The sequence below is a fragment of the Neomonachus schauinslandi genome, chromosome 12, assembly GCF_002201575.2.
Source record: "Neomonachus schauinslandi chromosome 12, ASM220157v2, whole genome shotgun sequence".
NCBI classification, from domain to species: Eukaryota; Metazoa; Chordata; class Mammalia; order Carnivora; family Phocidae; genus Neomonachus; species Neomonachus schauinslandi.
Window position 1 is genome coordinate 15,738,516 of NC_058414.1, and position 72,089 is coordinate 15,810,604.

At 38.3% G+C, this 72,089-nt stretch overlaps 1 protein-coding gene across 3 annotated transcripts; it reads left to right on the plus strand.

The window, feature by feature from the left end:
- Positions 1-10,813: 10,813 nt before the first annotated feature.
- On the plus strand, positions 10,814-54,348 carry PNPLA8 (patatin like phospholipase domain containing 8). Of its 3 annotated transcripts, XM_021682915.1 has the most exons (11): positions 10,814-10,940; positions 17,991-19,130; positions 19,281-19,430; positions 25,295-25,446; positions 30,288-30,382; positions 33,243-33,414; positions 34,513-34,570; positions 37,156-37,350; positions 45,436-45,631; positions 52,505-52,745; positions 53,217-54,348. In XM_021682915.1, the coding sequence occupies exons 2-11, from the start codon at positions 18,081-18,083 to the stop codon at positions 53,239-53,241; spliced, it is 2,334 nt and encodes a 777-aa protein (XP_021538590.1). In that variant the 5' UTR covers positions 10,814-10,940; positions 17,991-18,080; the 3' UTR covers positions 53,242-54,348. The 3 variants fall into 3 exon arrangements, with proteins under 3 accessions (XP_021538590.1, XP_021538589.1, XP_021538591.1); XM_021682914.1 differs by having other exon boundaries at positions 52,505-54,348; XM_021682916.1 differs by having other exon boundaries at positions 18,128-19,130; positions 52,505-54,348.
- The last annotated feature ends 17,741 nt before the right edge of the window (positions 54,349-72,089 follow it).

Sequence of the window (72,089 nt, forward strand, 5' to 3'; positions counted from 1 at the left end):
TCCAAACCTTCTCCAACACCAATATCCTTATATGGTTTCTATCAGGTAATTAGTGTTTTAGAACATTGTTGGCGCAGCCCGCTCGCCACCCCATCTCTTTCCATATTACACCTCACATTTTGGGGACCATTTTACTTCAGTTTAGGACTTTTTTCCCCTACAGTTTAATTAACTTAAAATCATTCATTTGAATTATGGTGGTTGGCATATTAGCTAGCGAGGCACCTCCTTCTCCCATGCTGCCCAATTCCTGGCCTTGTACATGTTTGGCTGAAAAAAATCAGGAAGCTTTAGCATTTGGGCTTCCTTGCTGAGATAAAATGCTCTCTTGACTCACGCATTGTGATTCCCTTGAATTGTTGCACTTCCTGATCTTTGGGGATTTGGAAGGTGCATCATGGTTTCTGACTGCTTCAATTTGCATACAAGCTTGCTTCACCCACTCTGAAGATGATGACTCACATGGCTAAGCATCAGCTAATGTTCCTCAAGAGAACTCATTTCCCATTTCTTTTAGACAGGTCTTTTCCTCTTCTCAAACTGTTCAAGCTGAGAACACCTTGAGAAGATTTTCATTGTTTATTTAATCTGAATTAATTAACAATTGGTTTGTTGGTTGGTTTGTTTAATCTGAAGTCACTCCCAGCTTCCTTTCAGGTCCTATTCTTCTGCAATAATCCCTTGGGACCTCCTTCCAGAGTGGCCCCCCTACCTGGTCCTCCCTATGGTGTTTTCGGCTATCCCAGCCACATTACATCCATAACCTAAATACTCAAAAATGGAAAGAAAGGTTAAATTACTATTTCACCAGCATTATACCCCACTATAAATAATCATCATCAAAAGGAGCAAATTCCTAGGTTAGCCATTCAGGTTGTTTGTGATTTAGCTTTTTATAACATTTGGTTTCCAACCCATTCTCATAAAATACCGAATTCCTAGTTAAATTTGAGTTTCAGACAGACAACAAATAATTTTTTTGGTGTAAGTATGTCCCATGCAATATTTATTTTGCTAAACCTGGCGGCCCTATCCCTAACCCCTTTCTGGAATCAGTCACCGCCTCCTCTGAATTCTCACATCACTTTGTCAGCTCTTTTGTTATATAACATATTTAATTCTTCCTTGTTTTACAGTAAATTCAGAGATCTGCCTCTTCTATAGTTTATAAACACTTTGAAGGCAAGAATTGCACCTAGCTCCCTTTTTTGCAGATAGTCGGTACTCATAAATGTCGTTTATTTTTATTTTATTTTATTTAAGATTTTTTCTTTATTTATTTGTCAGAGAGAGAGAGAGCACAAGGAGGTGGAGCAGCAGGCAGAGGGGGAAGCAGGCTCCCCGCTGAGCGAGGAGCCCGATGTGGGGCTCAATCTCAGGGCCCCAGGATCATGACCTGAGCCGAAGGCAGATGCTTAACTGACTGAGCCACCCAGGTATCCCCATAAATGTCATTAAAAAAAAAATTTTTTTTTGAGAGAGAGCAATTGGCGGGGGGAGGGGCAGAGAAAGAGGGAAAGAGAGAATCTCAAGGAGGCTCCATGCTCAACGCAGAACCCGAGGTGGGGCTCGATCCCACAACCCTGAGATCATGACCTAAGCTGAAATCAAGAGTTGGATGCTTAACCGACTGAGCCACCCATGCAGCCCTCATAAATGTCATTTTTACTGAATGGAATTAGGCATTCTACTGCATTGGTTCAGGCAGCCTCTTACTTCAGATAATATCTCTAGAACACTATGCACTTCTTTTCAGCCCTATTAATTTGGTATTAATATGCTAATAATATTAACAAGATTTACTGAGTATATTCTCCATGTATATACTGCTGAATCGCTCAGTTCACAAGGGCTGGGACCACATCTCTTTTACTGAGCAATGTATATTCAAAACTACCACAATTATCAGGTCTTAAAAAGTGTATAATAAATATTTTTTTAAAATACGAGGCATTTCACATGTATTATGTCATTTATGTCTCTGCAAAACCCTATAAGATCAGTATTATTGGATCCACTTCTTTTTGGATGAGAAAAGTAAGATTTAAAGAGATCATGAGAGGGGGGCCTGGGTGGCTCAGTCGGTTAAACAGCTGACTTCAGCTCAGGTCATAATCTCAGGGTCCTGGGATTGAGCCCTACAACAGGCTCCACACTCAGTGGGGAGTCTGCTTGTCCCTCTGCCCCTCCCCCTGCTTGTGCTCTCTTTCACTCTCTCTCTCTCTCTCTCTCTCCCCACCTCTCAAATAAATAAAGAAAATCTTAAAAAAATAAAGAGGTCATGAGATACAAAGTAATAACTCTGGTTTATATATCTCTGAAGTCCATACTTTTAAGGATTTTATATGATACAAGCAAGTTTTGATGCCTTTTAAAAATGGACATTCCATCTCAAACAGGACTCAAGCACCCTTGAAAAGGTCCTTGTAAACAAAATAATGTATTTCTCAAGCGTTGGAACTGAGACTTAAAAGTGGGTAATTTGGGATGCCTGGGTGGCTCAGTTCGTTGAGCATCCAACTCTTGGTTTCAACTCAGGTCTTGATATTGGGGTTGTGGGATTGAGCCTGGGTCAGGCTCCATGCTCAGTGTGGAGTCTACTTACGACTCTCCCTCCCTCTGCTCCTCCCTCCCACCCCCCCAATAAATAAATAAATATTTTTTTTGAGAGAGAGAGAAAGAGAGAGCAAGAGCGGGAGGGAGGAGCAGAAGTACAGGGACAAGCAGACTCCCCACCAGACGGGGAGCCCAGGACCCAGGATCATGACCCGAGCCGAAGGCAGACGCTTCACCAACTGAGCCACCCAGGCGCCCAATAAATAAATCTTAAAAAAAAAAAGTTAGGTAATTTACTCAAGTAAATGGCAAAGCTAGAACTGGGATGAGCTAAGGCTACCTACTTCAGAGTCCTTGCTTACCACAAACACTGTACTTCCCAGACAGTGTTAGTCCCTGAGCAACCTCTAAACTCTCAGAGACTATTAAAAATATTGAAGGAAAAGAGCTACTTGCTCTCTTGCATCTGGGTACTGACTCGTTCATCCTTCCAACCAGTGTTCCTGTGCCTGCCGTGTGGCCCCGCCTCTTTGCTTTTCTTCCCTGCATTCCTCTGCTTCTGGGAAAAACTTTTCTCCCGGACAAATTCTGTGGTTCTGTGGGAGCTGCTGTTGTCTTGAAAGATCCAACACCCTAGCGCACTGTTGAGGAGTCTGAGGCGACCATGCTGTTTGATCAAAGTACCTAAGCCCCTGGCCACAGATCATAATGCCTTTAGATGCAATTCCAAGAACTTTCACCGATGAGAAAAGGGAGGCTTGCACAAGTTACTTACCCAAAGTTTCACAACCACTCAGTGGTAAGATTAGCGCTCCAATACTGTATTAATTGTGAAGTTACACAACACAAATACTGATACTTCGCTACAAAACATTGGCAGTAAAGCCCATTATCCTACAAATAACTATTAAGACAAGGAATAATCTACAGAAGTATTAGATAAAAGGTAAAATGTAACTTATGTTCAAAAGCAAGTTAAAAAATATAATTATGGGGACGTGTGGGTGACTCAGTGGATTAAGCATCCGACTCTTGATTTCAGCTCAGGTCATCAGATCAAGTCCCTTGTCCGGCTCTGCACTCAGTGGAGAGTCTGCTTGAGATTCTCTCTCCCTTTCCCTCTGTCTCTCCCACTCGTGCTCTCTTTCTCTCTAAAATAAATAAATAAATCTTAAAAAATGTAATTTTGTGTGTCCTTAAGATTTTAATTTTGTGTTATTACTCTCATGCTAAAACCTGTGACACAACTTGTCTCTGAATAATACTATTCTTTCTTCACTCAGAAAATTACCTCATATAGCTGGTTTAGCTACTCTGAGGATGTCCCAGCAGAAGGTGGGATAAACTGGTTCAAGCTTGATAAAGAGGTCTGGACTGCATATATAGATAGGCAAATTCTTTAAGGCAATTTGGGAGGGTGGGGTGAAGAACGGATGATTTTATTAATAGATTAAATAGGAAAATGACACAAGATAACAGGACTGCTCATCTTCACATCTTGCCTTCTCATGATGCCAAAAGGAATCTACCTAAAACTTAAATGGGTGGCTCAGTCAGTTGAGAATCCGACTCTTGATTTTGGCTCAGGTGGTGATCTCAGGGTTGTGACCTCCTCTATGAGATGGAGTCTGGGAGTCTGCTCGAGATTCTCTCTCTCCCTATCTCCCCCTACCCCTTCTCAACACACACACACACACACACACACACACACAAACCCAAAACTTAAATTGATCATATTATTCTTTTGCCTAGAATCTGACAGTGATTCCGATTACCTAGAAAATCAAGGCCAAGCTCGGTCTCAGCGCTCACCTAACGCTTACATCCCATTTCCAGGACTAACAACAGGGAACTGGTGGTAGGTAGTTCCTTTCATGAATTCTGGCGAGCGCTCAATGACTGTGTTGATTCTCATTTCATCACCTTTGACCACGATGTCTACTCTCTCTGTAAACTCTCTTCCTTGTCTCCACAACTTTACCACCTCCACTACTACCATCTGCCCTGCTAACGACTTCATCTTTTAAGACTCAGCTCGGAAGTCTTCTCCCCAAGTGAGCCTTTCCTAACCCCACAGGCTGGGCTGAGTATCTCTGCTCTGAGCTTTTATAATACCAAGTGCATATCTCTATTAAAGCTCTTCCCACATTAGTAGTATAATTACCTAAACTTACTCCATGAGTTCTGTGAAGGTTTTTCAATTTTTTAGCAAACAGCTTGGCACCAGGCATAGTAGAGACTCAGTAAATAACTGTTGAAGCAATGACTCTGATTCATTCGAGATGCACACATCAAATATTACTGAGTACCTACTAAATGCCAGGCCTAGATGCTAAGGATCAAAACAGATAAAGTCCTTGCTTTCCTGTCCTCAAACGATATAAAGGCAATTGTATTAATTTCCTATTGTTGCTGAAGCAAAATACCACACATTTAGTGACTTAAAACAATTCAAATTTATTATGTCACAATTTGTAGGTCAGAAGTCCAGGTAGGGTTGGCTGTTTCCTCTGCTCCAGGTCTCATATGGTGAAAACCAGGATGTCAGCTTGTATCTGGTGGCTCTGGGGGAGAACATGCTTTTAAAGGTAATTTAGCTTTTACAGGGCACCTGGGTGGTTCAGTCGATTGAGCGATTGAGTGTCCGACTCTTGGTTTCAGCTCAGGTCATGGTCTTGGGGTCCTGGGATCGCCCCCATGGGGCTCTGCGCTCAGCAGAGAGTCTGCTTGTCCCTGTCCCTCCCCCTTTGCTCCTCCCCTCCCTCTCGCTCACTCTCTCTCTCAAACAAATAAAATCTTTTTTTTTTTAAAGGTAATTTAGCTTTTGGCATAATTCAGTTCCTTGCAGCTATAGGGCTGAGGTCCCCATTTCCTCGTTGGCTGCCAGCCAAGAACATCTCTTAGCTCCTTAAGGCCATCTGTATTCCTTGTTAAATTGTCCCCACTTCTTCCTGTCACTCCAGCACCCATAAATCTCTCCGACTTTTCTTCTGCCAAATTTCTACTGCTTCCAACCTGAGAAAGTTTTCCACTTTTAGGGGAACATGTGATTAGATTGGACCCACCTGGACCATCCAGGATAATTTCCTTTTCTTAAAATCTGTATCTTAATTACTTCCGCAAAGTCCCTTTTGCCATGTAACATAATTTATTCATAGGTTAAGGGCATGAGCATTTTTTTAAGAGGCCATTATTCTTTCTGCCTACCAAAGTAACTCTTCTTCTAGAATTATTTCCTGGCATATCCCTTACTGAGGTGATCTGGAGAAATACTTCACAGCAATATGTCTAAATTTATTTTGGCTACGGCATTAAGTTTTGTTTGAACAATAAAGAGACTAAACGTTCTTTGAACAAGTATTATGAGCCAGACCTTACTAGTTAATAGAAAAAAAGGGTTGACTATGGGTTTACAGAAGAGAAAGATCTAAGATAGACAATCAGTCAATCTTGTAAATTGAACGAAAACAGTCAGTCAATGATACAGGAGCAAAGCAGATGTCTATTTTATCTAGCAGCAAAAGAAAATGGGTTTGAACAATTATTGTATTTCGTATTATTCCAAGTATGATGTTTTCCTGAAGGCTATTAAATATTATTAGTCTCCTATTAAAAACACAAGATAATCTCCTATTTTGCACATTACTGAATTTATTTTGTTTGAAAGTAATTGAAATTCAAAAATTTTTAAATAAACATTTTTAAAAAAGTAATTGAAATTCTCTTTTCTCCTAAAACTTTTTCCAACATCAAAAGAATCACCAATTTTTAAAATTTTTTAACTAGTAATCTGAATAAAATTAAAAATTAATTCATTAATACAGAATTTTACAGGGTCTACTATTTGCTAGGTATCTATGCTAGATCTGGAGGATTTACAAATATAAATATGTTTGTTATACTTCCTGCCTACAGGAAACTCATAGGCATATAAATGAATGAATTACAATCCTGTGCAGCCAGGGCACTAGAAGCAAGCACAAATGGAAGAAATGATTTACTCTATGAAGTAGTAAGATAAGCCTTTTCTGGTTTTTTCTTTTTAAATTTTTAAAGACTTAATTTTTGGGGGCGCCTGGGTGGCTCAGATGGTTGAGCGTCTGCCTTCAGCTCAGGTCGTGATCCCAGGGTCCTGGGATCGAGTCCCACATCGGGCTCCCTGCTAGGCGGGGAGCCTGCTTCTCCCTCTGCTTCTCTCTCTCTCTTTGACTCTAATGAATAAATAAATAAAACATTTAAAAAAAAAAGACTTAATTTTTTTAGAAAATTTTAGGTTCACAGAAAAATTGACAGGAGGATACACAGATTTCCCATATACCTTGGGCCCGTGTATATGCATGGCCTTCCCCATTATGGACATCCGCCAGAGTGGTACATTTGTTACAATCAATGAATCTACATTGACACATTGTAATAACCCCAAGTCCATAGTTTAGGGTTCACTGTTGGTGTTGTACATTCTATGGGTTTGGACTAATGTATAGTAACATGTAGTCATCATCATAGTATCATATAGAGTATGTTCACTGCTCTAAAAATACTCTGGGTTCTGCCTATTCATCTCCCTTTCCCCCAATTCCTAACCTTTAGCAATCATTGGTCTTTTTACTGCCTCCATAGTTTTGCCTTTTCCAGAATGTCATATGGTTGGTATGTAGCCTTTTCAGATTGGCTTCTTTCACTTAGTAATAAGCATTTAAACTTCCTCTACATCTTTCCATGGCTTGAAGCTCACTTCTTTTTATCACTGACTAATATTCCATTGTTTGGATGTATCAGTTATTTGTTCATTCACCTACTGAAGGACATCTTGGCTGTTTCTAAGTTTTGACAATAATGGATAAGGGGCACCTGGGTGGCTCAGTTGGTTAAGTGACTGTCTTCGGCCCGGGTCATGACCCTGGAGTCCCGGGATCGAGTCCTGCATCGGGCTCCCTGCTCGGCGAGGAGTCTGCTTCTCCCTCTGACCCTCCTCCCTCTCATGCTCTCTGTCTCTCATTCTCTCTCTCTCAAATAAATAAATAAAAAATCTTTAAAAAAAAAAAACTGCTATAAACCTCTGTGTGTAGGTTTTTGTGTGGACATAATTTTTTAACTCCTTTGGATAAATACCAAGGAGTGGGATTGCTGGATGTATGGTAATAGTATGTTTAGGTTTTGTAGGCTTTTCTGGTTTTGAAGGAGGCATAAACAAAGTCACTGAAGTACAAAAAGGCACAAGGTATTTGGAGAACTATATTATGGTTGGGGAACATAATATATTAACCGGTTGAAGGTTGTGAGCATTTTTTTTTTTAAGATTTTTATTTATTTATTTGAGAGAGAGAGGATGAGAGAGAGCAAGCACATGAGAGTGGGGAGGGTCAGAGGGAGAAGCAGACTCCCCGCCGAGCAGGGAGCCCCATGCGGGACTCGATCCAGGGACTCCAGGATCATGACCTGAGCCGAAGGCAGTCGCCCAACCAACTGAGCCACCCAGGCGCCCGGTTGTGAGCATTTTTTAAGAGGCCGTTATTCTGCCTACCACAGTAACTATTCTTCTAGAATTATTTCCTGGCATATCCCTCCCTGAAGTGATTTGTAGAAATACCTCACAGCAAGATGTCTACATTTATTTTGGCTACAGCATTAAGTTTGTTTGAACAATAAAGAGACTAGATGTTCTTTAACAGGTATTATGAGCCAGAACTTATTAGTTAATAGAAAAAAAGGGTAAAGAGCAGCCTGTGGTGAAATTAAGGCTAAGGTCGGCGGGGTTGGAACCTGCTATGGAGGCTATGCATTTTATTCTATGCAGATGAAGTGACAGCAAAAACTTTTTAATCAGGGACAACACATGATTGGATTTGTACTTTAGAAAGATTACTTTGGCTGCACAGAAAAGAATGGCTCTGGGTTAGAGGTCAGTTACAGCCTGGAAAACCAGTTTGGATAAGATTGTGTCTCAAGGATGAAAGCCTAAATTAATACAGTGGAAATGACGGTGGGATACAGTGGGAAGATGAGAGAGATTTGGCAGTAGGAATCATCAGACTTCACAACTGTTAAAGGTGTATGGGGGCAGACAGGGAGGGAAGGGAAGGGCAAAGAAGGAGAAGGACTTGAGAATTATTTGAAAATTTCTGACATGGGAGAAAAATCTAGATATTTGATGAAGCCTGACTAAATTAGGGAATAAAGGAAAACAAGGGGAGAATAGATGGTGACAAAGACTTTCTGTTTGACCAAACTTTAGGCATCTGTGAGTCCTCCTCTCAGGTAGTCTTCCTGCCTGGACCCTGTCTTTGGCCTGCCAAGTCCAGTTTTAGTAAGAATCCTGCTAAGTCAGTTTGGAGAGAATCTCCCACCCTTTCTATCTGACCACCCTTGATATCTGATCAAATTCCTCATCCCCCACCTTTGATATATGACCTCACGGGCCTGTCCTCAGCAAGAATCCTGTGAAATCGGTTAAGCAAGAATCACTCCCACGCTTGATGTCCCCTCTTAGTAATTTTCTATCCACTGACCCCTCTCACTCTGCTCATCTGCTGTGCATCTCCAGCTGTCATAGTTGAGCCCAATCTCTCTTCCCTACTGCAATAGTCTTGACACCTACAGCAATAAGGTCTTTCTTACAGTTTTAATAAGTGGAAGAATAATTTTTTTTTAACAATGGGGAGAAGCATCACTCCAGAACTAAAGTTATCTCCAAACACCTCTAAAGTTTAATTTGTTGCATACATCTTTTAACTATCGTATAAAAAATAACATGTCTGAATCATGTGCTTCAGGCATTGTGATGTACAAAATCCAGCCATCTGTGCCCCAAGAGCCTAGTAAGATAACAAGATGGCTTCCTTGCCATAATTTCAAAAAAAATTATATATATATATAGAGAGAGAGAGAGAGAGAGATTGGGAGAGAGAGATATCCGTCTAATATCCACTATGTTTGACAGTTCATGCAATTCCCCTAAAGATTTTACAATAATCTTACAGGGTGCTAAAGGCTGGTGAGTTTTGGGTGCCTGGGTGGCTCAGTCGTTAAGCGTCTGCCTTCGGCTCAGGTCATGATCCCAGGATGCTGGGATCGAGTCCCATATCAGGCTCCCTGCTCAGCGGGGAGCCTGCTTCTCCTTCTCCCTCTGTCTACCACTCTGCCTACTTGTGCTCTCTGTCAAATAAATAAATAAAAAATCTTAAAAAAATAAAATAAAGGCTGGTGAGTTTTAAGGGAAAAGAGTCTAAGTCTTGGTAACATTTTGAGGTTGCAGTCTAGTACAGGCTACTTTTCTGATTTACCATGATTTAATTGCAAGGTCAGTTCAAGAGAATAAAGGAAGCTGTTGTAACTACTCACATTCACTGCTGTAGGCATGAAAGTTGCTTGAATAGAGGAATGGGCATGGTTGTGTTCTAATAAAACTTTTTTTTACGGACATTGGAATTTGGATTTCATGTTATTGCATGTGTTCCGAAGCATACTTTTTAATTTTTTTTTTCAGATTTTTATTTATTTGAGAGAGAGAGAATGAGAGAGAGAGAATGAGAGAGAGAGCATGAGGGGGGAGGGTCAGAAGGAGAAGCAGACTCCTCGCTGAGCAAGGAACTTTTTAATTTTTTTAACCACTGAAGAATGTAAAGGCATTCTTAGCTCACAGATGTACAAAAACAGCCGATGGGCCATATCTGCTGTGAGGCTGTAGATTGCTCATCTGGTATGCATACAATGTCAGAATTCGAAAAATGTAAGTGTGAAGTGTGGGACCTTTTGTGGGAGGTACAGGGTAATGTCACAAGCTAACTTCCAATACGATAATACATGTGGAAGGGCTTTCCAGTGATACTTAGCCGCGGTGGCCATGCCCAGGAATGGCGACAGCAGAAGGCTAAGCAGAGGGGTAGAAGCCCCGGCCCAGGCCGCCCGCCACCCTCTCGGCCGACGGGAACGCAGCCCCCAGCTCCGCAGATTGGACAGCGCGCAGACACCGCCCTCAGGGACGTGAGGAGGGAGGCCGGTTGACAAGCACACGGAGTGAAACAACGGCCCCCACCAACCCAGCCGCGCCTCCCCGGCGCAAGCAGGCGCGTGCACGCACGCACATCTCCCGCACGTCGCTCACTCAGGCTCTATTGCGCATGTCTGGGAAAAGGAGCGGCGATTGACAGGTTGGCCCAGGCCGGAGCCGAGCGGAGGGGCTCCTCCCGGCTTGGCGGGTAGACGCGGCCCGCGCGTGCGTCACTTCCGCTGGGGCGGGACGGAGCTATGGGGGTGGCGCCCCGGCCGCTGCTGTTCTGTTTGTGTTGGAAGCTCAGCTGATGCGGGTCGGCCAGTGTGTGGACGTCAGTGCGGGACAGAGGCGCGTCGCCGCTGCCGCCCAAGTAGTTGCGGCCTGCATCCCGGTGAGTGGCGGCGGGCGGACAGAGGCGGGACGATAGGTTAGAGAAGAGGGCAGGCTCCTGGTCTCCCCGGGCACTTGTCTGGCCCTTCTTAACTGCCCTCGGGGGGCACTTGCAGGGTAAGAGAGCGGGGAGACGTCCGGCTTCGAGGAGGTCCCGGGACCAAGGTTCCAAGAGCCAGCCGGGCACCGGAAGGAGCCGCGGACCCGGGGCTGATTGGTGCGCGGTGCCCGCCCCCCCCCTCCCCCCCGCCCCCGCATCCCCCCCGCCCCCGCATCCCCCTCGGGTTTTGCTAGCCTGGACCCGCAAGCTGTTTTGGTTTCCTGGTCCCGCCCCGCGCTTTCTGTCCCACCCCCACTATTCCCAGTCCGGTTACCCCGAGTGTGTTTGGCTGCCCCTGAACTAGGGTTCTCCAGCAGTTCCGTGGTGACTGTCAAAACGGTTTCCCTATTCTATATCGTCCTCCACTCTCAGTGCACCGGGTCATTCTGCTGCGTGATGTTTTAGTTACCAGCGGTTTCTTTTTAACCCCACCCGCATTTAAGTGCCTCCCTCCCTCCATTGCTGGTGCTTCAGCAGGTTCAGGTGTGTGCTTTTTCAAAGATGAAGCTGTGTGAATCATTGTGTTGCAGTGTTCCCCGTCATTGTCATTTCTGTCATCATGCTGGGAGGAACCTGGTTTCTACGCCTAATACAATGATAACTTAAAAAAAAAGTGGTGACTTCTAGGGGAAACATAGAAGGAAGTGTCCATAAGGGACTATCTTCTTTAAAATGGTGTTTTTACTTCCAGTAACAGTTGCATCTGGTTCTTGCATATAGTCCTGGTTGCTGAGACTTTAGACTGACAAAAGTATGCTTCATTGTGCTGAGGAAATGCTGTTAAAACAGTGAAATAGAATTTTTAAATCCCAGAGTTAAAAAAAAATGTATTAAACTGTGAGCCGAGAATTGATGGCTCTTATGAGGCAGTTGTTTCCAAATCCATTGTAGTTATCTTGTTAAATTGCGCGATTTACTTGTACTTTCATTATAAGAACATGTTCTTATTTCATAATTTCTATTATCAAACTTTTTCTCAATGTTGATATTGCTTTTCTATTTCTTAGATCTATATTAAAATCTTGAGAGAGTGTCTTTATAGTGAAGTTGAGGGAAAAGATCAGTTGACTAGTTGATGTAATTATTTGCATCACTTGCAAAGTTGATAAAAATACAGCTTGTACTGAGTTGTTCTTTTGCTCAGTAATCACAAAGGAATTGTGCTGAAGGGTACATATTGCCTCACTTGTGGAACACATATTTGTGAAAAGGTCAGTTAGAACTCTTAGCCTTGGACACGTTTCTGTCATGTCATGTCTTAGTTATAATCTTTCTCTCCCATGTTATATATATATATATATATTTTTAAAAGATTTTATTTATTTGACAGAGAGAGACACAGCAAGAGAGGGAACACAAGCAGGGGAAGTGGGAGAGGGAGAAGCAGGCTTCCCGCTGAGCAGGGAGCCCGATGCGGGGCTTGATCCCAGGACCCTGGGATCATGACCCGAGCCGAAGGCAGACGCTTAACGACTGAGCCACCCAGGTGCCCCTCTCATGTTATATATTTTACTTTATTCATAATCCAGTTCTTTTAAGAACTTGCTGTTGTATTGGTTTCCATGACCCTGATTTTTTCAGGATATCTTTTCACCTGTGTTGTTTTGTTTTCTGGGAAGACTTCTTCTAACTCTGGATGTCAGTCAAGTCTCTACCCTTGTTCTTCTTTCTAAAGAAACCAGAGTTTTAAAATTTCAAATCCAAGGAATACTTTCGTAGGTCCATGAGTCCTGAAATGTTATGGAAAATATAGTATATATATGTAAATAACCATTTTTCAAGGAAGAGGAGCTGTGATCCCCAAATTCTTAGGAATTATTACTATAAACCTTTGTGTGTGTGTGTGTGTGCGCGCGCGCATGTGTGTGTAAAACCAGTCTTAGGTTTTTAGTTGTCATTGTGCTGGTAACTCCAGACATAAACCACAGCCTGTGTTCCTATAGTACATCCCCATTTAAATGTCCCATGTTACTTCATCCAAGAGATTTTTCTTTCATATTAAATTGGTCCCCTTCCCAGTCATCTCATAATCACAAATGGTATTCTCTGTGTGTCTCTAAATAAAAACTTGAGTTGTTTTGACTACTTCTCCTTACCCCATTCTTCCCTGTTACCAAGTCCCGTGTTTTGCTCTTTCCCCACTTTCAAAGTGTGGCTCAAAATAATGCTTTCTCCAGTACAGTAGCATTACCTTAATTCAAACCCTTGTCACTTTATGCCTGCATTATTGCAATAACTAAGGGAAGTCCTGTGTAGATTCATTCTTTCTATCCTCAGCTGAGCCTCCACCTAGGAATTCCCTTATTTCCTCAAGTTAAAACGCAGTTGCATTCCCTAGAGGTTGGTCTAAACCTCCCTATTGTATTTATTCCTCCACTGTATTTATACTACCCTATAAATAGGTACCCTAGTCTTCTCTGCTCTTTTCTCAGTAGATGATGGCACCTACCACTGTACATTCTTGTGTTTATCATTTTGCAGTCTAACTTTTGTTCCAGCAGAATTTACTCTCAAAACTATTCATGTGCATTTACTGGTGTGATTTGGGAGCAGTTAAATTAAGCGTGTTGATTTTGATAGTTTTCTATGTTTATTAATTTTTGCTTGATAATTTTAGTTTCTAAGAGGTGTATTAAATATTATGATCATGAAATTGTCTAGTCTTCCTGTAATTGTTCCTTTTTTTTTTTTTTGCTTTATATACTGTATTTCAGTGCCTTGTTGTTAGGTGTATTCATAATTGGTCATGAGAACTATGTCATTGGAAAGAAACAATGCAGACCCATTACCGTAGTCTAGGCTTGTATAGCTTTGTCTTCTGCTTGACTATTGGGCCCGTTTTTCCACCATTTTCCCTGTTTTTTACTTACCTTCAACTTCCTGGTTGTTCTTCTAGTCTTGAGTAGACAGAGCTCATTACTGTCTCCAGTATATATTTTACTTTGTTCATTATGCACTTCTTTTTTTTTTTTTAAAGATTTTTTATTTATTTATTTGACAGAGAGAGACATAGCGAGAGCAGGAACACAAGCAGGGGGAGTGGGAGAGGGCGAAGCAGGCTTCCTGCTGAGCAGGGAGCCCGATGTGGGACTCGATCCCAGGACCCTGGGATCATGACCTGAGCCAAAGGCAGAAGCTTAACGACTGAGCCACCCAGGCGCCCTCATTATGCACTTCTTTTAAGAACTTGCTGTTGTATTGGTTTCCATGACCCTGATTTTTTCAGGATATCTTTTCACCTGTGTTGTTTTGTTTTCTGGGAAGACTTCTTCTAACTCTGGATGTCAGTCAAGGCCCTACCCTTGTTCTTGGTTGCTTTTTCCTTTGTCTTGAATGCTTTTTCCCCAGATTTTCTTAACTTAATTCAGGTCTCCAGTAAAATGTCAACTCAGTTCTTCTCTTGGTCATGTCAAGTAAAATAGCCCGTTTGCCCTGAGTTTTGGAAGTATCTTTTCATGGTAGTTTTTTGTTGCTGTTGTTTAAAGATTTATTTATTTGTAAGAGAGAGAGCAAGCTTGAGCACACATGCTTGAGAGCGGGGGAGGGGGAGAGAGAATCTCAAGTAGACTCCCAGCTCAGTGCGGATCTCACACTCTGAAATCAAGACCTGAGCTGAAACCAAGAGTCAGAAACTCAATGGACTGAGCCACCCAGGCACCCCCTTTCATGGTACTTTTAGTTGATTCTACTGAACCCCCTTGGGGTTCACCAGCTCTGACTAGTTTTCATTTGCTTAAGGTCTGTGCACCATTCAAGGCAATGTGACTGAAGAAGATCCAGGCTTGTGATTTCTCAACTATGGATTTACCACTATTGGGGTGGTTTTTTTATTGTAATAAAAACAAGTATTATAAAATTTACCTCTACCTAAAATTGTTTAAGTATGTGGTCTGTGGCATTAAGTACATTCACATTGTTGTAAAATAGATCTCCAGTACTTTTTCATCTTGTGGAACTGAAACTCTGTGCCCATTAAACAACCCCTTTTGCCCCATTCCCCCACCCCTAGAAACCACCATTCTGTTTTCTATAGCTATGATTTTGAATACTCTAGATACTTTATGTAAGTGGAATCATACAGTATTTGTCCTTTTGTGACTGGCTTATTTTACTTAAAATAATGTCCTCAGAATTCATCCCTCTTGTAACATGTGACAGGATTTCCATCCTTTTAAAGGCTGAATAATATTCCATTGTAGATAAATACCACATTTTGTTTATCTCTTTTTCTGTCCATGGACATTTGTTTCCACCTCTGCTATTGTGTGCTTCTATGGACACAGGTGTACAAATACCTCTTGGAGACCCTGCTTTCAATTCCTTCGGATATATACCCAGAAGTAGGGTTGCTAGATCATATGGTATTTGTATTTTTAATATTTTCAGGAACCACAATACTATTTTCCGTAGCAGCTGTTCCATTTTACAATCCCACCTACAGTGCACAAGGGTTCCAACTTCTCCACGTCTCTGCCAACGCTTGTTATTTTCTGTTTGTTTTTAATCATAGTCATCCTAATGAGTCTGAAGTGATATCTCATTTGGTTTTGATTTGCATTTCTCTGAGGATCAGTGATGTTGAGCATCTTTTCATATGCTTGTTGGCCATTTGTTTATCGTCTTTGGAGAAATGTCTGTCCAAGTTCTTTGCCCATTTTTTTAATTGGGTTATTTGGTTTTTTTGTTCTTGAGTTGTGGGAGTCCATTCTTGGTTTTGAGCATAGCTTTTTATTCCACAAGTACTTTAATTGTATTTTATCAAATATTTCTGTGTTGGGGATTATGGGGCTTTTATGTTAATTCAGCTTATTCATTGACCATAAGTCTGAGGAATTCAGAAAAGCTGGGAAGGCAGATAGGTTGGTTTCTTTTCTTTCTGCCTCTCTGTAAAATTGGGTATTTTAAAATAATACGTTCACATGCGATTTAGAAAGATTTTAGTTCAGACTATAATCTAAACAGTCATGGTGGGTTCTGGGTTTCTATCTTTCTCAGTCCTGTCCTGTTTCATTCTGTCAGAGATTTGCTGGAATCCTCTTTCTAGTGTCATTCCTTTGCTTAAAATAACTCCATTGACAGTCTGATCTCCGATCTCCTTGGCAAGATTTGTAAGAGCCTTCATAATCTGGCCCAAAACCATCTTTGCAATATCATCTTCTACTTCTCCCTCATTATTCTCATTACTCTCTCGAGGTCTTGGCGTGAAACTAGACTGCTTGCAATTTTTGGTCATACTGTGTGTGCTTACTTAAATGCATTTTTGTCTTTGTGTTTATTTTTTTCCCCCACTATCTAAAATTCTCTCCTTTTCTCAACTTTCCACTTGAATTCCTTTTTAACTTTGTCCACTTTTTAGTGTCTTTTTATTTTTTGGACTTAACCTGGATATCCACTCTCACCATTCGCATGACACCGTCTGTTAAAATGTTTTAAACCATTTGCTTTTTCTTCTTTTTTGTTTGCTTTTTCTAATTATAAAAGTAATACCTGCTCATTGTAAAAAATACAATACAAAAGGAAAAAGAAAAAGCCCCTTTCCTTATTCTCTTTTGATCCCCTCCTTGGTTCACAAGAATAAACAAACTAGTGCTTACCCTTTCAGAATCTGTGTGTGTGTGTGTTTGTGTGTGCATGTGTGTGTGCACGCGCCATATGTGGACAGCCACGCATTTAAACTGCATGTATAGGTTTTGCTGTCTTCCGTTACCTAACATCTACCTGTTTACCTCTTTGTATCTCCACATGTGTATCGTGCATGTAGTATTGCAGCTGGCCTTTTTCACTGTAGTACATATAAAGGATATGCAGATCTAGTTTCCTTTAACTGCTACAGAATATTATATGGTAACCCATTCTGCTGTATGTATGTGCCATAATTTATTGAGCCATCCCTTGCTAGAAGACCTTTAGAGTTGTTTTTCATTGCTTTATTATTCCAAGCAGTGCATTAGGGAATGTGTATATATACTTTTGCACTCTTATACAAGTATTTCTGTAGGATTCTTAATAGAGTTTTAATAGTGGAATTGCTGATCAAAAAATATGTGCATTTAAAATTGTGATAGATAGTAGATAGATAGTATTTAGTATTTAGTATTACTTACTGTCAAATAGCCCTATGTGTCCCATTTCTCCAGCCCATTATTAATACTGGGTATTATCAACCATTTACATTTTTACCTATTGAAAGAACAAAATATGTTTTAGTTGGTATTTTTCTTTGATGTGGTGAAGGGTGTTTTCATAATTTTACTGTTTGTATTTCTTCATCTAATTCTCCATAAACTGGCCTGTTAATGTCCTTTGTCTATTTTTCCATTAGATTAATCTTTCTTATTATATTATGGTTATGAACCCCTTGTCTGTTAGATGTGGCACATAGCCTCTTCTAGTCAGACTTCTTTGATTTAATAAACACAACTAGATAGTGAAATGTTTTTTTGCATGGCTATCTGTAGCTCTAGACTGAAAGTTCCTTCGTATCCTGTTTGTCTTTGTGGTCTCAGCATCCAGCACCATGTCTGTGTAGATTAAATATTCTGTAAATGGTTTGCAATAGACGAGGTAGTTACAAGACTTGACTCTTTCAGAGAACTCAGAGTCTAGTGTCACATAAACTAATCCAGACTTTGACAAGGAAGAAAAACAACATAGGATCTAAATTGCATATTTAGTTATGTGTTGTAGGAAAACTTATGTATTTGGTAGCTTCTCTAAATTTGTTCTTAGAAACATCCTACTACTCACTTTCTTTTTTCACTGAATTCTATACTGAAAAATGAATTGTTTTCTGTGAGCTTAAAAGTCAAATCTACATTATCCCTAATGGAAATACGTTATTCTGTCTTCTTTTGAGACAAGTTGCTTAGTTCAAGTAGAAATGTATTTTATCTTATACCCAGTTTCAATTTTACCTTGAATCCTAATGTTTTTTTTTTCTTGCGATTTCAGGTAAGACCATGAATTATGGCATTTCTTAAATGAAGCATTCAGGAATGAAGTGAAAATCATAACATATAGAAAATAAATGATTTTTAAGTTATGTCTATTAATTTGACTATAGATATATATTATATTTACCTCCTTAGTAATGCAAGAAGTCTTTGTGGGAAGCAGAGAAGCAAGCAACTGCATTTCTTATGCTCACCTAAACATTACTGGAGGATAAGCCACGTCAGTCTACAAAGAGGTTTTCATACAAGCAAAATAAGATGTAAATTGACCAAAAGTGAAGCCCATTCTTGCAGCAAGCACTGTTACTTTCCAAGCCACCATGGTTTACATATTGGAATTTTGAAACTTAGCACTTCTACTCCGAAGGGACTTACAAAAGTGCGCATTCGTATGTCCCGTATTAAAAGTACTTTGAACTCTGTTTCAAAGGCTGTTTTTGGCACTCAGAATGAAATGATCTCACGTTTAGCTCAATTTAAGCCAAGTTCTCGAATATTAAGAAAAGTATCAGATAGTGGCTGGTTAAAACAGACAGGCATTAAACAAGCCATCAAATCTCTGAAAAAATACAGTGACAAATCAGTAGAAAAGGGTTCTTTTTCAGAAAGTCATATTCTAGATAAAGATGAAGATATAGGTAAACAAAGCCTTTTTCGTTACACAAGTAGTATAACCACAAGATTTGGAGAGTCATTCTACTTTTTATCAAAGCATATTAATTCATACTTCAAACGGGAGGAAAGAATGTCTCAAAAAAAGGAAAATAAACATTTCCAGGACAAACTTGAAGATAAAAAGATTGAAGAAGAGAAATCGAGCTCTCCAGATCCTGGTGTCCTGACTGATAAGCTAGATTCAGAATCTTCTTTATATTCTGTGGACAAGCCTGCAAGTGCCAGTGGGACACCTGAGACTCTTCCACTTTCTACTAAACAAAGTATTGCTAACTTTCTTTCTCGTCCCACCGAAGGTGTCCAAGCTTTAGTAGGTGGTTATATTGGTGGACTTGTCCCCAAATTAAAGTATGATTCAAAGAGTCAGCCAGAAGAACAGGAAGAGGCTATTAAAGCTGAGCAACCCGTCAGCAAAGACAAAAATGCAGAGGAGAAGAAGCAGTTATCTCTTCAGCGAGAAAAGGCAAGTCGTTATCAGTGTCGCTTGACATTTTAATTTTGGTCAAATGCATAAATTTCATTTCCCTATGGGACCTAAGAAACTTAATCACGTGTTGGTATTACTAGAGAAGTTTCACATTCTAATCATATACATTTTAATATGTCTTTGTAGATTATTGCAAGAGTGAGTATTGATAACAGAACTCGGGCATTAGTTCAGGCATTGAGAAGAACAGCTGACCCAAAGCTCTGCATTAACAGGGTTGAAGAATTGACTTTTCATCTTCTAGAATTTCCTGAAGGAAAAGGAGTGGCTGTCAAGGTAATTCTAATTTATTTAATCTGGTTTTGTCTTGGAATAGAAATACTAATACACTTTTTAAAATGGAGAAGGCAATACCTTTCATTTTTTTATTTAAATATTTTTATGGTTTTTATCATACACATGTGTCATAGAGTCAGTAATTGCCCCACTTATTCTGTTATATATATTATGCTAAATACTCTTTTATTCTATGATGATAAATTATGCTATTGATACTGCTATCTATACTTTGAGATTAAACGTTTTAAAATAGAAGATAAATCTCAGTGTGTTCATTGAATTGCTAAATAGTTGCCAAATTTTTCTTAAATGTGTTTATACTGTATAACTACTTTTAAGACAGGAGGTGTAATTCATAAGTAAAACCATTGCTAATTTTTATTTCATGATCTTTTTGTATTTGCAAGTCAACATTTTAATGATCTTAATGATAATTGATTGATAATTATATTAATAAAATGATTAGCTTTTCTTGGCCTCAGTTTTTTCAAATATAAAGTAGTGAAGGTAATTTAGACCCATTTAAATAGACTCTTTCCAGAGAAATACTATAAAACATGAATGATATGGTTGCGTCTCTTTCCATCTGCACTGCTAAGATTATTTGTCATATTTATCAACAAATTACAAATATATAATGAACAGATTATGTTAACATTTGATTAGAGATCTGTTAATGCTTGTTTTTAACTTGCCATTCAGAAAATTTTAAGTTAACTTAGTTCATATTTATTCCATTTTTTGACAACCATCTTGCTGAAGAGTTATGTCTTTAAGGTTGCCTTCTTTGTATAATTGTCTGTTGTATAATTGTTTGACTCATACATCATAAAGCTAAACTTTAGAATTTCATGTTCATAAAATTGGGAATTATCTTTCATAGATATTTAATCTCTTACCTAAAAGACAAATTTTCCAAAGGTAGATATGCTTTTAAGTCTATTTAACATTTCAGGGATATACTGAAAGCAGCGATCTAAAATAGAATTGCATACTTTAAAAAAATGTTTTATTGAAATATAATACAACTTGCAGTTATTGGAATCAAGTTCAATGAATTTTTCACACTCTAAACGCATCCAAGTAACCAGCACCCAGATGAAGAACACAATTTACCAGCACTTCAGAAACCTCCCTTGTGCCCCCTTCAGTCACAATCTCCCCAAATTAGTTTAGATAGATTAGTTTTGCGGGTTTTTTTGTACAAACTACTGTGATGGGGGGTTTTTTCATTCATCATGTTGGTAGTAATCATTTACATTGTTGTGAGTAGTTATAGAACATTCATTCTTGTTGCTTTCATATTGCATGGTGTGAATGTATTACAATTTATTTATTTATTGTACTACTGATGAATTGTTGGGTACTTTCCAGTCTTAGTCTATTATGAATAGTCCTGCTAGTAGAAACTTTAAGGGCACTTTTATTTTGCTTACTGATCACATCTAAGGACCCTTCAATACCAAGGAGTAATGTGTTGTAGGAATGTATATTCTGATCAAGTATGATTGAAAATCTGGATAGTCTTTAAAAAGTTCTTATCATTTCCCTAAATAAGAAGCATCTCAAAAAGAATGAACTTGATAAATTAAGACTTGTTAACATGCACACTCTCATGTGAACTTTCCCAGTGAAGTTTTCATTATTCGAAAGAATTGAGCTTCTGAAAAATGCTAGAATTGTTTGTTTTAAAACATTTGTATGAATTTCACGTTTTTGTGAATCATATTTATGGTGGCCAAATCAGAATGAATTGTCTTTGATAGACTTGTTTCCTCCTGTGTATATATATGTATTTGATGTGCTACATTTATGGCAGCCACATCTAGGAAATTGCCTTTGATGATTTTTTTCATTGTTGGTGAAGGTAGTCTCCTTTCACTATTTGTTAAATAAAGAAGTAACCTTTTATTATTAAAAAAAGGGCAGCATAAACTTTGTAAAAAATTTTTTAAAAATTAAAAAAATGAGAAAATAAGAATAACATATTTCTGCCCTCCAGAGATTACCACTGTAAATGTATTAGTGTCTATTTGTATTAATCAGATTAAGCCGAGTTAATAAACAATACCAAAACCTCAGTGGCTTAACACAACAGGAGCTTATTTGTCCCTTGTGCAAAATCGCCTGGGGGTTTGGGTGACTCTCCAGGACAGTGAACCTCTGTGTGGTGGCTACTTTGATCTTGTTCTCGTATGTTTGCGTTCGAGGCCTCCGTGATCACTCTTAGTAGGGTAAGAGTTTTCAGGAGCAAGTGCCACAGGTTTCTTCTAATTATGACTTACTTATCCTGTGCAATTGCGTTGGCCTGAGAAGTACTGTCTTCTTGTGCCTGGAAGTAGAAGCAAATTGGATATTGGTGAACATTAGTAATGTCTACCGTGGTATTTCTCTAGAAAATGTTCTATGCATATATATAATATACCAGAATAAAGTCATTCAATATGTACTGCTTTTTAGTCTGTTTTTTGTTTTTTCAGTTTGTAATGTACACCTCTCTGTGTCAGTAAATTGTCATCTCATCCTATACCCAAGTTGAAAATGTTCTTTGTGTAACTAATTGGGTCCAAATGAAGGTCCAGTCTAGACCATATTTATATATCATCTGGTTATTTCCCCTAAGTCACTTACAGCCCTGTTCCTCCTTATCCACAAAAGCTAATTGAAGAGACCAGGCTGGTTATCTTGTAGAATGGCTCACTTTGTGGATTTACGTGGCTTCCTCCTCATTGGTGTTATTTGATGTATTCCTTCTTCCTTTGTATTTGCCGAACACTGGAATATAAATATAAAGACTTGGTTGAGTTAAACATTTTTTGTTAGAGCACATTGTATATGATGCCACGTGCCTCATCTTCCATCATATCAGAACACGCATAATTGGTTGAAAAACCAAGGTTGACCACTGGATTAGGGAGATGACAGTCTGATCTTCTATTGGACATTTAGGTTAGAACCATAATCCCATCAGCCATTAACCTAATTGTTACCAGAACTAGTCATTTCATTAGGGTTGCAGAATGATAAATTTCTAATTCTGCCACTCCTTCTGCATTGTAATTGACATTCTTCTGTAAAAGTAGAGCTTTTCTTTACCAGCTAAAGCTATTTGGTTACTCAAAGACCAATTTCACAGGATAAGCAAGAAAAATGTTTAGTTTCCTTTTACTTAGTCACCAATTTTCAAAGTAAAGAGATGCTTTAAAAGCTGCCTCATTGGTGACATGAATTTTTTGGCATTTTTTTAAACTATCATTATGAATTCCTAGTTTTTCATAAATTGTGTTTCTATAATTTTTTTCCTCCCCCCTCTCTTTTTTTTGAATGCTGAATTCATCCCAACTTTGGTAGGGTCCCCAAGTTCATTTTGTGATTTTAACTTTTTATAAAAATATCATGGGCAGAAAAGTAAATGTAAGCACACAGCTCCGTGAATTTTCAAAAATTGAAAACATCTGTATAATCCTCACCCCTTTATGCCCCCTTCCAATCACTGTCTCCAAAGAGATTAGACCAGTTTTCCTGATTTTTAGCAGTCTAGATTAGTCATGCCTTTTTCTGCACATTCTACAAATGGAATGGTACAACTTGTGCTCTTTCATATCTGTTTTTTTCACTTGACATTATTTGTGAGAACCTTCAATGTGGAGTATGGTTATGAAACATTCTCATTGTGGTGTATTCTGTGGTATGAATAGGGGACGGTGTATCCATTTTACTGATGGACATTTGGATAGTTTCCGGTCTGGGAGTATTTAGGAATAGTGCTTCCAGGACGTATCTTTTGGAAAACACAGGTCTTTATTTGTTTGGGAGTGTATACCCAAGAGTAGTGGTCCTGGTCATGAAGTATACCTATTTTCATCTTAAGTAGATACTGCCAAATGGTTTTGCAAAGTGTTTATACCAATTTATACTTTTCGCCAAAATTGTGTCGACCTTCTGGTGGGTTCTACTTCCTCCCCAACACTTTATCTTTTTTATTTTAGCCATTGTGTTGGATGGTTAGTGATACTAAATTGTGGCTTTAGTTTGCATTTCTCTGATAACTGTGAAGTTTAGCACCTTTTCCAGTGTTTATTGGCCATTTGTATACTTCCTTTGTGAAGTGCCTGTTCCGGGTCTTACTCATTTTTCCTTTGGGTTGACCAGCTTTTTCTTACTGATTTGGAGAATTTCTTTATATATTATGGATAAAAGTTTTTATATATGTGGTGTATATTACATGTATATATTACGTATAATAGTAATATACAATAACTGTGTTTTTTGTAAATGTATTTTCCCACTCTTTGAGTTACCTTTTAACTCAGCTGGTTTCTCAGTCCTCCGTTTATAGCCCTCTGTCTGAACCAGTCCCAGTTATTCAGTCTTTAGTTTCTTCCCCAAATAAGTAAATACCTCAGGGAAGAAAGGCTGTAGTTTATGAGATCACTTCTTTTTTTAAAAAAAGATTTTATTTATTTATTTGAGAGAGAGAGCATGAGCAGAGGGGAGAGGGAGAAGCAGGCTCCTCCCTGAGCAGGGAGCCCGACGTGGGGCTCGATTCCAGCACCCTGGGATCATGACCTGAGCCAAAGGCAGACGCTTCACCGACTGAGCCACCCAGGTGCCCCTGAGCTCACTTCTTAGCAATTATCTCCTCTCCAGATTCTTAGCTCCTCCTGTCCTCATTGCTTCAGCAGCCCTCTTGTGCTTTTAAACAGATGGAACTTCTTTTGTCTTTTATTAAAGTTTTCTAATTGTTCTTGGAAAGAGACTGTTCTAACCAGAAATGGAAATTTACATTCCCAAGCTCCACCCAACTGAAAAGGAATATAGAACAATATTTTGTCAGATTTAAATTTATCATAAAAAAGAAACAAATGAGTGATACATTGGGTTTTTTTTTTTTTTTAATTTACTGAAGTTACATAGCACAAGTATAGCTGCTAGTCACCTATTCCCTTAAACCTGGGGTTCCCAACCAGATAAGAGGCTTATGTGTACAGAACCTAGAGAATCTCTGGTAAACTCAGTATAGAACCCTGGGATTTAAGCTCTTGCCTCTGGTCGGCAATATGAAGTTAAACACTTAGAGTCTTGGAGTCCTAGTTTTGTTTAGACTATTTAAGGGGCGCCTGGGTGGCTCAGTCGTTAAGCGTCTGCCTTCGGCTCGGGTCATGGTCCCAGGTCCTGGGATCGAGCCCCACATTGGGCTCCCTGCTCAGCAGGAAGCCTGCTTCTCCCTCTCCCACTCTCCCTGCTTGTGTTCCCTCTCTCGCTGTGTCTCTCTCTGTCAGATAAACAAAATCTTTAAAAAAATAAATAAACTAACCATTTAAATGTAATGAATTTGAATCTGAATTATTTGTTGTAATGGTCAGCTTTTGCCTTCTACCTTAATTATATTTATTGACATTTGTTTATATTTCACTATGAGCTACCCTTATATCCCATGTGCACAAGATGGTTTGTTTTTCTTTTGATAAGTTTTATTTCCAGTAATTACTATGAAGAAGTTTGATCTTTAGGATTTGGAGAAAATAGCTTATACAATTTATATACCTTTTGTTTTAACAGTTAATACTTTGTAAATTTGTGTTAAGCTAATTATATTTTTTCTAATTATTAAGCATTGAATCTTTTAAAGAAAATATTTGGACTGAGGTTAATTTTTAACCTAGATATTAGAAGAAATATAATTTAAATATTAATCGACATTACTGTGTTAAAAAGTAATGTCATTTAAGATATTGAGAAAGTAATAAACACTGGCACTGTGATTATATGTGATGATCTACATAGGTTGGTTAAAAATAATCATACATTTTCATTCTTGATTTGACAAAAGCAATAAAATATTTTTTCTCTCAATACAGGAGAAAATTATTCCGTATTTACTAAGATTGAGACAAATTAAGGATGAAACTCTTCAGGCTGCAGTTAGGGAAATTTTGGCCTTAATTGGGTATGTGGATCCAGTGAAAGGAAGAGGAATCCGAATTCTTACAATTGATGGTGGAGGAACAAGGTAAAGCTAGAAAAATGATTTTTTAAATCTAGAGATCCAGTTCAGCCTTAGAACTTTTTAAAACTGATTCTGTGTAATTATAGTAACTATATCATTGTAAAACCAAATTTTTAAAATAAAACATGAAATAGTTTTTCTTAATTTATTATTTTATCAATCTAAGAGCTTCTTTGTTGTTTTTTTTTTAAAGATTAATTTAGAGCGAGAGTGAGCATGAGCGGGGGGAGGGGTAGAGGGAGAGAGAGAGAGAATCTCAAGAGGCGCCATGCTCAGCGCGGAGCCCAACACAGGGCTGGATCCCAGGACCCTGAGATCATGACGTGAGCAGAAATAGAGTCAGCAGCTTAACCAACTGAGCCACTCAAGGCACCCCAAGAGCTTCTTTAACATATACCTGCATTTGCTTTTATTTTAATTTGACCTAGTATTTATTTCAGTTTGGTCTTTTCAGACCTTTTTGTTAGTTTAGGACAGTGTATCAACCATGATTTAAAAAATGTTGGCAAAGTTTTGTAATGTTAGCTTTCTTTTATTATATTTATCTTACCCAGGTTTATCAGTCAGCTAGTCACTTAATAAAGTGATGGCTATAGGGGTGCCTGGGTGGCTCAGTCGGTTAAGCGTCTGCCTTCGGCTCAGGTCATGATCCCAGGGTCCTGGGATCGAGCCCCGCATTGGGCTCCCTGCTCAGTGGGGAGCCTGCTTCTCCCTCTCCTCCCCTCTCAGTGTTCTCACTGGCTATCTCTGTCTCTGGCTCTCAAATAAATAAATAAAATCTTTAAAAAAAACAAAAAACAAAGTGATGGCTATAAAAGGAGTCTATATCAGTAACTTTCTGACTCCCCACATCCTCACCTGCAGATGCCAGTTCTGCTGCTACACAGGAGATACTTAATGTATTCTTAGCTCAGAAGAAGGTAATTTCACCATCAGACTCCATTCTTACTGTCAGCAGTTCATCGGTGCTTCTTATTAGTTTGCCTAGTTCCTTACTGCTTGTTGGTTAGATCCTTTGGTGTTAACCTTTCCCCCCAGATTTTCTAGCTTGGGTTCTAGTTCCTGCCATCTCTAGTCTTACCTCTGAAATTGATAGTACATGCCATGCCTACTGTTCTTTGATTACTTTGCCTCTCTGATTCGTTCTCTGATAGACCTGCCTTGCCAGTTACCATTTTGTATGTCCAAGTACTACCCTTATCTTTTTGTTAAATTCTAAAGTCCTGTATGTCAGCCAGATTCTTTTAATTTTGACACCAACGTGAATAATGGGTGTGAGTGATGAAGGAAGAAGGCTGTTTAATAATCTAGGCAGAGGACAATAAAATAACAGCTTTGGGTGGTGGCAGTGGGAAGCAGGAGGAAGGAAAAATATGCAAGAAAACTTTGAAGAAAAGGGGGATTGGATACAGAAGGAGGTCAATTGCGCTCTTAAATGTAGACCCCATGGAAGCCTGGGACAGAATTGCAGGGAAATGGGAGGAGGTGATTGGTATTGAGAAAGACAGTTCTGTTTCAAACATGTTGAATATAAGACTTTACACATCAAATAGAAGTGCTAATTTGGCAAATGAATATTGGGTTGATTGAGGAGAAAAGTCTTAGAAGATCTTTTGTGGGGTGCCTGGGTGGCTCAGTCAGTTAAGCGTCTGCCTTCGGCTCAGGTCATGATCCCAGGGTCCTGGGATTGAGCCCTGCATTGGGCTCCCTGCTCCGTGGAAAGCCTGCTTCTCCTTCTCCCACTCTCTCTGCTTGTGTTCCCTCTCTCGCTGTCTCTCTCTGTCAAATAAATAAATAAAATCTTTGGGAAAAAAAATCTTTTGTATGTTTCTTATGGAAGTGAAATAATTCAAGAAGGTGAACATCATTTATATGATAGATAAAGGGGTCTAGATTGGATTTAAACCCCTACAGTGTTAATGTACTGGAGAGGATCATTCTAGTTCATAGAATTAGTTCAAAGGGATGGGAAGTAAGGAGAGTGGCAGTTTAATGAGTAAGGAATTTTACTGAGGAGCAGGAAGAAGCCAGTCCTCTCTGCCATTAAGATCAGGGCAGATAGAAAGGAATCAGGGCAGATAGAAAGGAATCATCTATAAATGTATAGAATCATTCATTGAGTCAGCTGACAGGTTTTGAGTGCCTACCATGTTCTTTACACTGATTTGGATCCAGGAATCAGTCAGTAAGCAAAACAGACAAAATCCAAGTCTTTATGGTACTAGCATTCCAGAGGAGGAAAGAGAACAAATAGAAAGCAAAAATGTATTTTTTGAATAGTAAGGGGTGGTATGAAGAAAAATAAAGCAAAGTGATAAAGAGTAACAGTGCTATTTTAGAGAATGATCATGACTATGACTTCTTTTTTTTTTTCAATTTAAAAAAAATACTGAGTGGGGCGCCTGGGTGGCTCAGTTGGTTAAGCAACTGCCTTTGGCTCAGGTCATGATCCTGGAGTCCTGGGATCGAGCCCCGCATCGGGCTCCCCGCTGAGCGGGGAGTCTGCTTCTCCCTCTTACCCTCCCCACTCTCATGCTCTCTCTCTTCCATTCTCTCTCTCAGATAAATAAATAAAATCTTTAAAAAATAAATAAAAAAAATAAAAAAAATACTGAGATACCGACTTAACTATATTAACAACACAATGACTTGATACCTGTTTATTTTGCAAAATGATGACAATCTAGTTAACATCTATCACCACACAGTTAATTTTTTTTTCTTGTGATGAGAGCATTTAAGATTAACTCTTTCAATAACTTTTAAATATGCAGTATAGCATTAGTAACTATGTTACCATGTTGTACCTTACATCCCGGGGACGTATTTATTGTATTATTTATTGCGTAACTGGATGTTTGTACCTTTTTTTTGAAAAAGTAACATTTGAGTAGAGATCTGAAGGAACAGTCAAGAACATTCAGCTATCTATTTAGAGTGAGGGAGGTATGTTGAAAAGAGCTTTGGGACCAATAAGTATTTGATTTTAGAGAATAGGAGTTTTGTTAGTCATTCAGGGAGGAAATTGGAGTTGAAGACATTTGGGGAAATCTAACCATGGGTTAAGATGAAGGGAGGTTTAGATCAGCGGTTCTCCACTGGAGGCAGTTTTGCCACCTGGGGGACGTTTGTCAGTGTCTGGAGGCATTCTTAGTTGTTGCAGCTGGGGGACCACCACTTGCGTCTGGGGGGAAGAGGGCAGTTGATGCTGAAACCCTACAATGCACTGGCTAGCCTGACAGCAAAGACTTGTCCAGCCCAAAATGTCACGTGTGCTGCTGCTGAGAAGCCTTGCTTGAGGGGGACATGAGAAGGCAGCCAGGATGGGAAGTTTGTGTGGAGAGGAGTAAGGTATGAGGGCTTGGGGGAAAAAGAACCCATACCTTTTATTTCTTTTGTGTATGAGAGCCCCCTACAGTGTTAAGCAGAATCAACCTGGCAAGTGTATTTATTTCTAAGTTTGACCTGAATTAATTTATAAGTGCAGCATTTTAAAATAGTTTTCTTCCTGATTATACACGTAAACTTGGAGGGGGAAAAAAAAGAAAAATATATGAAGAAAAGCAAAACAAAAAATTATAGCTCACAATTTCCAGATTTTTAATATTTTGACTTATTTCTTTAAATCTTTTTTTCTTGCATGCGTATGTATGTGCATGTTTTATTTCTTTTTTATAAGATAATAGAGGTCACATTGTTAAATATATTTATCTGGCATTATCTCTAATTCTTCATGTCTCACTTTGATTTCATAATGTATCTCTTTGATAAACCATATTCTTTTACTCTTCAAATCCACATTACTTCTTAAAGTTAAAAAAAAAAATCAGCACTTTTGGTTTTCTACTTTAATGTTTAATTTTCTAGTGATTTCCTGTTAGCAGCGGTATCAAAGGACACTTTGACACTCTAGGTTGTATTTGGTGGTGCCTGACTATAGCCACTACCTCTCTGCCCCACATCTTGTATTGGATTTAGACCCTTTCATTGCTTCTGTATATCTCCCAGCATTAAGAATTGTCCACATGTTACACACATCCTGAATTAGCCTACACCTCCTGGCCCCTTTCATTTCCACATTCATCATCAAGCTCTTTGCTGCCTTTGGCAGGGATCCAGAAATGAGCAAAGTAAGCAGCATAAAGTAGTACATCCCTAATGAGGGGCATTGTCTTGAAGTTGTTGAAGGTTTTAAAAAATGAATAAATAAAAGAACTCTTAAAAGTATGACTAGCGAAATGCAGAAAACAAAAATGTATAGAAGCATAGGCAGCCAACTTACATTGCAGGGAGAGGAAACAACTATTCAATGTTCCAAAACTGAGTGCAGGTTTTAAGTATTTCCCACAGTCTGGGGTGTTTAAAAAAAATACCTTCCGTTCGCATCTTTATAGTCTTACGCAAAGAGATACTAATATAAATGTAAAACATGGAGCGCCTCGGTGGCTCAGTCGTTAAGCATCTGCCGTCGGCTCAGGTCATGGTCCCAGGGTCCTGGGATCGAGCCCCGCATCGGGTCTCTGCTCGGCGGGAAGCCTGCTTCTCCCTGCCCCACTCCTCCTGCTTGTGTTCCCTTTCTCGCTGTCTCTCTCTCTGTGTCAGATAAATAAATAAAATCTTTAAAAAAAAATAAATGTAAAACATGCTGCTGTAACAGGTTTTCTACCATTACTTAGATATTGGAATTTTGGAAGTGATCTTACTACAGGCAGTTTTTACTGACATTAATTTATATTATCAGTTTCCATGTTAGCATATAAGCTAGAAAAGCAACTTGTAGGCTTGTTTTATTCAAGATTTAATTTCCTTGAAACAGGAATTTTCATTTTTCCTTTTCTCTGTAGGGGTGTGGTTGCTCTTCAGACACTGCGAAAATTGGTCGAACTTACTCAGAAGCCAGTTCATCAGCTCTTTGATTACATCTGTGGTGTGAGCACAGGTAATTATTGTTATATGGAAGCCCTGTGTCCCCACAGTATGCATTTAAAATCATGGTCATTCTCTGAAGTGATGAATATTAGTTTTATATTTTGATGATTAATAATCCTTTGATTGGCTTAATGAACTTCATAAAATGTTTATTGGGAATAAGTTACCATTTGGAGATGGTGTTTTGTTTTTTTTGTTTTTTTGAGAGAAAGAGAGTGCGAGAGCGTGTGCCTGTGCAAGTAGGGGTGAGGGGCAGAGAGAGAATCTTAAGTGGTCTCCATGCTCAGCACGGAGCCTGAGGCAGGGCTTTACCTCTTGACCCTGAGATCACGACCTGAGCTCTATCAAGAATTGGACGCTTAGCAGTTTCTTACCTGATTGTTTAAAGCCAGAATTTAAATTGATAAATGTGAGAATCTATGTGTTTAAAAGCCTACTTCTTAATAGAGCTAGATATATTTAAAATTGTAGTGTCATGTTTGTATAGAAGAAATTGGCAATTTAGAATACGATTGTTACTGAATAATTTTTTAGTTTTCCTTGAATCACCATCTGATACATTTTTGTTCTGTTTTCTGTTTTTCTATTTCCTTACTTCAGCTCTGTCACCCATCCATCCATCCATCCATCCAGGCCCACCCCATGTATGCATTAAGCCCCTCAGGATACCCATAGCTGTTGCTTATCCCCTAGGTAACACTCAGGGACTATCAGGATTGTGAATCCTTGCTGTATATTTTACTGTGTGACCTGATAATTTCTCACTTCATGTTCATAAGCTTTCTTTTCTATTTCTTTTTCTCATTCTTTTAAATTAAAATAGTTCTAAAGACCACTAGCAATAAAATCAAATGATTTCTCTACTTTATCTCTGTCAAGTATGACAAATATGCCCAAAGGGCATGTTAATTGATGTTCAGTTGTGAAAACTTACTGAGTGCAGTTAAAGGAATGATTCAAAAGCATAAGGAGTTAGTGCTTTTTATAATGTTCCATGGAACACTAATTCCTCAAGATGGTAGGTTACAGGAAGTTGTTGCGTTAAAGGAAGTTATGCAGGTTTCTTTACAGAAGGACTTCTGAGATATTTTAGTATGTTAACAATGCATCGTGACTCTCAGGATAGGAAAATAATATTTATTTCCCAATTTGATTTAACTGTGGAAATGTTTCTTAAAAGAGACCTTTCCTATGGCTAATGTTTTTTTAGCATTTTTTTTGAAGCTTTTACCCAGACCATTTCTATTAAATTTTGTGGTGGTTCTTAGCAATTCACACATTTAAACAAGCTAACGTCCTGCTTTGGCACAAAAGAGAATTTTAAATCAGAGATTCATCCATGGAGTAGAGTATCAGTTTATGTAATACGCACATTTCTGTGTTTATCACAATATATCTTTTCCATTGTGTCTTCCGGCTTATGTTAACCTTAACTTCTAATACAGTGCTTATAATTTCCTTTCGTTTTTTCATTTTGTATATTCTAATGTAGAAATTTTGTTTGCACTTAGAGTTTTTATAAAGTTAATAAATTTAGTTTAAGGGTAATAATATCCTTGCCAGTTTAATAAAATTTAGTTTTAAAATATCTGCTCATCTTTATAATAGCTCTACTTAAAAGGCACTTAGTTTTTGGCAAGTTATTCTTGTGTTAATTAGGGATTTTCTGCAAATTGAAAAAAGTAATTTCTATTATATAGTTATGCCAGTCAATTTATTTTAAAACAAGCTGTTTTATCTTTTACTAAAAAGAATAAGACCAAGTATGACAAAATACGTACAATATTTGAAATACGTTACGATAACGAGTTCCTGTTTTTTCCTTGTTCGCAATCTCACAGTGATGTTGTGTTTGTCTTTGTCCCCATCCCCGAAGCTTTCTCCCCTACGTTCCTCCTTAGTTCAGGGTTAGGCCAGTTAGGTACACTAGGTGGCAGTGTGTCCTACCAAGTGCAGCCAGGACATGAACTCAGCTATTTAAAAGGGTATCCCAGAGACCTAATTTCTTTACTTAGTTTAGTTCCCCGGACCAACTCAAAGGAGTAATTATTTTAATGAATTGGTAAGTTGTCAAATATACTGTATTCTGTGACTAAAACGAAGGAATTTATTAAGGTTAGAAAGAACGTCATTGACCATGATATCTTAATTATGTATTATTTGATGTACAGCAATCCTATATTTTAAAATTAATCTTCATATCACTGGTTAACATTTATTTAGTCCTTATTGAGGCCGGGTAAAGCCCTTTACATGTGTTACCGCTGTTATTATAAGAACATTATAAATTTTAGTTATTATCTTTTTTTTAAGATTTTATTTATTTATTTGAGAGAGAGAGAGGGAGAGAGCACAAGCAGGGGGAGCGGCAGAGGGAGAAGCAGACTCCCGCTGAGTAGAGAGCCTGATGAGGGTCTCAGTCCCAGGACCCTGGGATCATGACCTGAGCTGAAGGCAGATGCTTAACTGACTGAGCCACCCAGGTGCCCCAGTTTTAGTTATTATCTTAATAGATGAAAAAATTGGGGCTGTGAGTGGTTAAATAGTTGGTCCCAGATGGCACAGAAAGTATCAGAGCTAGAATTTTTTTTTTTTAATTTTTATTTATTTATTTGACAGAGAGCGACACAGTGAGAGAGGGAACACAAGCAGGGGGAGTGGAAGAGGGAGAAGCAGGCTTCCTGCTGAGCAGAGAGCCCGATGTGGGGCTCGATCCCAGGATCCCGGAACCATGACCTGAGCCGAAGGCAGGCGCTTAACGACTGAGCCACCCAGGCGCCCCTCAGAGCTAGAATTTTAACCAGGTCTGTGACTCAGGAAGAAGTACTGTAATGTCAACACTGATAAAAACTAAGCATTCTTTCTTTCAGGTGCTATATTAGCATTCATGTTGGGATTGTTTCATATGCCCTTGGATGAATGTGAGGAACTTTACCGAAAATTAGGATCTGATGTGTTTTCACAAAATGTCATTGTTGGAACAGTCAAAATGAGTTGGAGCCATGCATTTTATGACAGTCAAACATGGGAAAATATTCTTAAGTAAGTTATTTTTTTTTAAATGTTTGATTCTATAAATAATATGTGCGTATTATTTGAAAAATGAAAAAAATTAAAAAGAATATTAAATTATTGATCCCAGTAATTAGAGATAACCACTGTTAATATTTTGGTGCATAATTCCAGTCACTATTTTTTTTTTTTAGTTCATTTGTGAGATTTGCATGTAGAAGTTACAATTGCCCTTTTAAAAATTGAGACCAGGTTATAAATGGACACGTGTCTTTTACAATCATTTGATATAATTTAATTTTCCTCCTTCAATAAAGGGATAGAATGGGATCCTCACTAATCCCCTACTTTTTCCCTACAAGTTATATTTTTTTTTCCCTACTTTTGCTGTACAACATACCTCCAGAACTTACTGGTTTAAAACAACCTGATTCTGTGGTGTAGTGTTTCTTCTGTTCTTGTTTAAACTCACTCACACACCACACACGTTTTTTTCTTATTGAGGCAAGTTGGCAAAAAACATAGTCTTTATACCCAATACAGGGGAAAATATACACATTTTTAAGTCAGGAAAAAATCTGCTGTGAAATAAAACTCCTTTATAAAATGGAATTGTGGAAATCGCTGCCCAAGGACAAGATCTGTAATGTTGCAGTAATTCAGAGCCCAACTCGGATGATTTAAAAAGCATTTTGTAGGAGTGACATCGGCTCTGTATTGCTAGACCAAGTTTAAAGTCTAAATGTCCTGATCTGGTTTTTAGATTACTCTGTTACTAGTCTACATACTTCTGCAGTTTTATTTCAACACAGCTCCTTTATCCCTCAGGAGGACCCTGAAAACAGCCGGGTTATTCTGCCTCAGTGCCTTTCTTTACCCCTTAGTCGGGGTTGAATGTGTTCCCTTGTCATTTTTTGGTGTCCTTCTCAAGCTCCACCTCAACTATATATTGTTATATGTGCATTAATTGTACTATCAGGTGCCTGGAAGAGATTTTTATATTTCTTTTTTGTCGCTCATAGTACTTTGAACAAAGTCCTGAGCAAACAGTGTTTGCATATTTTATGTTCCCTGATGTTAGGAGATACGATCATTTTGATATAATTTAATTTTCCTCCTCTAATAAAGGGATAGAATGGGATCCTCACTAATGATTGAAACAGCAAGAAACCCTACATGTCCTAAGGTAAGTTTGGAGTCTTAAATATAATACCAACTTGGAATTGAAGGTTAGGCAAAAACTTGTTTTCGCCTTGTTCTAAAGGCCCATTACTAAGAGAAACATTTCTTTTTATTGAGAATTTTTTTTTTATTCTTATGTTAATCCCCATACATTACATCATTAGTTTTAGATGAAGTGTTCCATGATTCATTGTTTGTGCATAACACCCAGTGCTCCATGCAGAATGTGCCCTCCTCAATACCCATCACCAGGCTAACCCATCCTCCCACCCCCCTCCCCTCTAGAACCCTCAGTTTGTTTTTCAGAGTCCGTCGTCTCTCATGGTTCGTCTACCCTCCGATTTCCCCTGCTTCATTCTTCCCCTCCTGCTACCTTCTTCTTCTTCTTTTTTTTTCTTAACATATATTGCATTATTTGTTTCAGAGGTAGAGATCTGAGATTCAACAGTCTTGCACAATTCACAGCACTTACCAGAGCACATACCCTCCCCAGTGTCCATCACCCAGTCACCCCATCCCTCCCACCCCACCCCCCACTCCAGCAACCCTCAGTTTGAAGAGAAACATTTCTTAGGAACCTCTTAATAGATTATATTGATTCCTTACATCTTGCTTGGGCCATTTTCTGAAGATCTAAGATGTGAGCATTAGACCTCTTCCTATAGCCAGTAAAAGTGTAACAAAAAGTTTAAGAACATGAAAGACTACGACTGAAAATAAGGAAGAATTATTTTATCATAAGGTTAATCAAATCCAGTGATTTAAGAAAAATTATAGCATTTCCTTGCCCAGACTTTTTAAAAGAAATTTTATGTGCCTGTAGATATGTTAGATTAACAAACAAATGGAATCCCAATTTTAAAAATGGTAAAGCCACAAGGATATGTCTCATGTGGCCTCTTTTTATTTATTTTGTCTGAAACCTAATAATCTGAATATTGCTTGAGTTCTGTGTTCTTTAATAATACTTGTTATTTGATTAAGGAATAGCATTTATGGACTTTAGAATCCCTTGTAGCTTGTATTTGTTCTTGGATAACAAGCTGTAACCGTGAAAAATCAAATTCAGCTCCCTTTATTTCTCTTTCACTCTTGCTTGTTCAAAAATCATTCATTCTTTAGATGTTAATTCTGAGCCCAATGTGTCAACACTGTGCCAGGCACTCTGGAGACCTTAGTAAATGCAGACACGGTTTATAGTCCAGTAGGGCAAAGTAGGCATTCATCAGGTAATCATACAAACAAGATGTAGTTTCCCTGAAATAAATGCTGTCGAGTACAAAAACAGACCTCTGAAAGCATATATTTACAGGGACAGGAGGGAAGGCTATTCTAAGGAAAGGAGGTTTGAGATCTCAGTGTGCAGGCTGATGAGTAGGAGCAGTGCTGGCAAAGGGAAGGACCTGTGCGGGAGGAGGCATGGAGAGGCACAGGAACTGAGAGCCCCAGGAGACCAGAGCCTAAGGATTCAAGGGTGGCATGCAAAATGGGACTGAAGTGGCAGGTGAATCAGACCACAGGGCCTTGGAGGCCATGTTAATGAGATGCACGCAGCTCTTTTGGAGGAGATCCCAGGGTGCACTCTATGCCTCTTGTTTGTTTCCCTGCATCTTCAGAACTGTTTGTTTTTCAGTCATGGGAGTTGCCAACTTTAAATAAAAGACTAGAATAGGTGTAAGGGAACTTTAGCCACCTCAAAAAGTAATTCACTCATGATAAATGGGTTTATCATGTTTCCCACACGATTCTTAATTCAGCCTGTCTCTAGTCCTTAAATTAATAGAAAGACCCCCTGGATCTTGGTGTATGACCAACTCTTACCCACGGTGGCCTGGAGACATTCGGATCGCTCACAGGATCTGGGGATATCTCCTTTGGTTTATAAAATAGCAAAGCAGACAACCCCCTGGCAGGGCTTGACATGGAACCTTAATAACTTTGGCCTCCTCCGTACCTGTCAGCTTCTTAAGTTTATATTAGAGGTCATTAACCAGTACAACACATTTTACATTAATTCAACTTACATTGATAAAATCTGAGACCCAAGGTGGTCAGTATTAGTTATTTAATAAAAAATTACTTAGCTACCAGTTATTAACTATGATAAGAAAGCCTAAATAGTGTATATTGTTAGTTTCAGTTACTAAAGTCGTAATGCTTTCAAAGAGAACAGAAGCAAAGACTAATTTGTAAATGATATTATGAAAATAGTGTATTTCTTCTTCTTTGAGTAGTTTGTATTCATTGCTACTACTGCTACGTTGATTATTATATAAAGATTTGCAAATTTATGCCTTCCTAATGTCTTTTTAAACGGCTAATCAAATCATGTAGTCCAATAATATCTTTTAGTGTTGTTGTCTTACAATACATTTCTCAAAATTGTCTCAGTCCTTGTATCTACTGTCCCATAAAGAAATACCTGGTTAAATCTGGTTCCCTTTGCTTAAGATCATATTTATATTATACATTTATCTTGATGGGTAAAGTTGTAGGTGGTTCATTCACACTACTAAATAATACTCCATTTTCTACAGATCCCAGATACTGCTGTTTACAGTGGGTATTGTTCACTTTTTACTTTACTAGGTAGCTGCAGTAAGTACCATAGTAAACAGAGGGATAACGCCAAAAGCTTTTGTGTTCAGAAACTATGGTCATTTTCCTGGAATCAACTCACACTACTTGGGAGGCTGTCAGTATAAAATGTGGCAGGCCATTAGAGCCTCGTCGGCTGCTCCCGGCTACTTTGCCGAGTACGCATTGGGGGATGATCTTCACCAGGTGAGTTGACTGTGGCCTACCTTTTAAAAGTTTATGTGATTAAAGATCAGCACTCATTAAATGTCGCAGAGGGATCAACCATGATTTCTTCTTCATGTTTACATGTGGCAAAATGTTTTTATTTATTGTTTGTTTTTCTTAAATCAACAAGCCTTATGACTTGAGAGCACATTTTAGGAAAGCTTTTCTTTGTTATTTTATATAATGTGATTCATAGCTAATTACGATTTTATTGATGGAAAAATGTGGTATGTAGGATTGGCTTTCAAAATGTAATAAAAATTAAAAATAAAACACGGTCCCTGAAAACACAGAACTCAATCTGTTTGACAGTGGGGGTGACATATTTTGAAGGAGATAATATAATAAAATGATAGCAGTAAACATTAAGTTAGCTGTGTGCCGGACACTTAATATAGTCCTTTGCATGCGTTGTCTCATTTAATCATCACTGCTTATGAAGTGGATAGAGTTAGTCCCACTTTTACAAATGAGATATTGAAGTCTTGAGAGAGGTTAAGTACCTAGAGTAGGATCACGGCTGTCAAGTGACAGGATTGGGATGCTACCTATAATTACACTGCTTCTAAGTTTATGGCTAAATGATGTATAAAGTTGAATATTATTTCTGGCAGTTTATTCCTTTTCTGTTAATGGAGACCTATTTATCATAAATGTTTCCTCTGTCAAGTTTTTCCCATTATGAAATGTTAACTCATAACTTATAGTAATGATAAAAAAAGTCACTAAAGCTTTTGAGCTCATACTTCCAAGATATGTTTTATAGATGCTTAGTTTTTGTAATAATATCCCACCCAAAATCAATCTCATTCAATAGAGCTAATAACCTTAACTATCCTCTCTAGTCAGTGAAGTATTTGTGTTCTATTTCTTTGGTATTTAAGTATATGTTGAGAAAACTATTTTGACCAGGATTTTCAGATGTCATTCAAAAGCTCATACATAGATCTTGTATATGAACTACATATCAACTATATACTTTTAATTTACATGTGTCAGTATTATAATAACTAAAACACTTTTATCAGTTTTATTTTCTCCTATATTTTTATTGTATGTTAGACATATTTTTAAATATTATGCCCCGCTATCCCATTTTTTTCTGTATTTCTAGAAGTAATGTCATAATCTTTGTAGTTACGAGATTAACCTAGGTTTCCTTTTGTCTTTGGAGTCAATTCAGACCATTTCTTACTTTGTCAAATCAGCCATTGTTGAATTATGTAAGGCACTTCCCCTTCTTGCCTTTCTCTTTCTTCCACCTACCCAAAGCAGAAAGTGCTAGCTGTAGAGTTTTTCTGACATTGATTTCAAGACTTACTGGTCAAATTAAAATTTTTATTTTAAAATGTACCCTGCTGTTTTTAACAATTTCTGCTTATTCTTATTCTTACCAGGTTGTAAATGGAGAAATAATTTAGACAGTGTGTTCAAAATAGTAGTTAAGATTTATAACATATTTTACGGTGGTTGTCATGCTACAAAATTGCAGTTATGCCAAATATTAATGAAAGTCTCAAATGATAAGTTACTGCATTTCAGATCATATGCTCCCAGACTTCAAAAGAAGTTGTCTCATTTGCTTTTTATTCTTTAAGTGGAAATAGTGCTAAAGTTTAATTCAGTACATAATAACAAACCAGAGTAATTCAGTGGGTTTTTTTCCATTTCATTTAGACTAGTGATATTTCTTTTCATGCTTAGCCATTTTTATATTGATGACCATAATCTTTGAGTTTAGGTTTAAGCTACAGAATAAAATAATTTATTATATAAAGTTTATGTAAAGTATATAACCACATGTACAGAGAATATACTTTTATGTAAATCACTGACTTAACTCCAGGAAGATTTGTACATCTAATTAATATTCACATGAAATCTGGATTCTGAGCAAACCCTGTTTTTAAGAATATTTTTCTTGGGGCGCCTGGGTGGTTCAGTCGTTAAGCGTCTACCTTCGGCTCAGGTCATGATCCCAGGGTTTTTGGATTAAGCCCCGCATTGGGCTCCCTGCTCAGCGGGAAGCCTGCTTCTCCCTCTCCTACTCCCCCTGCTTGTGTTCCCTTTCTTGCTGTCTCTCTCTCTGTCAAATAAATAAATAAAATCTTTAAAAAAAAAAAATTTTCTTACTGCATGTTCTCTTCCAAACTTGAGGAAGAAATGGGATATTCTTCTACTCACAAGGCGCTGTGAAAAATTGTTTAGGATATTCTAACATGTGAATGATCTTGATTGCTTAAACAAAAAAACATTCAAGTGAAGTTCCTTTCCAACTCTTCAGAAATTGTTAAGAAGTTTAAAACTAAAATATGGTACTTACTTACTACAATCCTCTTATCCTAAGCTCTTTGAATAATTACATTGAGTTATTTACAGACTCATTTTAAAAATCTCTTTTAACTGTCATGTCTGATACATGTTCTAATGTAAGTTACTTCATATCCTTTTGGAACCATGTAGAGTATAAATTTAGACTAATACTCTGAGCAGTTAGTGAAAGTAATGCCACAATTAAGAGGTGTGGGTAGGTAGATTTGTAGATTTCGTTTGCCTTTGCCTATAAAGAGAAGAATATTATTATGGTATTTACCAGGTTTATTACATGTCCTAGAAAATTATAAAGTGAGAAGAATTCTTTTTGAGTAGCTTTCCAAGTATTACTTCTCTCCCCCTGCCCAAGTAGCATCATATTTATCTTGAAATAGAATGTTTTACACAAAATTAACCCTTCTTTCTCTCTCTTTTTAACAGTTTTATTGACATATAATTGATATACAGAAAACTGGGCATATTTGATGTATACAGTTTGATGAGTTTGGACATATGCATATCCCTTCTCTCTGATCTTTTTCCATCTCCACCTCCAAAATTAAATCATTCATTCTCTGCCTTTGGAGAAAGAGCCTGGTAAATTAATTTGCAGTAAAGGTTTTGATGACAGATTCCCATATATTATTTCTCTTAGGCCTTATTTACATTTTGAAAGGTTATGTCCAGAACTCAGAATACATTAACCTAAGAGGAATTATGATATTTCATATAAATGTTCCAGGTAAATAGTGTTTTCAGCAGAAAGAACCTGCCTAGCACCTGGCAGATGATGCTTTTGCCAGGCCAGAACTATTAATTTTCAGCATAACTGGTCAAAAATGTAGTGCCGGGCACTGTGTTAACCATGAGGAACATAAGGGTTTTAATAAGTGCCAGCTTATTGTTTGTGTTTCCTGGGCCATAGCCTCAAACAGCTCAAACTAGAAGAATATAAGCACAGTTATATAATAAGATGATAAATTCAATAATATGGAGGCTCCTCAAGAAGTTAAAAATAAAACTACTCTGTGGCTCAGCAATTGTACTCCTGGGTATTTATCCAAAGGATACAAACACAGTGATTCGGAGCGGCACATGCACCCCAATGTTTGTAGCAGCAATGTCCACAATAGCCAAACTATGGCAAGAGCCCAGATAGCCATCGACAGATGAATGGATAAAGAAGATGTGGGCACACATACACGATGGAATATTACTCCGCCATCAAAAAGAATGACATCTTGCCATTTGCAACAATACAGATAGAACTAGAGAGTATTATGCTAAGTGAAATAAGTCAGAGAAAGACAAATACCATATGATTTCACTCATGTGGAATTTAAGAAACAAAACAGATGAACTTAGGGGAAGGGAAGGAAAAATAAGATAAAGACAGAGAGGGAGGCAAACGATAAGATTCTTAACTATAGAACAAACTGAGAGCTGATGAAGGGGAGGTGGGCGGGGAATGGGCTAACTGGGTGATGGGTATTAAGGAGGGCACTTGTTGTGATGAGCACTGGGTGTTATATGCAACTGATGAATCACTAAATTGTACCCCTGAAACCAACACTATACTATATGTGAACTAACTTGAATTTAAATAAAGTCTTGAAAAAAAACAAATTCAATAATGAAAATATGCATAGCGTTAAGAAATACAGAAGATGTGGCTTATTCTGTCACGGTTAGCTTTACAAATACATTTCCACTCCAGTTGAGATCTAAAGAATGAATAGTTGGGTAGGACAGAAATGGGATTGGGAGGGGAAAATGGGGAAGAATTGCTTAATGGTTTTAAAGTTTTTCTTTGGGGTGATAAAAACGTTTTGGAAATAGATAGTGGTGATGGTTGTAAAACATTCTGAATGTAATTAATGCCACTGAATTGTAACCTTAAAAACGCTTAAAAGGACCAATTTTATGTTTTGTACATTTTACCATAATAAACAGAATTTTTTTTAAAACTCTAAAAAAATAATAACTGAGTGAGATGACTAGGAGAAGTTCCCATTGTGCAATGGTTATTTTCTGGTAGGTACTCTGTATGATTTGACATGATTAAATGTACATGAAAAGCAATCAAAAGTATCTAAATTTTAGGCCATTAAGTACATGTATGATGTATTGCTATTAAAACACAATTTTCTGTATACCGCTGAGAGATAAATAGCAAATTTTTCAGTCAGTTCATTTTTTAAGTCTGTTTTACTGCAGTATCTAGCAGTGGGCCTGGCAAAACCAAATAACCCCATAAATAGATAACTATGAATATGAATACCTAAGTGAAGGAAATACCGTGGTCGCACCATTAGCCTGATGACTTCCTGATAGAAGAGGCATGGACAGGAGTGGACTAAGAAGGGAGTTAAGGGCCGGCGTGCCTCTGCATAGACTGGAGTGAGCACCTTAAAAATCTTAACTTCCACACTTACGTGATGGAAAGCAGTAAAGTTTAAGGAACAGGAATTTATTGACATGTCTATTAAAACCATTGGAAACCTGACAACTTTTTAATTTGGGAGTGATTTTACTATTATCAATTCTTGCTAAACCTCATTTGCCCCTTCTTATCTTTTCTTCCCTTTTTGTCTCTTCTGATCCTTCTTGGTAGGCTTTTATATAAAATAGTGCAGGAGTGTTCCATCTAAAATACCAAAACGGTTAAAAGTTATGTAGAGTATAACTATAGAATTTAAGGTAAAAGTAGTTTTGGGCCCCTGGCTGGCTCAGTTGGGGGAATATAGGACTCTTGATCTCAAGGTTGTGGGTTCGAACCCTACATTGGGTGTAGAGATTACTTAAAAGTAAAATCTTAAAATTTTTTTTTTTAATTCTTGCTGAATTAGAAATGAAATGTTACCTCTATTATATGATGGATATCGTTCCAGTGTCCTATTAATTGAAAACAAAAGATAAAGTGAAAGGACTAAATTAAAATTAAATTTAAATTAGAAGCCTTTAGGGAATAATTATTACTACCTACATTTAAGGAATCCTAGTAGGGTTCTACAAAGTTAAACAGTACAAATAGACAATGTTAAGACTTTAACAGATACATTAAGATAACTAAAGGTAAAAATAAAAAATAACTAAAAATAAAAACAAACAGTACAAATAGACAATGTAAGACTTTCAACAGATCTATAAAGATAACTAAATTTAAAAATAAAAATAACTAAAAATAAAAAAATAACTAAATTTAAAAACAGTTCCTTTCAACTGATACATCCAAGTAATTAAATATTACTCAGCCCTAAAAAGCAGTGAATTACTGGGCTATCCAGTGACATGGATGGATCTCAGAAGCATTATTCTAGGTGAAAGAAACCAAACTCAAAAGACTACATCTATCTTGGTAACAAGAGCTAATGTGTGACCTTGGGGAACAGATAGAAGAATGGTTTTTGAAGATAAGAGGATTGAGGAACTGAGAGTCTAGGGTGTTCTAAAGATGAAAAGTCACATGTGGTATGATGAATCTCTACCCTTTTCTGCGTGGGATAGTAAAGAAGCCTATGGGCCAGGTGCTGGACAGTTTGTTGAATGAGAAGTTGATAGATGACAGCAGTGATGGTAGCATGGGCCAGTAGTTGGGCCTTTAAAGCATATGAATTTCCTAAGTGGATTGGAACTAGTAATGGTCTAGAAGGAACACTAAAGAACAAATAGGACACCACTCCCTCCTAACCACTAAGGTATATGAGATAGGAAAGAATCAACAGCTACTTGGGAGACAACATTAGGGAAGAGCAACGTCTCTGTTAAAGAGAGCATTCAGAAGAAGGTGACGTTACCTTGGAAGTTGTAGCTGTGGAACAAGATCCATACAGCCCAGTGGAAGGGTTTAAGATGTCAGGGAGGAGTGGACGACTGTGTCGGTAGCAAGGAAGCTCAGAGATTTGAATGGCATTATTGAATGGAACAGAAGCATGGTGGAATTTAACCTCTATTGGTTCTCTGAAGAAAGTGGGCTTAGTACCTCTAAAAACACTAAAAACATCCCAGCCTCCATAGTGATCTTTCCAGCAGATGCAGTCTCAGTTCATCTGCTTTAAGCTCAGCACACACAAGGATAGCAGTCCCTAAACTGTAGTCACTACATGCTCTTTGGCCTGGCATAGAGTAGATGGACACTTAAGCTTTTAATGAATGAACTGAAACTGTCTGCTTGGTGTCAGAGAAGCTTTACTTCTCACAGTGTTAACTTGCACTGTGATGTGTTTTTAGTTTAGGATTCTGATCTTTTGTGTGCATTCTCTGCCATGCTGCTTTGAGTTTAGGAATGATATAACTATATTAACGATGGCATTTAGCTGTTTTACTAAGATGTACACTGAAAATTAAGTATGGCAAACCCGTAATAAAGAGAAGTTTAATGCTAGCACGTGTGCTACTATGTTGTCATTCTGCTCCAGCTACAAGTTTCCCTCTTCCTGAGTCTAGACAAGGGACAGAAGAGAGAAGCTCCACTCTCCTCAGGACACTTACTACCGGTCAGGTGGCAGATGACATGAAACCAAGGCCCCCCTTTCTTGTGTCCCGGGCCTGGGGCTAGTCACAGGCCAGCTGTCTGCAGTCTTCTAGGTCTCAGAGACCATCCCGACTTAAGCTTATCTCAGCCGCAAAGGAACTTTAAGAAAAGAGTGAAGGACTTGAAATACGGTGGACCCATGAATAAATGGGCCCCCATTGACAAGAAATGTCTTTTGAAAGAATAAATAGCCTTTTCTCATGAAAGTCATAAACATTGAAACATGAACCACATTCTTTTGAAAAGATGTAGTTAGTGATGGAGGTTGCGCATCATGGAAAGGTAGAGATTAGATTGGAAATGGCAGCAAACAACCTACTGGAAAATGGAGACTAGAGCAAGCAGTGAAAACACGTGATGAAACCGTTTCTCTGGGAATCCACATAGCCCTGTGTATCTCTGTTACCCCAGAGGCATCATAAAGCTGCACACTGCGGATGAATGCCATATGCATATGATAACGGGCTTTTGGGCTTTTTAGAAGGAGTAACTTTCTAACACTTGTCGCTTTTCAAAATTGAATGGTTACACTAATAGCAAGTGAGGTTTATCCCAGCAGTGCAAGGCTGGTTATTTACTTTTATTCTGCTACGGTTTAACAGTATTCTGTCTGCATGTTTTACCCTTCTTTCCTCCTGAAGTCTTCAAAATAGTTATTATTTATAATAATGCTTAGAAATACAAAGTTTGCCTACCTCGTTTAGATCATATCTGCATTATAATGAATGTAATACTTAAAAAATTGTATGGTTGATAAAGTTTCAGTTAAATGAGTTGAATTAATTTGGTTATATTTGACTTGTGAATGAAGAGCTAGTTTTAATTGTTTGGTAGAACCACAGTTCTGTTAGGTTTTATATCTCTAGTAACCACTAGCCAAAGATACTATCTTTTAAAAATAACTTTGTTCATTTTAGTAGTTTGAGAAAAATATGCAAAGCAATCAAAGAAGTTAAAAGTTATGAAAGTTATTTCATAATAGGAACAGAAACCTTAATGAGACCAGTGAGCTTTCACATTACCCTTTTCTCAAGCTGTAGTATATAAAATAAATTCACTTTAAAGGAATTTCTTGTCTTCAAGTAATTTGTTCAATTTTTTGTTCAATCCTTAAGCTCTCCTTGTAAGTACATTTCAGCCTGTTTAAAATACAATTTTTGTCTTCATATTTGTAAAATAGAATTTCACTTTTAAGAGTTCTGCACTGTATTTTGCAGGATGGAGGTTTGCTTCTGAATAACCCTTCGGCGCTAGCAATGCATGAGTGTAAATGTCTTTGGCCCGACGTCCCGTTAGAGTGCATAGTGTCCCTGGGCACTGGGCGTTACGAGAGTGATGTGAGGAACTCCGTGACTTACACGAGCTTGAAGACCAAACTGTCTAATGTTATCAACAGTGCCACAGATACAGAAGGTTAGTCTGTCTGTTTGCCGCCTTAAAGCACTTTAACTTCCAGAGTTCAGTGTTTGGTAGCATATGCTGATGCTGCCTACGAAAGAGTATGTTACGTCTGTATGGGGGGCTCAGGAAGCAGAGGGGAGCAAATCTTTTGTTTTCATTTCTCCCCACTCATTTCTTCTAAGTGACCCTTGAATGGAGACTCTACTTTCTCTGCGTGCTAGTACTACCGTGCCCATATACAGTTGGAGAAGTATCTACAGCTGGATTAGCACAAAGGTTCAGTTGGAGACTCTTAAAATATACATCATGTCTTTACCCTGCTCAGAGTCCTCTAGGCTTCCCGTCATACTTAGAACAAAACCCAAAAGCCTCATTCACTGAAATTCAGCAGGCCCTTTGAACCTAGCCTTTGCATACATCTCCTCCCCCATTCCTCACCAAGTTATTCTCAGTCTGGCTCAGAAGTCTCTTGCCTCTGGCCCAGAAGTCTCTTGCCTCTGGCCCTCTGCAGTTGCTGCCCTCTCCGTGTGAGGTCTTCCTTCCCTCAGATTTACGCTTGCATCACTCCTCTGTTTCCTTCAGGTCTCTGCTCAGATGTCACTTCCTCAGAGAGACCATTGCCGATTCCTTTCTGTCCCCCCTCACTACGTCATTCTACCCTTTTACCCTGCTTCTTTCTCTCTCTCTCTTGACTTAGAGCATTTGTCTCATCACATGGATGTGTGTTACATATTTGCTTGTTTCATTGCTTATTATGTCTCTATCCCACAAGAATGTATCGTGGGCGGTTGTCCAGTTGACTGTGTTGACTGTGATGCCCACGCATAGTAGGCAGTCAGTGAGTGTTTGTTGAATGCCTAGTTTGGGCCTGGAGGTCTAGATCTCCTTATTTTGTTATTTTATTTTTAAGTCTTTTGTGAAATCTGTTATTCAGTTCTTAAAAAGAATTGTTACCACTTACCAGCCCCTTGCTTCTGAATCTCATTCTTTTCATATCATTGTGTTATTGGCCGAGTCTTTCGCCCACATGAGGATCTTAAACTCCCCACTAAGGACTTTTATCTAGTAAATGATAACCCAAAAGAAGCTTATATACTGGATTTTTCACTATCTGAAATTTTGACAAATCAACAAAATACTCTCTTTTCTCTTTTATTTTCCCATAACATTTTTTTTTTTTAAAGATTTTATTTATTTTTTTAGAGAGCGAGCGAGAGAGAAACAGCATGAGAGGGGAGAGGGTCAGAGGGAGAAGCAGGCTCCCCGCTGAGCCAGGAGCCCGATGTGGGACTCGATCCCAGGACCCTGGGATCATGACCTGAGCCGAAGGCAGACGCTTAACCATCCTAGCCACCCAGGCGCCCTTCCCATAACATTTTTATTAGATCACAGCACAAATGCATTTGACTTATACCTAGAATACTAAACTTCTGAATGTCTGCAGTGAAATAAATGGCCTATGGCATCATAAAACAATTTTCTTAAGGATGACATGACATTGCTTCATATACATATATTCAGATATGTATATGTGAATATATTAACATATACATGTGGCATATTTTTATGTACATGTAAGTGAACAGTTAAAATTGAATAGTGCTTGATCTGTGACTTAAAAATAGTAAAAGAGGAGCGCCTGGGTGGCTCAGTCAGTTAAGCATTCAACTCTTGATTTCAGCTCAGGTCATGATCTCAGGGTTGCAAGACCGAGCCCTGCCAATGGGGCTCCGTGCTGAACATGGAGCCTGCTTAAGATTCTCTCTCCCTCTGCCTTTCCCCCACTTGTGCATGCTCTCTCTCTCTCAAAAAATAATAATAAAAATAGTAAAAAAAATTTCTTAACTTAATATTTTTCATTAAACTATGGAATTAACACCATCATTATCAAGAAGCATATTTCTAAAACAAACTAAGAGTTCTAGAGGGGAGGGGGGTAGGAGGATGGGTTAGCCTGGTGATGGGTATTGAAGAGGGCGTGTTCTGCATGGAGCACTGGGTGTTATATGCAAACAATGAATCATGGAACACTACGTCAAAGACTAATGATGTAATGTATGGTGATTAACATAACATAATAAAAAACATATTTATAGGTCTGTACAATATTCTTATTTTAAGCAATCTGCTGAGAAAAAAAAAGCTTTAATCAGCTAGTTTCAGAATACTTGTATGTGTATCTGGTGCACATCATATGATGGAATAATTTGAAATTTTCAAGAAACGAGTAATGCTATTTCTGCATACTTACACCCTTGTTAATGACAAACTTGAGTAAAACACATGTAATTGCTGATACTAGATGGTTATTGACCTATAAAAACTGCAATTTCATTTAGCTCAATCTAATGCATTATCAGTTACTAAATAAATGGTGAATAGTTGTAGACGATTAAGACTGTGAATTAAGAGGAGGAATAAGAAAATGAAACTAGATTATTGTAAACAGTTCACAAGAAGCAAATTAGACTAGGGGCCCCTGGGTGGCTCAGTCGGTTAAGTGTCTGCATTCAGCTTAGGTCATGATCGAGCCCCGCATCGGGCTCCCTGCTCAACGGGGAGCCTGCTTCTCCCTCTGCCTGCAGCTCCCCCTGCTTGTGCTCTCTGTCTCTCGCTGTCTCTGTCATATAAATAAATACAATCTTCTTTAAAAAAAGCAAATTAGACTTGATACAGGTCTTAAAGGATGATAGGGTTTTGAGATTTTAGAAGAGGGTTAAGAGTGCCACTTCTGGCCATGATAAAATGATAGAGGCCATATATTTCCTCCCGCCTTACACCATTAGCAAACTGAATGGAACAGTGGTTTTCAGCCATTAGATGACAGGTGGCATGGGTTCGTGATCCCTGAGAGAAGGAAAATAAATGAAGTAATCTCTGCGATTGCCCAGCTTGCTACCTGAAAAGAGTTTGTAGGTCGTAGCAAAGGACGGGTGAACCCAGATACAGAGTTGGAGTTCATGGAGGCCCAGGAAACTAGAATTTGTGGGCAAAATACAACAGAGGAGGCAGCCTTTCAGAGTGCTCCAGAGACATGCAGGGGTGTCCCCCTTGAGTATTGATCTGTGCATGCATGTGAGGAAGCTACCCAAGGCAGGGTAACCTGGTGAAAACCACCAGACAAAACAGTTCTTGGAGCTCACATAGGACCCAGAGTAGCTCACATAGGAGCTCACATAGGACCTCAGATTTTTATCAAGTTGATTAGAAGGACCTTGTAATGCACGAGATAAGCAGTGGAGTTCTCAGAAGAGTATTGTCTCAATAGTGGCATCAGATTAGTTCTAGACTGAGGGCTGCTGTGGATCTACCCTAACACTGCTTAAAAGCAGCCCTCAAAAAGATCAAATTGAATCCAGTTAATAGTGTCCATTGTTAGAATAAAATCAAACAATATTAAAAGGAATACAACAAATTCCAGCACACAAAAATATAAAAAATCACAGTTTGGTGTCCAATAAAAAATGACCAGGCATACAAAGAAGCAAGAAAAGACATCCTTCACTAAGAGAAAACCCAGTCAGTGGGAAGAGACCTAGCTATGAAACAGATGATAGGTAACTAGCTGACAAAGACATTACAGTAACTACTAAAAACATACTTTGCATGGTTTACTGGGCTGAAGGAGGACTTTTTTTTTTTTTTTTAAGATTTTATTTATTTATTTGACAGAGATAGCGAGAGCAGGAACACAAGCAGGGGGAGTGAGAGAGGGAGAAGCAGGCTTCCTGCGCAGCAGGGAGCCCGATGCGGGGCTCGATCCCAGGACCTTGGGATCATGACCTGAGCCGAAGGCAGACGCCTAACAACTGGGCCACCCAGGCGCCCCTGGAGGAGGACTTGAATATGATGAGAGAAATGAATGATATAAAAGAGGCCCAAATCAAACTTCTAGAGGTGAAAGATATACTATCTGAAATGAAAAATACAGCTGATAAGATTAATAGCAATTCTACATAAAAACTTGCAAAAACTATAAATACTTGCCAGCTCATTCTATAAGGCCAGCATTACCCTGACACCAGAACCGGCGGGGGGTGGGGAGGATTATAAAATACATAAAAATGCCAATTCCCTATTAGTTTTCCCATGCTGAAATCCTTAAAATATACTAATAAATTGAATTCAGCAATATATAAAAAGGAGAATACAGTATAACCAAGTAGGATCATCCCAAGAATACAGGAGTGGTTTAACATATTAAAAAACTAATGAAATGTTAATTTAAGACTAAAAATTGAAAAATTGAAAATTTTGTGGTGGTTTCAATAGATGCAGAAAAGACATCTCACAGGGGCGCCTGGGTGGCTCAGTTGTTAAGCATCTGCCTTCCGCTCAGGTCATGATCCCAGGGTCCTGGGATCGAGCCCCGCATCAGGCTCCCCGCTCAGCAGGAAGCCTGCTTCTCCTTCTCCTATTCACCCTGTTTGTGTTCCCTCTCTCGCTGTGTCTGTCTCTGTCAAATAAAAAAAAAAAAAAAAAAAAAAGACATCTGACAGAATTTGAGATCCATTCATAATAAAAACTCACAGTAAGTTAGGAACAGAAGGGAACTTCCTCAGCCCAACAAAGGGCATCTATTAAAACAAACAAAACCCCTTAGAGCTGGCATCATATTTAATGATGAAAGACTGAATAATTTCTATTTTAAGATCAGAAGCAGAGTAATATGTCATCACTTCCAGTCAGCATTGTACTGGAGGTCCTTTTCCAGTACAGCAAGGCACTAAAAGGAAATAAAAGGTAGGTAGATTAGAAATGAAGTAAGTATTTATAGATAACACCATTGTCTATGTTGACAATCTTAAGGAATCTATTAAAAAGCTCCTAGAACTAACCAAAGAGTTCAGCAAAGTTGGAGAATACAGGGTCAGTAAAACTCAATTGTATTTCTGCATACTAGCAGTTGGAAATTGAAATTAAATATATACAAGGACAAACATCATTTATAATAGCATGAGAATATTAAACACTGATGGAATTACTTGTTTTAAATTATGTGCAAGACCTGAACTGTAAAAACTACAAAACATTACTGGACAGAAATTAAAGAAGTTCTGAAAAAGTCTGTAGATACACCATGCTCATGAATTAGAAATCTCAGTGTTGTTTTAGTGACCCACCACAAATTGGTCTCTAGACACCACGCAATTGCTGTAAGAATCCAGACAGCCTTTTTCTGGGGTAGAGATTTAACAAGATGACTGTAAAATTTATATGGATATGCAAAGGACGTAGAAGAACCAAAACAGTTTTGAAAAAGAACAAAGTTTGGAGGACTTAACACCTTCTGATCTCAAAACTAAAACTCCAGTAAGCAAGGGACTGTGGTATTTGCATAAAGATAGACATATAGATCAATGATACATTGATCCATACGTGTCCCCTCAAACGATTTTTGACAAGGTAACTCAATGGGGAACAGATAGTCTTTTCAACCAATAGTACAAGGACAATGAGGTTAACTATATTCAAAAAAAAAGTGAGCCTTGACCCTTCACACCATATGCAAAAATTAATCTGAAATGGATCATAGACTTAAATAAAAGAGTAAAAACTGTAAAACTTCTAGAAGACTACCCTGGAGAAAATCTTAATGGCTTGGGTTAGGTGAAGATTCTTTAGATAGGACACAAAAAGCATGAACCAAAAAAGAAAAAAATAAATAAATTAGACTTTACTGAAGTACAGATTTTGCTCTTCAGAAGATACTTTTAGTAAAATGAAAAGCTGTAGACCTAATAAAATACAGCAAAACATGTATCTGGTCCATTATCAGAACCAAATATATAAACAGATCCAAATTATATAGAGAATTCCCATATTATATGTATAAAAAGCACATAAACAAATTCACTAAAAAAAACAATGGGCAAAATATTTGAACAGACAAAGATGTGGAACAGTGGGAACTCTGATATATTAATGGTTGGGATGCAAAATGATATGGCCATCTGGAAAATAGTGCTGCAGTTCTTAAAAAGATGAACATGTAACATTGTAACATTGTCTATCAACTATACGTCAGTTGAAAAAAAAAAGATAAATATGCTTTTGCCATATGACCCAGCAGTTTCATCGCAGAGTATTCCCTCAAGAGAAATGGAATTATGTATCCACAGAAAGATGTACATGTAAATGCTTACAGCAGGATTATTCCTACTAGCTAAAAACTGAAGAGAACCAGAACTGGAAAGAAAAAATTGTGGTCTCTCTGTGCAGTGGAATTCTACCCACCAATAAAAAGGAAGGACCGATTGATACATACTATGACAGGGATGAATTTCAGAAGCATGTTGCTAAGTAAAAGAAGCTAGACACAGAAGAGCTAGCTATATACTCCTGATTCTCTTTATATGAAATTCTAGAAAAGGCAAAGAATAAGAAGAGGAACTATAAAAAGACATGAAGGAACTTTCTGGAGTGATAGAAATGTTCGGTCATGCCTGGTGTGATTACACAAAGATACTCCTTTGTCGAAACTTCTCAAATTATACACTTAAGATTGGTGAATTTTGTATGTAAATTAACCCTCAGTAAAGACGATACCAAAAATTATAAAACACGAAAAGGAAAGTTGGGAAGGCATTTCAGCAGTGGCTAACAGTATGACCAGAAACAGAGAATAGAGTACAGGAGCAAGGACTCTAATTAGCAGAATTATATGAATGATCTTGGGAGATGAATTTCATTTTGTAGTTATAGTCATTAGTATGGATTCCTTGGACCGACTGTTAATTGGCTGGAGTGATGAAATAAGGCTTTGTAATTTGCCCTCAAAGAAGATAATTTTAAATAAGGATAAAATTAGGTTATTGCAGAATAAATCAATTTTCAGAATAAATCAATTTTCTTATCTACCCTGTTCTCTATTTGTTTTAACAGAAGTCCACGTAATGCTTGATGGTCTGTTACCTCCTGACACCTATTTTAGATTTAATCCTGTAATGTGTGAAAACATACCTCTGGATGAAAGCCGAAATGAAAAGCTCAATCAGCTGCAGCTGGAAGGGTTGAAGTACATAGAAAGAAATGAAGAAAAAATGAAAAAACTTGCAAAAATATTAACTCAAGAAAAAACAACTCTGCAGAAAATTAATGATTGGATAAAACTAAAAACTGACATGTATGAAGGCCTTCCATTCTTTTCAAAGTTGTGATAAGGGTGTGTGTATATTTTCATAAGTGAGGGCCTGATCAGAAGATCAGTGAGTTCAGTTAGGAGTTGGGTTCAGCATGAGTTTACTTTGAAGTACTGGCAAATCCTGGAAAAGTACGTGCTTGGACCAGCTTGCACAGCACGGAGGGTATGCTTGCCTACAGAATTCATATGGAAATTAGTTTTTTATGATGTGAATAATTAACTGTGCTTTAGGAGTCTTATTATTGTGCTAATTGGTTTTAGTAGATATTGCTGTTCTATTGTTTGATATTTGAAAATTTATTAATATATGTGCCAAACAAGAACTATTATCATCTTATACTTGGTATTTTTGCTTTAGTCACCATAATCATGTTGAATGTATTTGATACTGATTTTCTGTCATGGGGAAAAGCTAATTTCTTCTTAAATTTCCATCACTTTTGTTTTCACTAGCTATATCCTAGGATCCAAGTGTTGACTTTTACTGGAATATCATCTAAACAGGTACAGAAAAATAGAATTTTCTCTATCAGAAGACTTTTACATTTGAAATATGAAAGAACCAGATATACAGTTCTATTCAAAATGTGTTTATTTCAGTCAGTATCGTTTGGTTCAGAAAGAAAGGTGAAGCTCCAATCAACCACTTTCCCCCCTGAAATTTCAAGATAATGCTAGGTGTTAACTTTTCTAGCTCTAGCTTATCATTCACTGTTACAAAATTATTTGAATTTACTGAGAAGATATCCCTATCATTAACAAAAATAAACTATTGAAATAATGTATTGTTAAAGGGCTAATGTCGTTTTTAAATTTTTTTATTGTTCATATGAAATGTAGCGTCCCATCTCTTGTAAGCATTTGAATATACCTGCCAACAGTGTGCTTAAAAATATAAGTTTTATCTGATTAACTCCTTTAACCTGGATTTCGTGGAGGTTGTATATATGCCAACCCGAATCATTGTTTATGCCAACCAAATTCATCTTTGCTTTGTTATCTATCTGCCATGTAAATCCTTACATCATGTATAGATTGGTCAAGGAAAATGAAAAAAGGTAAATGCCTTTTGCTTTGTACATATCAACTAAAGCTAAACCTCACTGCCTAGATGATTCTATTGCTTCTTTGTAACGTGAATTCATAGAGGCAGTGAGGCATGGTTCAGAGCGCTGTGGGGAGCTGAGAGTCTGGAAGCTAATCCGACCTCTGATGCAAAGTCCTGTTTGTGAACTGGAGGAGGGGGGACAGCCTGTCTGGGCTTTGGATATTTCATTTATAAAATGAGAAGAGCTAGCTTGAAAATTTTATTTACTCTTTAGTGGCAATCCAAATTCTGTCAGTGTACAAGCAAAATATGGGAAGAGATGTGAAAATGAGTTTTCAGTCTGCCAGTGTTAAACTGGTAGATTATCTGCTCTTTTCAAAGAAGCAAAGAAGAAAAATAAAATGTAGTAAATTCTCCAACTCATCAGTTACATAAAAAAAATAGATTAAAAATTGTTTTGATGCTCAGGCCTTTTGGAGTGTCTCAAAATTCCTATTTCTGTAATAAAGGGTATGTTGGCCATGTTTCAGTTCTGTTCTTACCGCAGATAGTATTCTTTATTAAAAATAGTACCTCAGATAGGATTGTCCCTAGAGGCATATGGGCTGCATGGGATTTCCCCCAGAGGGTGGAGAGAGCCTCGCCTGGGTTAAAATTACCCTGTGAGCCTTTTCTCCTCCCACACCGCATTTCATCCAGGAGAAAGTAGATGTCAAGGGACTCTTCGGAGAGGGAAGGAAGTCACAAAAAGCGTGCAGCCCGAGGGGATGGAGGGGAGGCTCCCAACCTTGTTTCAGTGATGGAATAGCTGGGCTCCCCCTGAGCCTCCCTGCCAGCAGCAGCTATGGACGGCCGCCTCCCCTTTTCCCCTTCCAGAGAGCTGCTAATCACCGAAGTGGCTAGGACCCCAGAAGTTCGAAAGCTCATTGGAAGCTCAAAATGTTACCTAACCTGCTGTGCTCTAGAAATAATTCTAGGCACAGTTTTGAGTATTTCACAAGTATCAGTGCTAGTAATGTGGCTAAAAATACAGGTCTATAAGATCCGAATGACACGGTTTTTAGACAATCTAAGTAAATACGAAAATGTCAGTGGTTTCTGTAAAATAGTCCTTTCAGATCACAAATACTGCATATTTTTGTGCAACTAGAATGTAAGAAAAATACAAATAATTGGCAGAATGAATACCCAGAAATATTTTGCTTGTAATAAAACATTTCAGGCACAATAAGGTAATATGTACTGCAGTTTACATATGGCACCTTATCATAAGGTCACTCTTCCCCTAACGTGATGCAGCTCATCTATTCTACAGTGGAAGTTAACTCTCTGTCCTTGTTTTTGCTTGGCTGATCATTTCCCTCTTGAACAGTACAAAATTTACAAGTGTATGCTGGCCACCGCTTCTTAAACTACACGGCGTGGCACCTGAGTATGTCCCCATGTCCCCGTCCCTGATTCTTTAGCTCTTTTCACTGTCCCAACAAAAGGGGAACCCAGAACACTCAGTTCGGTGGTGTACCAATTTTCAATCATTCTTGTCCCCATTTGTACTTGAACCTGGTTATCTGAAGAACTGTGTAATTCACCTGATAATACCCCTCATTTTATAACGAAACCAGTACTTCCCACGCTCCAAAAGCAAAGTGGATTTCTTTCCAGGAAAGAACAGAAGTAAAGAACACTCTTCTGAAAGATGAGTGCTTGCTACCAAGTAGGTTATGGGTTCTTCATTGCACTATTTACTTAAAGTACGATAAGTTCTTTATGAGAGAAAATTCTGAAGGGGATAAATGGCCTAGTTTCAAACCCTATAATTCTGTGATAATTTATAAAAATAAACAATGGTCAAATAAGTTAGAAGAAACAAGAAGTTAGGATATTATATTTTTCTTGTTCACTGTATAAGATTTAACTGATGTCTTTAGCACACAGTTTATGCTTCTTGATAAACTTGTGTATTTAAATCAGCTAGTTTTCATTCATGCCAATAGATACATCTCATTTTGTTAATCATTTTGTATTCTTAAAATATGTCAATGTATGCCTTGAAAATGGATTTATTTTTAAAAATCTGATTGAAAAACCAACATTTATCCAGTATCAATAATTTTATTACAACTAACTTTGACAAAGTTGATTTAATTGTGGTTCTGTTTTTACATTTAGGGAACTTTCATAGCTGTGGAATTAGAGAAACAGAGATGTGTTTTGTTCAGTATTTTCACATCTGTAGAGGAAACCTGAATATTTTCATGATTGCTAATAGCTAATACCTAGCAGTTATATGCCAAGCATTATACCGAAAGCCCTAGGTCCAACATCTCATTAGTCTTCATTCTATCCCTGTGAATATTGTACTATCCTTGTACTATTATTATTCCTATTTTCCACCTAAGGAAACCAAGGCGGTTAGAAAGTTAAATAATGAAATAAAAAAGAAAATCATAAATATTTTTAAGTTTTTCATTTTTCTCTCCCAATTAGCCAGGGACAAGAGTTCATTATTCATTGTTCTGCCATCTTTATTCCAGGATGGACTTCACCCTTTACATCACCCATATTTGAAGATCAATTCCTATTTCACTTGAAGTGTCTTTTTTCCCCTTTATTTTTGACAGTGTATTGAGGTATAATTTTCAGACCAAAAAGTCATCCATCGTAACTGTCCAATCCAGTAATTTCCAGTAGGTTTATACAGTTCTGTAACCATCACCATAATCCAATCTTAGGGCAATTCCATCACCCCCCACCACCACCAAAAGTTCCCTCATGCTTGTTTGTGGTCATTCTCTGCTCCTGTCCCGAGCGCCAGACAACCACTGATCTGTCAGTATAGATTTACCATTTCTGGATATTACATACACATGCAATTATGCAGTATATAATCTTTTGTATCTGGCTTCTCTCACCTAGCATGTTTTTGAGATTCATCCAGGTTGTGGCATGTATCAGGAGTTGGCTCCTTTTTATTATTGAGTAGTATTCCATTGTAGGGATCTACCACATTTGTTGATCCATTCACAAGTTGATGACCATTGGAATTGTCTCCAGTATTTACCTGTGATGAGTAATGCTGCTCTGAAATTCACATACAAGCCTCCTTGAGGACATACGTTGTCGTTTTTCATGAACAGATATCCGGAAGTGTAATTGCTGCAGCTGTATGGTGTGTGTACGTGTTTAATTTCTCAGGAAACAGTCAAGCAGTTCTCCAAAGTGTCTGGACCACTTTACATCCGCCGTCAGCAATGTATGAGAGTTCCAGTCTCTCCACATCTTTACCAGACCTGGGTATTGTCTTTTTGATGATCGCCATCCTCGGGTATCTGTGGTGGTGTTCCACCATGGTTTTAATTTGCAGTCTTCTAATGACTATTGATGGTGAGCATTTTTTTTAGGTGCCTACTAGCTATTTGTGTATCTTCTTTGGTTAAAATGTTCAAATCTTATGCCCATTTCTCTTTTTATATATTTGTCTCTTCTTAGGGAATTGTAAGAATTCTTTAATTGTGTGTGTGTGTGTGTGTGTGTGTGTGTGTGTGTGTAGGGGTAGCCAGTTGTCCCAACATCATTTATTGAAAAAAAAAATCTCTCTCACCATTGAACTGCATCTGTACTTTTGTCAAAAATCTGTTGTCTTTATATTCGTGAGTCTGTTTCTGGACTCTACTCTGTTCCATTGATCGATACATTATTCCTGTATCAGTATCTCACGGTTCTGGTTACCATACCCATATAATAAGTTTTGAAAGCAGAATATAATTCTAACAATTTGTTCTCTTTGAAAATTATTTTTGCGTTTTGGGTTCCTTTGCATTTCCATATAAATTGTAGAATCGGGGCGCCTGGGTGGCTCAGTCGTTAAGCGTCTGCCTTCGGCTCAGGTCATGATCCCAGGGTCCTGGGATCGAGCCCCGCATCGGGCTCCCTGCTCCGCGGGAAGCCTGCTTCTCCCTCTGCCACTCCCCCTGCTTGTGTTCCCTCTCGCTGTCTGTCTGTGTCAAATAAATAAATAAATAAAATCTTAAAAAAAAAAGAATCAGCTTGTTTACACACACACACACACACACACACGTGCTAGAATGTGATAGGGATTACATGGAATATATAAAGTTGAGAGAACTGACATTTTATTTTATTTTTTTTTTAAGATTTTATTTATTTATTTATTTGAGACAGAGAGAATGAGAGACAGAGAGCACGAGAGGGAGGAGGATCAGAGGGAGAAGCAGACTCCCCACCGAGCAGGGAGCCCGATGCGGGACTCGATCCCGGGACTCCAGGATCATGACCTGAGCCGAAGGCAGTCGCTTAACCAACTGAGCCACCCAGGCGCCCCGAGAGACATTTTAATATTGAGTCTTCAGTGGTTTTGGTCCTTCGAGGCATACAATGAACATGGACTACCTCTCCATTTATTTGGATATTTAAAACTTTTTTTTCTCAGCAATGTTTTGTAGTTTTCAGTGTACAAATCTTGCACTCCTTTTGTAAAATTTATTTCTAAGTATTTTATTCATTTTGATGCAATTGTGAATGGAATTTTTTTTTTTTAATTTCACTTTCTAATTGGTGCTAGTATATAGAAATACGTACATACAGTGATTGCAACTCTGGTGATAACATGATTTTCCAGTTTGTGAATTATCAAACTAGTAATGTCACAGTGACCTGGCCCATGAAATACGGACAGGGTGCTATAGATTGTGAAAAATAATTGCAATATTGTCTTAATGGTCTTACTGGAATGCATGATTGTGATAGTTCTGGGTTATTGTTATCTTTGGGCAGTGAACACCTATTTTAAAGTGCTAATACTAATTGTGCCACAACATGTGTATGTATTAAATATCACATTATTACTGTATTATTTTGGCATAAAGGTATTTAGAGCTCTAGGAATTTTGTTCATTTAGAAAAAGTCAGATCCTGGATTCTGGATCAGATGATATTTTATTGTTGGCAGGCACTGAGTAACTTACCAGTTACTGAGTGACATTTTAGCATTTTATGTTATTCTGACTTAAAATGCTTTGAATTTATATCTGATTAGGTGTGTTAATTGGATTAGAGTTCAATCTCAATCACTAAAAACATGAATTACAGGCTATTTTAGAGAAGAAAAGCATATTAGGTGCGCAATACATTGGATAGATCAAGAATTTAGGAATAAGAACGCACACTTTCTGTGTTTCCATATGTATTCATTGTGGATTCCTAAACTGAATTCATAATTAATGAAACAAAACATTTTGACTTAGGCTGAGCAATTGTGAACCATTCAGTGTAGAGTTCCTGAATTGTACAAATTTAAACAGGAGTCCATCATGAATTTAAAATATGGTATAAAATTGGGGTGCCTGGGTGGCTCAATTAAGCATCTGACTCTTGATTTCGGCTCAGGTCATGATCTCAGGGTCGTGAGATCGAGCTATGCTGTCTAAAAAATAAATAAAATATGGCACAAAAGAATAAACATGAAAGCTTATCTCATGCCTTGTGATTTTATGAAAATACACTCTTATTTTTTCTTTAGCAGTTAACAGGACAACAAATAAGACCTATTTCTGGTGGTAGAAAATTGCCATTTGCCTTATTTTTTTAGTTTTTTCTGAGGCTGCCCTAATTTACCTTTGTTTCTTCCAATGTACATTATTCTGACAAATTCTTGGTCCTTGTGAATGACCTCCATTAAAGGCATAAACTCCCACTTTGCTAGCTTTATGCCTCACAGCTGGAACATTTGGGGGCTTGCTGCGTACCAGGAGCTGAGCTGCGCCAAGTGACACAGCACGCTGAATCCTTCCAGTAAGCCTGCGAGGTGAAGATCACCATTATCCCTCCCTTAGTTAGAAGTAGTTGTGCAACACATCACAGCTAGGAAGTGGGAGAGCTAATAAGATGCATCCATTTTCTTAACCACAACTCTTTCCATCCCTCTTTCCTAGAATGTCCTTTCCTGAAATGTTGCAAAGTGACTTCATACCCCCACTTAACCGAATCTAACCTCTTGGGTTAGAGGTTAGATGGGAAGACGTGTAATCCCAACATCAAACCCTGTGCACAGTTTTTATGCCCTTGTCTACCACAGTGGTTCTGTGCTAGTGGTGGTATTACCCATATCCCTGAAAATGCAAGGGAGTAAGGAGAAATTGTCTGGGGGACCATCAGCGTTTGGTACCCCAGGAGTCAGAGATAGTGAATGTCACACTGTGGACCGGGCACACAGGAAAGCCCTTCATGATGAAGAACTCTCCCACCCAAAATACCAACATTGCTCCCTTTCAGAAACTGTGAGCTCCTAATCCACAAAACGCAAATAAGGAATTTCTTCCACCAGAAATTGAAAGTCTAGTTGGACTAGAGTTAGGATGCCTACACCATTTGCAAAATTCCATTTACAGTTCATCCCAACAGGAATTCCTGTTGCATTCATTGCTCCCGGTTCTTCTTCTTCTTCCTTTTTTTTTTTTTTTTGCCAAGTTTAATTACAAATGAACTGTTCACTTAATCTCACTTTTTTTGACCAAGTCTGTGGCAGTTGCTCTTTTCAGGACTAGGAAATAGGAAGGAGGGAGGTCACATTAAAAAACAGTTTGTTCTGTTCCTGGCAGGAGCTATCTACCGTTCAAAAAGATTCACAGAGTACAGATGTCCCTAGACTAAACTGTTTGCATGCGCTGGTCCAAGGGTTTGATAAATGTGTCTCTCTCAGAAGTCACACTGATCGCCTTGTTCATTAGAGCATTTATTCAGCTGAGGCAAGTGGGCTGAAATTCATCACACCCCACAGAGAGGTATTATTAGTTTGGGTAATTCGTTTGTTGAAAATAAAGCATTGACTGGAATGTTGACTTACCTTCATGATAAAAATCATTAATTCAGATTCATTCCTCACCTCTAGACAATATAGAGTTGAGATATATTTTAAAGATTTCAGTCTGATTAATATGAACAGGTTACATGGCCAAAATGGTTGAGAGTTCCAGTAATAATTGTAGCTGACATTTATGGCCATTCAGTGGCTGTCACCATGAGCTTGTCAGGTCAGTGCTATCATCTCTCTTTTATACCTAATGGTCATGATGATGGTGAGAAAAGTCTTCTAGTTCTTGACTGCTGCTAAGTTCAGACTCTATCTTTCCCCAAAGAAAAGCAAGTAACCTCATTACCAATGGGAAGTTAAAGATCATGGTGTGAACATGGGTGATGCCAGTCTTTTTAAAGTTATATCTAACATAAATACTGTAATACCCTTTCACATATTTTATTCTAATCAAAGACACATCACATTGAAATGCCTGATTTGTATTATTTAGGCAATTTTCAAGGATCAAACCAAGACAAATGTACTATCTTATAGAAGAATAAAGTAGTATAACAATTACTACTTGGCAGCACTCTTTCTTGTATCATATACTGCTACTAACAGTGTTTGTAAAACACAAAGTGATTAACAGTGATCCCAAAGTCCATCCAATTATCTGAGAAGAAAGGAAAGCTATGTCATCTTAGCTTATGTTAATTACATTACAATGTATTCCCAACACACCTTGCTCCAAAATAGTATTGAATGCAGCATTTTAATTAAATTACGAAAATAATTTAGAAAGAACTGTGAATGCAATTAAAAATAACCCATGCCTTGACCAGAACAGAGTATTAAAAAGCAAAAAAACAAAAATCACCAAATGTTCTATGCCAAGAGACACAATCCTTGGGATTCATAAAGGAATCTTACAAAAGAAAGTGTCTTATCATTCTTCCTACGTTTTGTACAATTGGACCCCATTTTTAAAAACAAATGTTCTAGGGTAACAAACATAGCCATTGTGCTTTTGTGTTTGTGGTAACATGCATGAACAATCTAAGGAATTCTTAAAAGACTCGAATTGAAAACATTAGGTAAAACAACTCCACACCTCTCCCTGCCTTTCAAATTTGTTCTTAAAAACACAAGTTTTAAAAATAATACTAGAATTAAGAAGCATTTAAAAAATCAGTTTTTTTCTGTGTCTCCAGTTGTTAAAGCCACATTCTTGCAAATCACAGGTGCTGTTATTCTGCTAATTATGAATGCTCCTTTGGTATCAGGATACAAATAATCCATACATATCTAAACATGCCCTTAGGCATTCAATTCCTGTGTTGAATTATGTGAAAAGTGCCCAGTGCTGACGCTCAAAACCTGTAGAAGTATTGGCCATGTTAATGCAAATATTTGTTTATGTATGCATACAGAAGAAGGAAATATATGCCTCAAAGGTTTTGATGAAGTTTAGATAGTATAGAATGTTGTGATAGAGGCTTACATCATTCTTATTTTGTGAACCTGGGTAAGTAGCTATGTCCTGATCTTCAGACTCAGCGTCCCGAATGTTGGCAATAGTGTGTGGAAAACTACCACTCCATCCAGCTCATCACAAACAGGATCATCAGCTCAACTCCAGCAGCTCTCTTTAGAATAATTTTCACAGCCAGAATTATGTTTTTAAAAACAAGGATCTTGGGGCACCTGGGTGGCTCAGTCGTTAAGCGTCTGCCTTCGGCTCAGGTCATGATCTCAGGATCCTGGGATCGAGCCCCGCATCAGGCTCCCTGCTCAGCAGGAAGCCTGCTTCTCGCTCTCCTACTCCCCCTGCTTGTGTTCCCTCTATCACTGTGTCTCTCTCTGTCAAATAAATAAAACCTTAAAAAAAAAAAAAAAATCTTGTACGCCCTGCAGTCATCTGAGAATATCTGCAAAAGTCTGATTACAGTCTTAAAACATGTAAATAAAGCTATGACATGCTTCTGTTTCAAGCATGAAGGAAAATTCTCATGGGGTAACATAATTGAAATAAGGTAGCGTTCTTTATTTTTAACTAAATATATTATGTATTCCCAACTCAACTTATCATGTGGTTCTCTTACAAGATCCTTAATATTTGTCTTAAGTTAGGTTTAACTGAATGATCTGCCTTAAACCATTATGGGGAGCTGGGAAAAATGAAAATGCTTTTAAAAGTACTTTCTGAGACAGTTTACTTTTAAAATATGAAAATGGGGCTGTTCCCTGTGCTGGTAGGTAGATTGGTGGCAGGCATCATTTTCCTCAGGGTGAGTAAGACCCTTTGCAGACAATAGAAATTGCACAGATGACAAAGCCTGTCATTTCCTCTCACCTACAGCCTGAGGTAAATACTGCTTCAGCATCTGCGTCTGCATCTTGGAGTCTCTCATCTTGACGGGGGCTCAAAGACAACCCTCTGGGCACAGAAGAAAGGGTTTTTTTGTTTGTTTGAAATGTGAGCTTTTATCTACCCCTTTCTGATCGGTATCTGCTCATCCTAAAACCATCTTTTCCTCATCACTGCCCCCTAACTTGGGCTCTTTGTCACTTTTTCAATCGAGTCTTTTTAGTGGGCTGCCTACATCCTTAAAGGTATGTCTTATTTTAGTAAATTTATGGGTGAGGAGCTCTGTACCTTCAATGAATAATAACTATAGTAATACATTTGTACACATTTATTTATAGTTGCGTACAGCATTTATATACTTTCCCAAACACCTTCAAGTAGACTTCTTCATTTTATTCTAACAACTGTCTTGTGGGTTTGGCAAGGCCAGCATTTTCACCCCACAAGGAATATATGAAAGGCACAGCACCAACAAATCCAAAGGCTTGTATGACCTCACCCTGTTAAATACGATGGTTCGAGCCAGTGGATTCCCAGCCCAAGACTCCTTCCACTGCTTTGCATATCGTAGCTGGGGGTGGGGAGATTGGATGCAGTTAATAGGTTTTGGTTGTGATGGTGACTGTATCCTTTCCCAGTATCACGCAAGAGCTGTATTTCTGTAAGATTTGCTTTTATTTTTCTAAAATGGGAAAACTTCATCATCTAAATGACATTTGTTAAGTGCCTTTTTGCATCATTAACTCTTATTTTCTCAAAGATTTATTTATTTTAGAGAAAGTGAGTGCAGGGGTGGTGGGGAGAGGGGCAGAGGGAGAGGGAGAATCCTCAAGCAGACTCACCGCTGAGAGGGAGCCATATGCGGGGCTCGATTTCACGACCCTGAGATCATGACCTGAGCTGAAATCAAGAGTTGGATGTTTAATTGAGCCACCCAGGTGCCCCTTTTAACTTTAACTCTTGATGAGATTTCAGTATATTAAGGAATTTGTCCTAGAAGATTCTAGGAAGATCTGGATGTCAGAAAAATAATACAGTGAGTGATATCCTACACACTTTGGAAGTATACCAATGGAACAAGATTGGTGTGATGTCCAGATTTCCATCCAGTTTCTCCAAAGTCCCTGGTCCTAGCCCATGGGAAGTAATAGGTTTTGTGTTAAGATGAAGGTATTCGTTTTATGTATGTATGTTTGTATGTATGTAGGCTCTATGCCCGGCGTGGAGCCCCATGTGGGGCTTGAACTCACAACCCTGAGATCAAGACCTGAGCTGAGATCAAGAGTCAGATGCCTAACCGACTGAGCCAGCCAGGTGCCCCAAGATGAAGGTCTTTATTGAAACTTGAATGGGTTCCACGTGAGGCCCTAGCCAAGTTTCTTAATCTCCCTTTCAGTTTCCTCACCTGAAAAATGCAGAGTGTCGTGAGCACTAAGAATAATGTAAGTCAAAGTGCCTGAATATAGCAGGTGCTTAATCGGTAATTGCTATTATTTTTGTGTTCTGGGAAATTAAGGTACTGAGGGAGAGTACATTAAATTGATCATTTTTTCTGAAATATATAGTTCTAACATCAAAGTGTGTGTTTCTCAAACACAATGTCATAGATCTAAGTTGTACAACACTTCCCCCCCCAATCCTTGTAAGGATGGTGCAATCACTTGATAGGACCTCTTTTTATTTTCCTGCATTATCTTTTATTATTCTGTTAAATTGTATCATATGTTGCATTGCTAAACACGTTAATACTGTTATACTTAGTATCATACTTTGGGGATAAAAATCGAGGATATAAATGGTCTTGTTGCACATGAATTATTACATTCCCTATTATTTGCTTCCAAATGATTTTAAACAACTTTACGAAACTGAATTTAAAATAAAACAACAACAGGGACACGTGGGTGGCACAGTCAGTTAGGCATCTGACTCTTGGTTTCAGCTCAGGTTGTGATCTCATGGTCATGAGATCGAGCCCATGTCAGGCTCTGTGCTCAGCATGGAGTCGGCTTGAGATTCTCTCTCCCTCTGCCCCTCCCCCTGCTCTCTCTCTCTCAAATAAATAAATAAATCTTAAAAAATAAAATAAAGTAAAATAACAAAAAAATAAAATAACAAGAATGAAAACTGTAGACCCTACATGTTTTATTTTTGCCTAAAAAATACTTTAAGGTATGTAGCATATTATATTTCCGTTAGGTTGCAGTAGTTGCTAACTGTGCAAATGAAACCACGTAGCTCGGAAGAAATGCAGCATGGACCTTCCTGGGGTTCCCACCTCAGGTCCTGACTGTGGAGGCTACTCCCTTCACACAGAGACTACTCCTTCAAGAAATGTAAAAGGGAGTTTAGTCTGGGTTACAGGGCAGAAACTGTGGCAGGCGGGGAAGGAACAGTTTCCCGAGAATACATTGATTTTTGTTGTCCTAGGCCCAGGGATTTAATCTTCCTCTGTAGCTGAGGAAAGATGTTTTTTTGGTGCTATCTTTGTGCTTAATGTGTTTGTTTTTTAAGATTTTATTTACTTATTTAGAGCGAGAGAGAGAGCTCGGACCGGGGGAAGGAGGAGCAGAGGGAGAAGCAGACTCCCCGCTGAGCAGGGAGCCCGACGCGGGGCTCGATCCCAGGACCCCGGGATCCTGACCTGAGCCGAAGGCAGACGCTTAACCGACTGAGCCACCCAGGCGCCCCTTAATGTGTTTTTAAACTTACTGTTATTTAGCAGGGTGTTCTCCTTGTTCCTTGTGCTATACAGTCCTCCTCCCCTTGGCACACACACCACGGTTCCAGAGGCCCATGAGTTCTCTGTGCTGATGGTCCATTTGTTCATCGAGCGAATATTTATTAAACATCTAATATGTGCCAGACATGGTCAAGAAATTACAATAAAACAGAGTGATGAAAACACCAAAGTACCAGACCTTGTGCCTCTCAAAGAGAGTCACCATGGGAAGCTTTGCGGTTTTATCAGTGGTTTTCCCAGTGCGACCTCTCTTTGGGAACTGTATTCCTGGGCCAGTATATGTGTGGCTGTGTATATAATTTCAGTTTTTTATATATGTAATACATGCATTCTGTTATGTCTATAAAACATGTAATTTCGATTATATGGAAAATAGGTAATTTCTGGGATATATGTATATGTTTAATTTTATAAAATTAATTTCTTTACTAGTACTGTGGTGGAAATAACTGAGACTTTGGAACAAAACAAGCAAGTTCAAATATATGACCTTTCAGGAAGTTATGAACTCTTCCAAGGCTCAGTTTTGTCACCTGTAAGACCGGATTAACAATGGAAAATCATATGGTCGTGAGGATTTATTTGTTTATTTAATTCATCCAAAATGGTACCCGTGAATTGAACACCTATCTTACTTGACAAAAATCTATCTGGGCATTTAAAAAAATTAAGCCTCATTCATACTGCTTTTTAATCAGAAATACCTTCTAAATCACATAAGATTTGTATGCATTTACACAGACACATGCAGTGATGAGCAAAAGTATATCAAAGTATTCAGCCTGTGTGGTTTTTTGTTTCTGCCTTTAGGTTTTTCCATTTCAAAATACTACACATTTCCAAAGACAATCACTAAAGGGCCGAATGTCCGAGAGTTCTTTAGGCAAGCACCTAGTCTTTGCCTCACCGATACATATTTCCTGTAGTGTAGGGTCAGATGACTGTGGTGCGTTCTATTTCTGGGCCATCTTTTGAAGATCACCAGAACGCAGAGGCCCCTCTCACCTCAGGGCACATATTCATGGGACACGCTGTCCCTGGGCTTTGGAGTAGGACCATGAGCTGCCTTACTTCCGAGTTTCAGTGCCAAGGCCAAGGTACCACTGTCTGGTTTAGGGCATGACAGGAGAGAAGAGAAGGAAAAGAAAAGTGAGAAAAGACACCAACTTTTTTTTTTCATTGACTTACATTTTTAAAAATTTAAATTCGGGCGCCTGGGTGGTTCAGTTGGTTAAGCGACTGCCTTCGGCTCAGGTCATGATCCTGGAGTGCCTGGATCGAGTCCTGCATCGGGCTCCCTGCTCGGTGGGGAGTCTGCTTCTCCCTCTGACCCTCCCCCCTCTCATGTGCTCTCTCTCATTCTCTCTCTCTCAAATAAATAAATAAAATCTTTTAAGAAAAATAAATAAAAATAAAAAATAAAAATTTAAATTCCACGGTAGTTAACATACAGTGTTATCTTAGTTTCAGGTGTACAATATAGTGAATCACAGTTCCATGTATTACTCAGTGCTCATCAAGAGAAGTTTAATAATTCAGTTTAATTAATCCCCTTCACCTATTTCCCCCATCGCCCCACCCACCTCCCCTCTGGTGACCATGTGTTTGTTCTCTATAGTTAAGAGTCGGTTTTTGGATTTATCTTTCTCTCTCTTTTTTTCCCCTTTGCTCATTTGTTTCATTTCTTAAATTCCACTTGTGAGTGAAATCATATGGTATTTGTCTCTCTCTAACTTATTTTGCTTAGTATTATAGTCTCTAGCTTCAACCATATTGTTGCAAATGGCAAGATTTCATTCTTTTTCATGGCTGAATAATATTCCATTGCAAATATATACCACATCTTCTTTATCCATTCCTCAATCGATGGACACTGGGGCTGCTTCCATATCTTGGCTATTGTACATCATGCTGCTATAAACATAGGGACACATGTGTCCCTTTGAATTAGTGTTTTTGTATTCTTTGGGTGAATACCCAGTAATGGGATTACTGGATAGTGCTATATTTAACTTCTTGAGGAACCTCCATACTGTTTTCCACAGTGGTTGCACCAGTTTGCATTCCCACCAACAATGCAAGAGGGTTCCCCTTTCTCCACATCCTTTCCAACACCTGTTGTTTCTTGTGTTGTTGATTTTAGCCATTCTGACAGGTGTGAGGTGAAATCTCATCATAGTTTTGATTTGCATTTCCCTGATGGTTAAGTGGTGATGATGAACATCTTTTCATGTGTCTGTTGGCCATCTGTATGTCTTCTTTGGAGAAATGTCTGTTCATGTCTTCTGCTCATTTTTTAATAGGATTATTTGGGTTTTGGGTGTTGAGTCATATAAGTTCTTTACATATTTTGGATACTAACCCTTTAGTGGACATGTCATTTGCAAATATTTTCTCTCATTCCATAGGTTGCCTTTTAGTTTTGTTGATTGTTTCCTTCACTGTGTAGAAGCTTTTTATTTTGATGTAGTCCCAATAGTTTTATTTTTGCTTTTGTTTTCCTTTTGTTTCCTTTCCTTTTGTTTGCCTCAGGAGAGAGATCTAGAAAGATGTTGCTATGACCAGTGTCAGAGAAATTACTGCCTGTGCTCTCTTGTAGGATTTTTATGGTTTCATGTCCTTAATCTGTGTTGAGTTTATTTTTGTGTATGGTGAAAGAAAGTGGTCCAGTTTCATTCTTTTACATGTAGCTGTCCAGTTTTCCCAACACAGTTGTTGAAGAGACTGTCTTTTTCCCATTGCATATTCTTTCCTCCTTTGTCAAAGATTAATTGACCATATCATTGTGGGTTTATTTCTGAGTTTTCTATTGTGTTCAGTTGATCTGTGTGTCTATTTTTGACCAGTACCATACTGTTTTGATTACTACAGCTTACAATATAACTTACTAAGTACAGTTACAATATAACTCAAAGTCTAGAATTGTGAGAGCTGCAGTTTTTTCTTTTTCAAGATTGTCTTGGCTGTTCAGGGTCCTTTGTGGTTCCATACAAGCTTTAGGATTGTTTGTTCTAGTTCTGTGAAAAATGCTGTTCATATTTTGATAGAGATTGCGTTAAATGTGTAGACTGCTTTGAGTAATATAGACATTTTAACAATATTTGTTTTTCCAATCCATGAGCATAGAATGTCTTTCCATTTCTTTGTGTCATCTTCAACTTCTTTCATCGGTGTTTTATAGTTTTCATAGTACAGATCTCTCACCACGTTGGTCAAGTTTATTCCTAGGTATTTTATTGTTTTTGGTGCAATTGTAAATGGGATTGGTTTTTAAAATTTCTCTTTCTGCTGCTTCATTATTAGTGTATAGAAATGCAATAGATGTCTATATATTGATTTTGTATCCTGCAACCTTACTGAATTCATTTATCAGTTCTAGTAGTTTTTTGGTGGAGTCCTGAGGGTTTCTATATATAGTATCATGTCACCGGCAAATAGTGAAAGTTTTACTTCTTCCTTACTGCTTTGGAGATGAGACCAATTTTAAATAAAAATATTTTATTGGAAAGATAAGTCTGATCAAACCTTATTAAACCTAATTTAAAAATCCCCCATAATTCTGACACCTTAATAGAACTTAGCATATTGCATGTGATTTTTCTCTTGCATGCTTTTTAGAGTTGCAATAACAGTGCACATATCATTTTGTGCTCCACTATTTTCATTTAAAGTATTGCTTATAAATATTTTCCTCATTTCCCAGTCTCATTATTTTAAACTCTTGCATGATAGTTTCATGTTGTGTTATACCATAAGGTGTTAAATTATTAACATAAAGGTCCTCTAATTTTAGCAAGTAGAATGAAGCAGGAAGTGAAGTGATTTGATTTTTACCACCTCTTCCTGTCTCAAAGAAACTCTTGGTAGATGAAAACAGCTCAAATAAAACAACAAACAACAACAACAACAACAACAACAAGAAACCAACAGTCCTGGACAATGAACCAACTGAATAATCAAAACATTAAGGGGCAAAAACACATTTATCATTAAGTACAGGTTTTGGATGAAAACCCAGTAAGTTTTTCAAGCTAGGGAAGAACACTAGGAAAGCACTTTCTTATATCAAATTAGTCAATTCAAGAAAATTTTATTATAACAATAATTCTGCCTCTCTTCTCCTTCCCCGGCTAAGAAAAAAAAATTAAGATTAGATCCATTTAAGTATGAACCATTACTAAACCAAAATCACTTAAATCCAGAAGTAACCTCATTATTCTAACAGTATGTTTTAATACACCAGCATACCCATTACAGTAGAAATAGATTCTTTTAGGCTCTCCCCTAATAAATGGGGGAGGGGTGGTTGGGGGAAAGAATACAGTTGCAGGTCCACATAACACATGTGTAAATAAGATATGTTCTGTGTTCCTGTCTTGACAAAGATACCTTCATAAAGATCTTGACATCCACATTTGAACTTAGAGTTCTCGTAGTTCTGTGTCAGAATGTGGTGGCGAGAACAGCCCCAGACCCCAGCCCATGGCCCATCCTTGGCTTAGTTATAAACCTTCAAGGGCCTCAAGCAGACTTAGGTGAACACCCCAATCCATGTGGCCATGTTCTGTCCACACCACGCATCAGCCACTTATCAGACTTCCAGGTTTTGTTGTTGTTGTTGTTACTGTTTTCCAGCTTTATGAAGATACGTTTGGCCTATAACATCATGTCTGTTTAAGGTGTACAATGAGCTGTTTTGCTACATGTTATCTATTGTGACACAATCACCACAATAAGGTTAACACATCCATCACTTCACAAAAAGTAGTTACTTTTTTCCACTGAGATGTAATTGACATGTAACATACTAGTTTCAGGCGTACAATATGATTCAATATTTGCATATATTGTGAAATTGTCAGCACAATAAGTCTAGTTAACATCCATCACCACACATAGTTACAATTTGTTTTTTCTTGTGATGCGAACTTCTAAGGTGTATACTCTTCAGGCCTGCAGTCTGCCCACCAGCAGAGCAGTTCTCTGTTAGGAGCATGAGGAGGAGACCCTTGCAGGTCCTGAAGAGATTGGGAGATCCTGGATCCCCAGATGTGGCCCAGGAGAAGGAGGGGGTGACATGGGCTCTGATGGGCCAGAGCAGGGCCTTCTAAAGCATGAGGCCCAGGGCAGGGTGGTACTGAATAACCTTATGTCCTATAGATATCTGGCATTTAAAAATAGTAGAACACCTTAAAGTAAAATTTAAATCAAGGCCTAAAAGAAAATATAAATGACATACAATGTGTCTATTAACCTAACACCTTTTTTTCTTCTTGAAAAAATTCAACTGAAACACCAAATCAGAAAGCCTTTGGATCAACCGTTCATTTAGATCTCAGAGTATCATTTCTGAAGACATTTCCTTTCATGTCTCCTCAGTGAATACATGTTGATTGTACCTGTCATCTGTTCCCTCTTAAGCCAGCAATGAAGGGCACATATCAAGAGTGTTTCTCAGTATCTCCATTTTCCAGAACAACAGTTTGCTGTCCCTAATGACCCCATGTGCAATGGCTGATTGCACATTGACCTTAGCTAGTCTCACATCCATTCACCAGAACCTATGTAAATTCTTATAGATAGAGACTGAACAGATGGAGAAGTTGGCTCCAAGGAACACATTTATTATGACTGAAAATGTTCCTCCTCTTTCCAAGTTGGTTCCCCAACCATGGGGGTGGGTTGAGCCAAGCAGAAGGTCCTAATGACTCACAAGCTTCCAGAGAAGAAATCCACAGATGGCAACCACTAAGGTCACATTTTCCTCCAATTGCTGGAGCGTTATATTCTTTAGATAGGTGTAGGGGGACTGTGTTGCTAAGCACCAGGCGAAGACTGGGTGGCACATCTCTTCCGACACGTGCCCAGGTGGCACCAGGCAGGCACACAGAACTCTGTGGTTATGTGGCAGATGGTGAGGGATGGCACGAGAGCCACTGGTGCTTTGCATCTGTGGGGACTGTCTAGTGCTCACTGGGTAGGTGATGCATGAAACGGCACATCCCCTTATTAGTTCTGTATCATCCGTGACAGCACATCCTATCATTATCCAGGGTGGTAACAGTCACCCGCTATGAGGCTGCAAGAGGTGTGGCCCAGCTGAGGCTGTGGCTGGCATCCAGGAAGAGGAATGAGCAGCTCTATGTGGTCACAGTGGACGGCAGACCCTGGGCTTGGCTGTAGGAGCTAAGTGAGGCTCTGGGGTGTGGGACCGTCAGAGTTAACCTCGGACAAGTCACACTGTTGTCTCATGTGTTTTCCACACTTGCTTCTTTACCCAGACCACATCCGCATCTTATGCCAATGACCATTTGATCCATTTGGCCCTCACCCATCCAGAAAATAGTCATGAT

Coding starts and splice junctions, on each gene's coding strand:
- PNPLA8 (XM_021682914.1), top strand. CDS start 18,081: ATGTCTATTAATTTGACTATAGATATATATTATATTTACCTCCTTAGT. Junction 19,431..25,294: donor GAAAAGGAGTGGCTGTCAAG/GTAATTCTAATT, acceptor CTCTCAATACAG/GAGAAAATTATTCCGTATTT. Junction 25,447..30,287: donor ATTGATGGTGGAGGAACAAG/GTAAAGCTAGAA, acceptor TTTTCTCTGTAG/GGGTGTGGTTGCTCTTCAGA.